Here is a 60,948-nt window from a genome sequence, read left to right on the forward strand (position 1 = left end):
AGGTTGCATCTGTGTAGAGAAAATCTCCACTTAGACCTTCCTTTTTGAGAGCCTGTTTACCTTGATCTAGCTGCAGCACTAGTTATTGGACAGATATATGGGAAGGATGATGCAGGTGGTGCTTCAATGGGATCTGCTTCCATCGTTTCAAGTGTGTAGGCTATCTACTGTATAGGTGGTTTCATCATAAACATAACCTTTCAGGACAATGACTATCTCGAGCCACCTCTGGGCACCAAATAGGTTCATTTGACTTAGTAAGTATGCAATGCGCCCAATAGGTAATTATTACAGGTGCTACCCTGAAATGGGATAGAGGAGGAATAACTGAACTAGTTTGGTTCTTTCCCTAACCTGGTCATGATGTTGACTTTGATGCCAGTTCTATTTATACGGGTCAAACTCAATCAATTGGATCTTCCGCAGTTGGGTCTGCTCGAACGGAATCAATAGAAACTGCTTGCTTCAGATCTGCTCCTGCCTTTTCCTTTAGTGTTATTTATTTTGTTGGCTTTTCCCTTGCTTGCTCGGATGCTTCCTCTTATCATGTAACCTTTGTTGATGCTCGCTCGGATGCCCAATAATAGACTATTTGGTCACCTACCACAGGTACAGATGGATTTGGATCTTCATATGGAAAAGGAAGAGGCTCTATCATTTTCTCTGCTTCCAATGTGATTGCCTTTGTTTATTACCAAGCTGAGGGTGGGTAAACTAGGTACTTTTGGATTTGTGCCTAGGAGCCAAAGCATCACCATTTCTCAGGCCCAAAGAGAAGTATATAAAGGCTGAGGTCTCGCTAAGGCTTAAAACTAGGCTCCTACTGTATATTAATATTGGGTGTTGCTTATCTATACGAATACAAAGTCTTGCCTTCCTATAAGGTAGTAAAAGGTGGAAGAACATATAATAGGAATACAATGACGTGGTTGTGTACTATGGAAAGGAAGAATGCACGATTCTCCACCTCTTTGAGCGGTATGTTACTGGATAAAAAGAGTCTAAATAAGAATGGACTGCTTAACCTATACCTGTCTATGTATGTGCTATTTTTATTGTCGATATAGCTATGAATGTATCTGTTTATGTCTCTGAGTATGTATCTATTACTGTCTTTGCTTTGGTGGATAAAGGCACATCTAATTGTTGATGTTGAATAAGTTCTCCTAGTGACTTTATGAATAACGATGTTGCCTATAACTCTCTTATGTAGATCCCCGGTAAGGGGCAATCACTTTGCCTGGATCAGGTAATAGGATATCAAAATACTATTCTTATAATTAGACTGAACTTATACTAGCTTATACTCTATAAGGAACATTAGGAATCTCTAAGGAATATTATATTGAACTCCTCACTCTATAGAGACAACAACAAAGTTCCTACAACAACTCTTATTCTAAAATGCACTCTTATTAGTTTATATGTTCTTCTTCTTTATGAACTATATGTATAACAGGTAGGTGGTGTTCTACACTAACAATACGTAATCAAGGGGAGTGAAGTATCTGGTGTATTATGTTGTTTCCCCTTCCTTGTGGCATTAGTGTATCTTACTGTTGTTGATAAATTCATAAAGAGTAGTAAAGTAATGAGGGCAATAAATAGAGGACTTTAGTAAGAAAGGTTAAGGATGGAGAAGTCTAACTATAGGGCAATGGCAAAGAAATAAGAAGGGTAGTTATTAGTTTAATAGTACATCTCTTGATTGGATGAGTGGATCATCCACCATAGATCCTATCCAATGGAGTACCTTATATTTTAAGAGCCCTCAAAGCTCTTGAAAAGATTCATCGAGAAATAATCATATTATATATGTAATAGGATGAGACAACACCCCAACAAAAGAAAGTGAATGATAGGTTAGTTTACTTTGGCTAATGAAATACTACTACCCATGCCCCTACTATCTCTTCAACCTATTCCTCTGCATGTTCTACTTCCACTAATCGTGGTGCTTTTACCACCTTAGCTGTCTGAGCTTCCTTCTTTAGCTACATGCATAGTAGCTCTGTTAGGGTCAATTGCTTGTCTCCTCAAATTGTTCTATAGTTCCCCAGGCGGTTTCATAGTCCCCAATAGCAATAGATATAATGCCTTTGGAACTTGCATTCCATTGCACACCTTGCCCATTGAACCCTACTCATCACCCTCTCTTTACCCGAAAAGCAAGCCCCCATTGAAAATCAATGTATAGTTTTGCAAACTTGAATGTCATGATGACACACCCCACCCTTTTGAACAATGCTGGGGAATTTTAATAAATTAATTTCTAATTTTCCATTAGGGTCTCTTCTATATAACTTATCTATCAGCGTTGATGTTTTATTTCCACTCTTTATTGCCATGATGTACTATAGAAGGTTAAATAAGCATTCAACCATATTGTTGTGATGTGATTTTTAGTGCCAAATTTAACTAGGCATCACCTTTATCTTTTTCAATGGCTAGAGTTTACTGTTGCATAAGCAGTCTTTCTTCTTTCACTGCTAATCTTGTATTTGCATGAGGTGGCCTCGCATATCAACAATGTTTTCCTAAAGAAAGTTACACTGGCAACCACGAAAGCATATTTTCCTTTATTTCTCTGTAGTAGTGCACAAGTTATTTTGTTTATGGAAATAGTAGTTTCTCATCAATTCCTTTCCATTTTATTATTATCTTTATATACATATTTCTTCTCATAGTCATATTAGACGTTGTGATATTCTTCAACAATTGGACGTTGTGATATTCTTCAACAGTTGGGTGAGATTATTTAAATTTTTTTTGTAAACCCTTAGTCAAATAATGTATTGGACGTTGTGATATTTTTCAATAGTTGGGTGAGATTATTTGAATTTTTCTTGTAAACCCTTAGTCAAAGAGTTGTTTTTTGGATGGGCCACCTATATTTCCATTTTATTATTATCTTTATATACATATTTCTTATTTATTTTCATAGCTGTATTGGACGTTGTGATATTCTTCAACAATTGGATGAGATTATTTAACCTTTTCTTGTAAACCCTAAGTCAAATAGTTGTTTTCTGGATGGGCCACCTAGCTTTCCATTTTATTATTATCTTCATATACATTTCTTCTCATTGTTGTATTGGACGTTGTGATATCTCCAACAGTTGGATGAGATTATTTAACTTTTTCTTGTAAACCTTTCGTCAAATAGTTGTTTTCTGGATGGTCCATCTAGCTGCAAATTTTGTTTCCACCCACAAACTGGAGTTGACCATGGAGTTTCGGAAGAATCTTCAATATTCTGCAGATCTAGAGTGAGACTCTTTAACTTTTTCTTGTAAACTCTTCGTCAAATACTTGTTTTCTGGATGGGTATTAGTACCTATGAAGGTCTTGATTGCTATAACAACCCTCTGAATTCCTATAACAACCCATTTCAACTTCAAATATTCTTTTATCATTCACTTCGTTTAGGCATTTCTAGATAGTCCCAACTTCGTTATAAACAACAAAGATGATGTGTAACTACTAGTTATAGTTTAAGAGTGTAACTACTGGTTATAGTTTAAGAGTGATAAGTCGTATGAAAGCAACACCATGTAACTGAAAGCTTTTACGTAGAGTATAAGACTAGCGAGCTTGATAACAGTAATTGAATACACATTCTATGCTAATTATACTATCACTAATCAAATACACACTATTCTAATCATAATAGTATAGTACGCTTTGTTAGTAATCAATAGCTTAACCAAGCTCAAAGATCTAATTTACACATAATCTTTTGCACCTCTTGTAACTTTTTGAAAGATCTTATTTACACGGAATATTTTGCACCTCGTATAATTTGCAACAACGCTACTAATGCAAGTGTAGGTGCAATTGTTGACTCGGTAGGAACTTGTTTCTTGCAACACCTCTTGTTATTATAAATATGATACTACAATAAACATTGTAATATTCTTATTGTAGATATCATACTGCATAGAATTCAGTTTATTTATCAAAGGTATCGATGGATTTTATGTAACGAAGAGAGAATTCAGTATGATAAGCAAGCATGGATTTTGTTGTGATATCATTGGGATTTCGGTAGACATCTTGGCACCCGTCTATTTTTCAAATCAATGCTTTGCAGCTACCGTAGGAGGGAGTTATGGAGAGAGGCACATTGAAACCATCGATTACAGAGATGTCATAGTAATGTAAGTTGTTGCCCCCATTCAGAGTATATTCAACTAACCTTGTAGGAGGCTATCCTGAGACTATACAAGTGAGCACATGTTTTTTTCTTCCAAATGATTTCATGCAGAAGATTACTCCATGGAATAATATTTCAGTAAAATAATGTTGAAAAAACTTAGGATGCATGTATTTTTTCCAAATGATTTCATGTAGAAGATTACTCAATGGATACGAGTAAAGTGTGAAGCTTCCCTTCGTGTAAGTGGGATAATTAATTGACACTGGTCTTCGTAGATGTTAGAAGTCCTCTTGTATTTTGCACCTCCAGTCCAGTATTTAAAATGTAAACATTACAGGGTGAATTATAACTTTTTGTTGATCAAAAAATTAATTCATTGTCAATTTATTAAATGTAAACATTGAAGGATGAATTATAATTTTTTGTCAAACAACAAATTAATTCATTGTCAATTTATTATGGGATGTGCTATATCTTACGAGCTGCTGCAGGGATAATAACACATAGATTCATATTAAAATAAATAAATATTTATTTATATAAATATATAATAAGGAATGATATAATTAAATTATAATATTTTATATTATACATATTTACATGTAATATTTTTTAATATTATAATTAACATATAAAAAATATTAAAATTTTAGAAAAATTAATAAATATTATATATTATTTTTATAATCAATAACTATAAAATAATTAAACATAAATTATTCTTTTAATTGCTTCTTTGTATAATATTTTTTATGTTGGTAAAAAATATGAAATGTGTCATGTTTCATAATTCAAATGATCATTGCATACGATATTACAGTAACAACTATTGTAAGTGCACAATTGTGGGTTATCGACATGAGTCTCACTATAGCAGTGGTCGACTCCTTGCCATGCGTGTGATTTAATTAATGATTTTATATTCATAACAATCTTTATCCAGGTCTATTATTCAAAGTCATTACATACAAATATTTTAAAAACAAAATAAAAAAATTCTCGCTTTCACAAGATTTGAGAATAATAAAATTGAAAAAATATTTAAATTACTTTAATATACCTTTACTTACTTGGCAATAATGAGATAATTACAATTTATAGGTTGCATATAAAGTATTATAATGGTAACATTATCATCATGTAGAATTTATGGTCACATACATGTACTTTATTAAATAAAAGCTCACAATACTACTATGCAGGTTTGTTTGACATTTTCATCGTGATTTGATTTTCAATAAATTTAGGATGATTTAGTTTTGGATCAATGATATTGGATTATTATTTAAAATTGTTGATTTTAATCTATGAAAGTGAAAGCTAGTTTTTTTAGGGTAAGGAAATAACGAAAATGGTTAATTATTAGGAAAAACACATTTATGGAGTGAAAATGCATGTAATAAAAGTGTTAACTAAAGATAAATTTGTATAATAAAAATCATTAGCAACACATCCAACGGAGTTTTCCATAGAGAATTCAATGATGACTTTGAAAGTAATTTCAACAGTTGGAAGTTGGGCTCGGTATATTAATGAACAACTTCCAAGCAAGGAGGCCTAAACTCTGACTCTAAGTCGAAGCAGGCCTATCAGGTTTGGCCTAGGCGGAGCTGACTATACTTAGGTGTTACATTTAATTGGGGTGCGAAGTAGAAAGGCAAAAGGAGGGAGTCAGGCTCGATATATTAATGATCGAGTGAATTGAACTTTCATCAATAATTTATGTATGATTGTAGGGACTGGACGGACACCGCGAACACTTAGCATAGTAGTTCAGGTTATATCATGTGGGATTTATGGCCATGACTCACATCCATGCAAGTTTAAAGGGTTTGATGGTTCATAATTTCGAGGTTGCATACAAAGTATTATAATGGTCAATCTTATTACCATGTCGAATTTATGGTCAGATCCATGCAATTCATTAAATAAAAGCCTGCAATACTACCATGAATGTTTGCTTGACATTCCCATTCATGATTTTCTGTAAAAAAAAATATCTGTAAATTTAGGATGTTTTAGTTTTGAATCAATGATATTGGATTATTACTTAAAATGGTTGATTTTAATCTATTATTATAAGAATTGGCCTTTCTTTAGGGTGAGAAAATAACTTAAATGTTTAATTATTTGAAAAATCACATTTATGGAGTGAAAATGTTTGTAATCAAAATCATAAATAAATTTGTATAATAAAAATTATTAGCAACACATCCAGCGGTGTTTTCCCTAGAAAATCCAATCAAGATAACTGCGAATGGACTAGTCAAAGATCAGCTTAGGGTTTGTTTACACATTGTGCAGAGAAGAAAATAAACTCGACTCTGATCTCATAGTAGGGACGATTTCCAAATTTCCACCAGTGGAACCCAGAATGTGGAAATTTACAAAGGGCCACGACATCTCTTTTTCCATAAATTCAATTCGTATTAATTTTAATTGTTTCTTTCGTTAAGTCCACAGTTACATACATGATCAAAATCGAAAATGGAACATAATCCAACACAATATCCATCGATGTTGGTGATTTGATGTCTTTTCTTTAGAAAATGATTGTTTACATTGTTTTTAGGCATTGATTCTTTGCATACAGGTTCATGCTTTTAGGCTTACATCAAACAAGAGAAGTTGGGGAAAACTAAAAGATTGAGGAACTTTCAATTAAAGAATGGGGTTTCTCAAATGAATTAACAAATAAGGATTAGGAACTTTTAATTAAGGAATGGGTTTTCTAAATGAATTAACAAGTGGATATTAAGTGGATATTAAGTGGATATTAAGATAGAGTATAATGAATTTTAGAAAATCCAAAATGGATTGCAAAACTTATAAGATAGTTTGGGTCAAAAGGGCAGAGTAGGGAATCTGTAGCTAACAATTTTAAAAGATTGAAAGATTGGGGAATTCACTACCAAAGATAGATGCCACCATGGATCAAAATTATTGTAAACCTAAGTAATAATGTATCCAAAGAACTAGAGTTACCTTGAGGTAGGATAGGTGGCAAAAGCTACATAGAGCCACTCTAGACAAGCACAACAAATATTGGGATATCTCCAGCACACAACCTAAATTATATGCCAACTTGAATTTGAAATCCCCAACCTATTCTCCCTGTTCTATCAACAGTAACCCAAAGATATCCATAAATGTCAAGGAAAAGATCTTAAAATAGTAAGAAGGTTCAACTTTGCAAGGGATTTGTTCATGGACGTGAAGCCAACCAAAATTCTCACTCTTTTTATATTGTTCCACAACTGTAGCATCAACATTTCTTAAAATAAGATAAGTTTAAAATTTTATATCCTTATTATTTGGATAAATACATGTTATCTCATCAATCTACATACACAATTATTCAAGTTACTATCAAAATGAGTGAATATTGGATAAATGCCCTTAACTCTTCCATTACCATGAAAGATTACTAATTAAACTTTTACTTTTCTTTTAAGTAGTTTCCAACTAAGCCAAAAATGTTGCAAAGATATCATCTAAATAAATCTCCATTACCATGCAAAGGCGTGCTATTTAGAAATAGATATATGTTTAATGCATTGAGCATTCAATTTAATATTATTATTAGTATTATGAATATCGCTATATATTATTTTGATTTATGGAATAAAAGATTTGTAACCTTTTCTTTTTTCAATGCAAAGAACTCAAAATATAAATATAATATATGATTTTAAATTGTGTTACATTTTTCCTTTCTCAAACTTATATGTAAATGTGATATGATTAATATTATAAATATAAGAGTGTATGATATAAATGGAAAATACAATTTGTTAATTAATAAAATTACAAAAATATTTTTAATAAAATATATATATATATATATATATATTAACAATAATTAATTAAAAATAAAATTCACGAAATCATCTATATTTATTTAATAAATCATTTAAAATCAATTGATCTACGTTGTAAATATATCTAAATTGATCGATATACACACGATAAAGATATCCAAAATACACGCGAAGTGCATGATATGATGGTGGGGGCTATCGGTTGCCACGCTCCCCACCAGGTTTCGATCCCGACGCTGCGCAGCAACATATATTTGATGTAATGTGGTTGTCCCGTTGTACATATGGTCCCGTTGTACAGACGTATATGATGTAATATGATTGTAACATGTGGCTTCTTCAGCGGGGATCCTTCCCCCTTAAAAAAAAATATCCAAAATAACATCACTCATTTACAAACTAAGAAACAAAAATATTATAAAAATAATTATGCCTTGCCTTTCTCACAGGATAGAACTTCCTTTTTACGGGATACATCTTCTTGCGCACAATGGTACTCTTATTATAAATATGTTAATTGTAATATTCTTATTGTAGATATGATACTGCATAGAATTCGGTTTACCTATCAAAGGTAGGGATGGATTTTATGTAATGAACACAGAATAAGGTATTATAAGCAGGCATGGATTTTATGTAACTAACAGAGAATAAGGTATTATAAGCAGGGATGGATTTTATGTAACGAACAGAGAATTCAGTATGATAAGCTTCTCATCAAGGGCAGAATATAACGTTGTAATTAGCACCAGAAGCACAACCGTGGGTTTCGGTGTTATCACCGGGATATAGGTAGGCATCTGGGAACTTGTCCATTTTGCAAGTGGGTGCAATGCAGCCACCGTTGGAGGGAGTTAGGGAGAGAGGGACATTGAAACCATTAATTACGGAGATGTCATAGTAATCTTGATTGTTTCCCCCATTCAGAGTATATTCAACCAGCGTTGTAGGAGGCTGTCCCGAGAGTGTACAGCTGAGCACGCCGCCACAGTCACCAGTGTTGCAGCTTCCTTTACTAGAGGCATCGAAGGAGCATCTCGTACGTCCCCAAAATATGCCTAAACTTGTTCCTGCGGGCACGTTAACACTGCATGATTGCCCCTGCCCCAGCGCTTGACCGCCACAGACGGGAATTCCTGCGGCCCATACCGTGTATGAACTGTGGTTCTGGATCACAAACGTCGCACCCGTAGCTCCTGCACTTACCAAAGCAAACAAATATTTATTTATGATAGGTACTCACCAAAACAAACAAATATGATACGTACATAAAATACAGTCAATGGATTACCACCTTACCTTGAACATAGAGATTAAATATTAAGGCTAGTGTTGCTGTAACATAAACCAAAACTGCCAATGTTCTTGCCCCCATTGCAACAGCCACCGGCAAGGAATTAAACACAACTACAAAACAGTGCAACACAAGGAAGGAATTGCAGTTGAGCTTATTTCATGCTTGTATATCACAGGTGAGACTCTATATATAGGCGAGGGTAGCCAGCCAAAACTTGATCTTAGCGTAGCGTATAATGCACGAAAGTCATATCAACTTCTAGATGTTCCAAGCCACCTTAAACCAGTGATCACAAATATCCGACGAAATTCTTATTCTATCTGACTGACTATGTGGAAAATTTTACTAAAAAAAATATTAAGATAAAATGTGTGATGTACAATAAGCCACGACAATAGTTACTGAATAAGCTATTGTTTAGTCTAGAAAAAACAAGGCGCAGAGGACACGAGGAAATTTTGGAAGAAAAAGCAAACATCAGAGAGCGTGATGTACAAATGGAGTCGTAGTTTAGTCCCCGCACATTCCAGGAATATCCCTGCACATTCCAAGAATATTTCCGAATAAAATTAAAGAATTCATTTTGATTTTTTTAACAATCTCCAAAATATTTTTAAAACCTACCGTGAAATTAGAAATAAAATTAACACATCCCAAAAGCTTCAGCGTCATCCTCAAACCGGTGATCACGACCTCTGTCCCCACTCCCTGTCTGAAACAATCGATTTAATTCCTGCTTATATTTTAAGCAGAGGTTAACGTTGATATTAAATGAAACGATGTTATCTTTGAGATGGTGCAAAGTAAAATTTGATTAAGTTTAAATAATTCATAAACCAATTTTAAGTCTATGTTGCACTCTTATTGAATCGAGAGGCTCAATCAATTCCAGTCATCCTTTCATACAGGGGATAAGAAATGAAAACTAACATGATTGTTTTATTTAATATTCCCAAACAGTTAATAATAATAAGATTATATTGAAGAAATCAACAATAATATTCTCAAATAGTTAAATAAGATTATATTGAAGACATGGTGGTTGGGACGTAGGAATATTGCCCTTCCCACCCGGGTTCGAATCACGCCATGCACGCTGTGATGCTATATGCATCATATGTTGACTATTGTTGGGTTGCTGTCAGTGTGATTGTTGGGTCCCTATAATACTAGTGATTACCCCATTACTATTGTAGTTATACCCCTTATTTATATTGTTGTGCCCCTATTACCCCCATATTGTTATTTCTGTGCCCCATAGAATCCCTCTATTGTTATTTTTGTGGCTTTATATTATTATTGTTAGGTCGGCTGGATTATATTGTGACTCCTTAGACTCCTATATATAGAAAGGAGGTTTTTTCATTTGTATCATCCAAGAATTGTTCATTTATGTAATGTAAAGGAGGTTTCCCCCTCGAAGAGGCTGAATTCTAAGGCGTTGATCTATCTTTTCTATCTTTTCTTGAGCTGGTTTCATAACATTTGGTATCAGAGCTTTGGATTCTAGGGTTTCGCTGCTCCAAACAGGTCATCGTGGCATTTTCGCTATAACTTTTTTCTGTGAAGTTTCAGAAGTCGCAAAAAAAACCCATTTGAGAAAAATCGCGCTAAACCTTGGGTCCGAATTTCAGAACTTTTTGGGCGACATTTGCGGAGATATGATCTGAGGAAGTTGGTCTTTTTGCAGACTCCTGAATTACATTCAAAACAGGTGACCTGGGGAAAATTGTCATAACTTTCTCTCTGGGGATCGGATTGAAATTTCGTAAGAAGGTACAGAAAGAGGACGGACTGTAGTTTTTTGTGTGTGTGTTTGAGATTCAAAGGTTGAAACAGTGACTCGTGGCACATCGTACAAGTTCGCTCTACTGAACCAGTCTAAAGGCAAGTCACTATGGGAGATTTTACATAACTCTTCCTTGGAGAATCCAATTTGGCTCAGACTTGTGGCATTGGAAATAGGACGGAGAAGGCTACTACAGGTAGTAATTTCAGAATTGGATGATCCAAAATTACAGAGATACATCAGATTCAATATCAGGCTTCTATAAAGTGAAAAAAGGTGTGTAGTTTTTTTTTTAATTTTTGTGTAAGCTTGGTTTAACGGAATTCAAAGGGCATAGTAAAGCATTATTATCGGTAACTGATGCCCCGAGGAAAGAAAATGCAAACACCTAGTAAGGAACCTGAAAGCTCTAGCATGACTCATGAAGAAGAGGAAGAAATGCTACATGATATATCAAAATTACAAGAACAAGTGCAACAAATGTCACGCTCACAAAAGCTAACAGAATCTAAGATAAGTGGCGTGGAATCTAAGATAAATGGTGTGGAATCTAAGATAAAGGGCATGGAAGCTAAGATGGAGGATTCGATGGTAGATTTGAAGATAGATTTGAAGACAGACATGGAAGAATTGAAGAAGTTGCTACAAGAAAAGGTCACTAATGGTGAAAAGGTAGTAAAGGAAACTCATGATGAGAACAAAAGAAATGTTAATCATGATTCCATAGACGCTAATGTTGGATCGAAGAATCCCCATATTCCAAAAATCGATATGAGGAAGTTTGATGGCAAGGATCCCGCCACATGGATATTACAGATGGAGCAATTCTTCGATCTCAATAATGTGCAAAACACACAAAAGGTACGTATGGCAACTGTATATTTGGAACCAAATCAGTTTGTATGGTATCAATGGCTTTGCTCTCGTAAACAATTTATCACTTGGGCAATTTTTACGGAAGAATTGATAGCACATTATGAAGATACAAAAAGCAACACTTTTTTTAGCCAATTGATAAGTCTCAAACAAAAGGGTTCAGTAATGGAGCACATTGAGGAGTTCCAAAAATTGAACATAAGGGTAAAAGATATTCCAGAGGAGCATAGGATTGATGTGTTCATAGGGTCTTTAAAGGATAATATCCAACATGATGTTTGCCTTTGGGAACCTGATTCATTAGAGAAGGCATTCAGGTTAGCAAGAAAAATGGAAAGCAAAATTATGGCAACCAGGAAGCATACCACTCACAACTATAAAGACGGAAGTGTTGTTGCCCCTAGTCTTCCACAACCTATAAGGTTGACACCAAACAATTGGAAGAAAAAAGAGCAAAAGGGCTTTGTTACAGTTGTGATAGCAAATACACTAAAGGTCATAAGTGTGCTGAGAAGAAATTATTCTACATAGATTGTGAAGAGGAAGAAGAAAAGGAGCAAGAAAGGTCAAAAGAAGAAGATATACTCCAGGAACAAAGCCTAGATGAAGAACAAATAAATCCGACCATATCTTGTAATGCATTGGCGGGAATTACCACTCCTCAAACCATCAAGATAGAAGGACAAATCAAGAAGAAAAAGGTAATAGTGTTGATTGATTCAGGAAGCACCCACAATTTTATTCATTGTAGGGTAGCAAAAGAATTGAATTGCTTCCTATATCCAGCACCAGAGTGTCAAGTGATGATTGCAAATGGAGGAACAATAAATTTCTCTGGAAAGTGCCATAATATCAAGCTATCCATGGGAGAATATGTATTGACTAGCCCAATGCTTTCCATTCCAATGGGAGGTGCTGATGTTGTACTAGGAGTCCAATGGCTACAATCCTTGGGTACAATAGCTTTTAATTTTCAAGAACTTTTCATCAAATTTTCTATGGAAGGAAAGGAAGTTGAATTAAGGGGTATTGCAGGGAAACCAAGAAAGATAATCAGCTCTAATGGCATGACAAAGCTTCTAAAAAAGGAGCAAAGAGGTGTAATTGCACAATTATGTTCGCTAGATGTTTCCACATTGGAATCATCTATTTCTCCAGATCTCCAAAAAGTCCTGGACAATCATTCCAAGGTATTTGAGACTCCCAAAGGTCTCCCACCTATGCGTGATCATGATCATGCTATTCATCTGATTCCAGGAAGTGTTCCTCCAAACATCAGGCCGTACAGATATCCCTATGTCCAAAAAAGTGAAATTGAACGTATGGTTGCAGAAATGCTAGAGGCTGGTATAATTCAACCAAGTCAAAGTTCTTTCTCAGCTCCAGTAGTATTGGTGCACAAGAAGGATGGATCATGGCGCATGTGTCCGGATTATAGGGAGCTCAACAAGCTCACTATTAAAGATAAGTTCCCCATTCCTGTTATTGATGAATTACTGGATGAATTGCATGGATCAATTTACTTCACCAAGTTGGATCTTCGTTCGGGATATCATCAAATCAGAATGAAGATTGAAGACATTCCGAAAACGACATTTAGAACTCATGAGGGTCATTATGAATTTTTGGTCATGCCTTTTGGCCTTACCAATGCACCTTCAACATTTCAAGGTTTGATGAATTCAATTTTCAAACCATTCCTTAGAAAATTTGTGTTAGTATTTTTTGATGATATACTAATCTACAGCAAGTCTTGGAAGGATCATGTTGAACATGTTGACAGGGTGCTACAACTATTGGAGGAGAAACAATTATATGCAAAAAGATCCAAATGTTTCTTTGGAGTCCAGGAGGTGGAATATTTGGGTCATATTGTATCTCATGAAGGAGTTAAGGTAGACCCTAGCAAAATTAAAGCCATTAAGGAATGGAAAATCCCCACATCCATAAAGCATCTGCGAGGATTTCTTGGGTTGACAGGGTATTATCGCAAGTTTGTTAAGAATTATGGGAGAATAGCAGCACCTCTAACAACATTATTGAAGAAAGATTCATTTTCATGGACTCCGGAAGCAACAAAGGCCTTTGAACATCTTAAAGAGGCAATGTGCCAAGCACCGGTCTTAGCTACACCGGACTTCACAAAAACCTTTATTGTGGAATGTGATGCTTCAGGAAATGGAATTGGTGCTGTTCTAATGCAAGATGAAAGACCCATTGCTTTTGAAAGTCGTCCAATCAAGGGAAAGTTTTTAAGCAAAGCTATTTATGAGAAGGAAATGTTGGCAATACTCCATGCACTTAAGAAATGGCGACCCTACCTAATGGGAAGACACTTCAAGGTAAAAACGGATCATGATAGCCTTAAATACTTTTTAGAACAAAGATTATCCTCTGAAGAGCAACAAAAGTGGGTCACAAAGATGTTGGGTTATGACTTTGAAATCATCTACAAAAAAGGGAAGCAAAATGTGGTGGCAGATGCACTCTCAAGAAAGGATGAGGATGTGGAAGCATTGTTGTGTGCCATTTCTATTATCCAACCAGATTGGATAAATGAAGCAAGGGAGGAATGGAAGAATGACGAAGAAGTGTGGGCACTTATTCGAAAGCTACAACAAGATTCCAGTACTTCTGATACATTTAGCTGGAAAAATGATTCGTTATGGTACAAAGATCGCTTATACCTCTGTAAGAATTCCCAGCTAAAACAAAAGATTCTTATGGAATTGCACACTTCTCCCTTAGGAGGGCACTCAGGATTTTTAAAAACTTACCACAGGGTTAAGAAGGAATTTTTTTGGGATGGCCTTAAATCAGATATTCAAAAGTTTGTGGCGGAATGTTTGGTTTGCCAGCAAAATAAAGTTGAAACAATTAAGACACCGGGTCTATTACAACCTTTATCCATTCCAAGCCAACGTTGGGAGGAGGTTTCAATGGATTTTATCACAGGTTTACCCAAGTCTGAGGGAAAGAGTGTCATCATGGTGGTAGTTGACAGACTTACCAAGTATGCACACTTTTGTGCATTATCACATCCATTTAAAGCCAGTACAGTTTCTACTGCATTTATGGAAACATTTCAAAAGCTACATGGAAACCCAAAGATTATTGTAAGTGACAGAGATCCCATTTTCACTGGAAATTTTTGGACAGAATTATTTTCTTGTCTTGGTACTCAGTTAGCTCATAGCTCATCTTATCATCCTCAATCTGATGGGCAAACTGAGATAGTAAACAAATGTTTGGAAGGATATCTTCGTTGCTTTGTATCTGATAAACAGACACAATGGGTCAAATGGTTGCCTCTGGCTGAATGGTGGTATAACACTTCCTTCCATACAGCAACAAAAATGACCCCATTTATGGCACTTTATGGGTATCAACCACCATCCATCACATCATATTTAAGAGAAAATTCTAAGGTTCAGGCAGTGGAACATCACATCGAACATCAACAACAAGTCCTCCAACTCTTAAAGGATAACCTCGTGTTGGCACAAAATAGAATGAAACAACAGGCAGATCAACATCGCAGTGAAAGAAGTTTTGATGTAGGTGATTGGGTATTCCTACGGCTACAACCATATAAGCAAATGTCCCTAAAGCAAGCTAAGAAGGATAATAAATTATCACCAAAGTATTATGGTCCGTACAAGGTGTTGCAAAAGATTGGTACTATGGCATACAAATTGGAGCTTCCTGCAGCTTCTCGATTGCACCCAGTTTTCCATGTTTCATGTTTAAAGAAGGTTATAGGTGACAAGCTCCCAATTCAAACAATATTGCCAGAACTTGACGAGGAAGGAAAAATTATATTGGAACCGGAAGCAGTCACAGAAACAAGAACTCGACAGCTACGAAATCGATCAATTTCAGAGTATCTTATCAAGTGGAAGAACTTATCCGCTGAAGATTCCACATGGGAGGATGAGAATTTTATGCAGAAGTATCCAGAACTACTCAAGCGTTGAGGACAACACTTTTTTGAAGGAGAGGGGCATGTTGGGTCCCTATAATACTAGTGATTACCCCATTACTATTGTAGTTATACCCCTTATTTATATTGTTGTGCCCCTATTACCCCCATATTGTTATTTCTGTGCCCAATAGAATCCCTCTATTGTTATTTTTGTGGCTTTATATTATTATTGTTAGGTCGGCTGGATTATATTGTGACTCCTTAGACTCCTATATATAGAAAAGAGGTTTTTTCATTTGTATCATCCAAGAATTGTTCATTTATGTAATGTAAAGGAGGTTGCCCCCTCGAAGAGGATGAATTCTAAGGCGTTGATCTATCTCTTCTATATTTTCTTGAGCTGGTTTCATAACAGAGATGCAATGGATTGTACGAATATTGGTTGTACAGATATTTAAATAATGTAATATATAATTCTTCTTCTACAAGGATCGATCCCCCCTTTTAAAAAAGACTCCACTGAATTCAAGGTAAATGTAGTAATCTCAATTAACTATGACACATAGATGGACAACTATGACACCTATTAAGTGATTGCAATTAAATTCTCCAACACTCCCCTTTAATTTGAAGCACACAAAAGTCCACATAAAAGTTTAATTAAAATGCCTAGTGGTCTATGTCTCAACCAGACTTGTAATTTAAAAAATTGACCTCAACTACATTTAATTTTCTTCTTCTCTTCTTCCTTATCTTTTAAAACTTAGTTTCTTCATTTGCTAATGCGGGTCTTCCATTGTTCCAGGCTGTCTAATTATGTCTTGGACTTCTTCAAAAAACAACGCCTATGTGGACTATTGCCACATGTCATCTTTTGTAGTATTCTTTTCATCGTCCATCTTTTGCTGCAACATAAGTCCAGAATACAATTTCATCTCTTTATGACTCCAATACCTGAAAAATTCATTAATATTTTCATCATCAAAGTTGTCTTTAAGGTTCATTGTTGCAACCTCTATGCAGACTTCATCTAGACATGGTGTTGCAAGTCATGCTTTAAGGAAATTTAACTCTTCTTCATAATCGATCTCTGTACTTGCACATTGAAATCAATGCTAGAGTTAAAAATATTTGCAGAACCACTTTGGCTTTGTTCCTTATTGTTTTTAATGAGAGTTTTCTCTTGTTGCACTTCTAGCTCTTCTTCTGCCTCTGTCTATGTTTTCTCCTTGTGGGCTTCCTTCTTTTCCTCTAGCTCTACCTCTGTCTCTAGCTTTGTCTTTATCTTTTCCACTTCTGTACTAATGTGTGCTGTTGCAGACATGTTATCTTGCACTTATTTTCCAGATTCAAGTGGGATTATCTCACCAAATAGCATCATGTCAATATGATGGTTTTATTACGTCATCTGCAACCACTCATCTTTACTCAAAAAATATTCATCAAATTTTACATCAACAATACTAATTGTTGGATTTAACATAGTATTGCCTACTCCAATAAATATGCACTGTCATAAGCAAGATCTCTTGCTAGATTCACCAAATTGTCATCAACAGGCTATTTCGTTGGATTGACCAAGTTGTCATCAACAAGTTATGTTGCTGGAATCACCAAATTGTCATCCACTTGTGGCTGTGCATGTGGGATTGATGGGTATCTATGTGCTCCTTCTCTACTTCTACAAATTTATCACAATTTTCATCCACTTGTGACTTAGCACAGTGGGATTCAACAAAAATTTCATCTTCAACTTCAATGCTCCCCTTTACACCAAAACTCCTCTCAAGGGTGTCCCAAGACTCCTTGCCTGTCTTGGCATATGAAATCAAGGGAAGAATGTTTTCATCTACAAATTACTTTATGTATTTTAATGTGAAAGCATCATTTTGCCTCTTCACTTCCAATTCTTTCAAAAAGAATTCATACATCTATAGCTGTTGCTTGACTTTTTTAGCATCTTGGATTTTCTCGTTTTTCCAACTCCATCTCAATAACAAAACTGACTTACAGAAAATATGGTTTTCTATAATGAAAACATCTTTGTTGTAGGTTCTCTTTTTCTAAGCTTCGACAAAAAAAATGGATATAAAATTTCTCTTAAAAAACAATGCTTCATTCACAAAAACTATCATAAACCCATTCTTTAAATGTGATAATACCCACAACCAACTCGAATGGTTGTTTTTTTTTTTAAAAGCCCTCTTTAAAAAATAACCATGAATGAAGCCCTTTTAATATAAGAGAATGATTGTTTTTTAATATAAAAAAACCTTTAGGAATAAAACCCTTTTTACTCAATGGAACATAAGAGTGCCTTTTAAACTGAATGTACTACATTACACAATATTTTTAAGAGAGTCCTCGAAATAGCTTTAAAAAAATGTGTTAGCCTTATGAATAAATCATGCTTTCCTTGATGAAAATTGAGTGGGTGGTCCAACTAAATTTCGTGACTCGTACCCCCAAGTGACTTGTGCTCCCAATCAGATTCCATTATTTCTTTGTGTCTTGTGCTCTTTTGTTAATGCTCTTTGTTATGAACAGAACCCGTGTTTGAGTGACACAGATTGAAACTAATGTGAGACTTTGGCTGCCTCACTTCACGATACTCTTAATGTGAGACTTTGGTTGCATCACTTCGCGAAACTATTATCCCATTAGTGTACCCAAATTTGACTTTGTGGAGCCCTCGTACTTTTCAACAATTTCATTCAAATGTGACGGTGATTTCATGCACCTCAAACCTTGAAACAAACCTCATGCCTCAACTTGTATGATTTCAGCGCTCTTCTCGTTAGATAACCTTTGCGTTGAAACATGGAAGTTGAGAAAATTGTAAGTTTGGCAAGGTCAACACACTTGTTCGCTATGGAGGAGTGCGTTGATCATTAAAAAAAAAATAAAGAAAAAACTTAAAACTCAAAACTTATTTCTTCTTTCTCTTTCAATTGAGGGGGAGATAACGATCTTCTTTATCCTCTTCAAAGAATGGACTTCACGCCACTAACTTTTTCAAAACAATGGAGGCCTCTTCTCCTCCTCGAATTATTGATCTTTGTTGCTCTTTCTAGTGTCTTATGTGACCTCAAGCTCTAATACAATGACAAGAAATTAAAACTATCTTGGAGAAGAGGATTTCTCTTTTTAATATTCTCAAACAGTTAAATAAATTACATTAGATACATCAACAATCAATGACTGTAGTAAGATGGAACTTAATTCAAGATGACTGGAATAATCTCAACTAACTATGACAATTTGTTGGACCTCTATGAAACCTTGTAACTGGTTGGGATCATATTCTCCAACAATATGAATCTTTCACCGTGATATGGTATTTATCAAATGGATTATTACTAACAATACAAAGGCCCCACCTTTTAAATTCAACCATATATGGTTGAAAGACCTATAAATTTCAAAGCTGGTGTGCGGATCATGGATGCATCCTTTATATTTCAACATCGATAAGCAGATGGGGAAGGTAAGTTATAAACTAAAAAGATAAAAAAAGGTTGTCAGATGTTGGATCTGCGAGCCTAAAGAGGCCATGTGGAAGGAACTATTATCGAGTAGGAAATTAAGGATCTAGACCTTCGGATCCAGATTTCTTTTCCAAGGAGTTTAAGAAGGCAATATTCAATATTATGGAAAAGAGGAATAAAATATTGAAAAATCAAGAAGTATATCAACTTCTAGATGTTCCAGGCCTCCTTAAACCAGCGATCACAAAAATCCGACGAAATTCTTATTCTATCTGACTGACTATGTGGAAAAATTTACTAAGAAAAAGATTAAGGTAAAATGTGTGATGTACAATAAACCACGGAAATAGTCAGTCATATTATTTTCTTGACTAAATAGCTTATGAGTTGATATCGATCTTTATGTGCAATGACCATAAAACATTAAACATGTATGTTTAGCGGAATTTGCATCCTTTTATACACTAAAAAAAAAGAGGTGTCTTTGATAGACCATATGTTATAAGGTATGCAAAGTATAATAAAAATATTGACGTTGATAACTATTACTGAGAATTATTAATGTTGTATGTCCCATATCGTATTGACGAGAACATATTTAAAGAACAATATTTGAGTTGGCAGAATTCATATTTCTTGTTTGAGAAAATAATAAAATATAACGAGAAAAAAACAATGACATTGTGGGTTGATATTGATAGCGTAGTTGTTGAGCTTGAAAATAAAGAGAGTGAATTGCTTGAAATAAATTTTCCTGCATTTGAAGAAATAGAGAGCGAAAAATGTTATCAAGAATATGATATCGACTCATATTTTCAATATTTGCAAAAGGTTATAAATGAAAAAACAATTGTTGAGAGGCCTTATCAACTTGTAAAACAACCACAAGTACTAGAAGAAATAGAATTCTATGAAACGATGAGAATTCTTGACCCATAACAGGAAAAGATAGTGAAACAAATAGTGGATGAGAAAAAAATCCAAATGACCCATTGTACGTACTTGTAACAGGTGGTGTGGGCATTAGAAAAATGTTTACTGTTATAACACTATTCTAATCTCTAATTCATTTGTACAACAACATGTTCAGATATGACCCAGATCAATTGAAATGAATCATCATTGCATATATAGGGAAGGAAACTTTCAATGCAGGTGGTCTAACATTGCATTATACATTCCATTTACCATTTAATAAATTAGAATATATTTTGCTTAAAAGTGAAAAATTAGACACATTGACAAAACATTCTGAACAACTTCGTGTTATGTTGATTATTAAGGCATTTTTGATAGGTTCAACATTATTATACCACGTTGCTAAAAACTTATGCGAAATTAAGCATACTCCATTGGCTTATTTTGGAAATATTGATGTAATATTTTCAGGTGACTTGTTCCAAGTGCAACCGATCAAAGATTCTTTGCTTTTTGAGCAACTAATTTTAGTAGGCAAAAGACTAATATACGGTTTATGGAAAGAGAAAGTCAAATGTTGTGAATTGCATACAATAATGTGTTAAAAATATAATAAGTATGTTCAAATCCTTAACAAAAGGTGAGTGACTCAACAATATAATGAAGACATAAAATTATACAAACGATAAGTGCTATAGGCCTACAACAATGGATCCTTTGTTTCCATACCTATTTTACAAAAAGAAGGATGTACATAAGCATAACAAAAAAAAGTTGTCACATGTAAATGAAGAGCTAATAGTTCTTGATGTAGATGATGAAACTCACAATAAGGAAATAGGATTTATTTCATATGAGAAGACAATGAGATTATCGTCAAGAATACTTATCAAATGGAATGTTATTGTTGAGCCATTGAAAGGAAGTATAATACAAAAGATAGCCTTATTAATGGTGTTGATGGAATATTAAAAACATATATGAAAAATAACAATGATGTTGATGTGTTATGGATATATTTCCTAAATCTGGATATTAGTAACCTTTAAAGGAACAAGTGTCATGAATTGTATGAAAAAAATGTTTCATCTAATTAGACTACACTATTGCATGTTTCAAATTCGTTGACATAATAGCAAGAGATTTACACTTATAGTAAAAAAATCTTATACAACTAGTTTGTGCTAGAACAATTCATTGATCATAGGGTTTAATGTTGAATGGGCTTGCATTTTACCCAAGTGGGATATTGGCATATTAGAATGATGGGATCATTGTCATATCTAATCTCATTACATATAACACAATTCTGAGGACTCATTGTTAGAGTTTATGATACAAAGCTCTATTCTTTCCTTTGTTGTCTAATGCAGAGCTATGTTCTTTTTTTTTAGTCTAAACTAATAGGAATTACTTTTCCATTTTGATCTCCCTTCTTCACACATCCCAAATTTTCTTTGGATTATGGTTCTGGTGTTGCAGAGACTCCCTTTAACACTATGTTGATTCAGCTCCTTCCTTAACATATAAATTCATTGACTTTTTTATGGATTGACCTATTATCAAAACCAATCACAGATTCTCATTCATTCGTTACGATCGAGAGGTTTGTCTCCATATATATATATATATATATATATGTGTGTGTGTGTGTGTGTATATATATATATATATACATATATATGTATGTATGTATGTATATATATACATATATATATATGTATGTATGTATGTATATATATACATATATATGTATATATACATATATTTGTATATATCTATATATCTATATATGTATATATATGTATATATATATATATATATATATATATCTATATATGTATATATATATATATATATATATATATACATATATATATATATATATATATATATATCTATATATATATATATATATATATATATATATATATATATATATATATAAGTGGGTCTGTGAGAAATAAAATAATAATGCAAGAACCTAAATTATGAATCAAGAATACCAGGTATTCTTAGGTTCAAATTATCTCAAAACTAAGTTTTCATGCATATCTTTGAGATTCAAATGTATATACAACCATATAAGAAAATTTGTATACCTTAGGTACTAGGATTTTGCAGTACATACATAAAATACAAGACGATGTAATGTATATAAATACCAACAAAAAATGGCTTAAAATAAATATTAATAGCTAGTATCCTGGAAGTGTTGTGTACCACAATATAATAGGGACTCCAATAAATAAAAAGTTTTCTTAAGTAATGGTGATCATTATGGTTACTAATGTGTATTATACGACTAAGGGCCTATAGTTTGAACTTGTTATCAATAATAACAGTATTCAGTGGAAGCTAATGGAACTAATTCCATGGATGTATATGGTTGAAAATGACTTGCGTTACATGAGATTTATTACAACAGTAAATAGATTTCTCGGTCTATAGTTATCGCTAAAGAGCATGGTACCATGAGGCTCTATTTTTCCAAAGTTGAATCGACAATCCCGAAAAGGTAGCTTTTAACCCATAGAACCAAAACCACCATAAAGGAAAGGAATGTGAGGCTATTAGATGCCCATAGATCCTTTATAACTTTAATTAAGCCATATAGTAGGACTAAGACTAGTGAAAGGAGACACATTAGAGATAGTTGGTAAGATATTCAAATTGAGACCTTAAGCGATTACTTGCTCAGGTTGGATGAGGGGATTGAATTGATGGGCCTCACTATGGATGGGTTGAAACTAGTGCTTTAGGAGATAAGGAAATGATGGAGAAATACTCGAGAATATGGCTGACTTAGAGAATGAGATAATCAATCAAGTCAATTACAGTCCCTTTACTAACCTAACATTGGATATGTTGTTCCTAACCTAAGATTAGAGGCTTGGAATTTTCTAGTCAAGCCCTTACAAATCCCCTTGCTCGGTGTTTCCTCAAGGGAGGACTTCATGTTCAGGTTTGAGAGGGGATTTGAGTGGCCTTTCCACGAAGGGATAGACCAAATTACCATCTCGGATAGAAAGATCCTCTTTACAAATACAAAATCCATGACTCCTCTTCTTCTTATTTGGATGAAAATAAATCCAAGAAGCTCGAGTCATCTTCAATTTCATCTTTAATCGAACGTCTTTTGGCCACAAGAAGCCTATCCATATGCTTTTTCGTGGAAATTCTTCAACGTATTCGAAACTCATGTCAGTTTACACTAGACAATAGGTTCGCTGTCTTTTTTGAAAGAATTATGTGGTTGCATGATAAGAATTTGTTTCCCTTGATTTTTATTGCATTTTGTGGATTTATTTGGGAAAATGTGGGATTACATGCTAGAAGCAAGGAATTTATACCAAGACATGGATCAAATGGTTGTGTATAGGAAAGTGCAATGGCATGGGTGAACTAGATCAATTCAAACATTGATATATTTTGAGCAAGAGTTTTCTTTCATATTTTTTTTGGTACCCATTTGAGGTAAACAAATTAATTTCTCTAAATTTAGCTATCTGGTAATGTTTTCATTTTTTCCAGCAACTTCTGCATAGTCCAAAGGGAGGATTGGTTTTCAATTTATATTTATTACTCACAGAGATATTAAATTGTTGCTTACTCATCTCTACCTCTGACGTTAGTGGATAAGAAGTAAGAAGAAACTCGATCATCCACTTTCATTCGGTCAACAGGATATGTATTAAGTTGTGGCAGTGAAAAATAAGAAAACGAATTTGTGGTAAGAAAGTGATAAAGCTTTCAAGGAGAAGGAAGTCCTTTGTTTGGTGGTCAGCTCACAAGAAATAAAAAAATTAATTAACGTATTTGACCAAGGTCCCTATCTTTCCCTGCCATGAAAAATTCAAGGGGAAAAAGGGTAAGGAGGAAAAAATAAATAAGTAGGATAGGTAGTCCCAAATGTTGTTACTAGCTTCTTGTTGGGTGACGAGGAGGGAGTGGAGCTGTTGGTTGTTGGTTCCCCTGAGGATTATGTAGTTGCTCCAAAGCCTGAAGAAGAGGAGCTATAGTTATCAAAGAACCAACACCTGAGTAAAGGCTCTAAAGGTCACCTTTATGCTGAGTCAAAACTTTCATGCCAGTTTATATATATAATGAATGGCAATTGTAGTGGTGAGTCCTATGAATTCCTCATATGGAGCTATGATTTTATGAAGGTGGGACGTAAAGTGGTGGGTACATTAATATTGGTTGGTACAATGAGTAAAAACCCGTGGTATAACACTAATCCAAGAGATCAAATCCTATTCTTATCTATGGTTATAATTGGTAACTATGAGGGCATCATTCTAACTTTTGTTCTTAGGTATAAAATATATAGGAACCGTGTACCATGAGCAAGCACCATGACAATATCGGTTGATGTTCATAGGATCGGTAAACGCCTTGGGTCGGTGGTTGATGTCACTCCCATAGAAAACACTTTATGCGTTGTTCCTAGCCAGTGAAAGGGTAAACCAATAAGTAAATGTGTCAAAAGGCTAGGTCTCGTTTAAATGGAATAGGTATAAGTAGAGACAAGGTGAAAGTTTGGTGGTCTCCCTGTTCCTATTGAAATATAATTTAAAGAATAGGTTGTTGTACCTTAACCAAATATGCAAGTTCAGTACTGACGATGCTAGGTTATTGCTCTAAGAGTGTCCCTGTGAAGTATTAGATTTTAGTGTTGTTCATTCCTAAAGATACGTTAAGTACTAGTTGTAGGTTGTTCCTCCCTTTCACGAATACCTAGTCTGACACCTATATCTGAGGACTCACCTAGTGAATTGAAGAGTATTAAGAGTGAAGTGTCTAGGATGTTGGTCGATTGGGTGGGTAGGATGTGTTATAGTTTTTGGGTCCTGAAAGTAGATGGGCCTTGCTTTCGTGGATATGTATTTATCCATTTCCTTCATAGTACCTTCCTAGCCTAGAATCATTTCATATCTTCCTTCAGTGATAAGATCTATTTTCTTAAGGGGCAGAGATCAGTGATCAGTGAATTGTGTTCGCGAACCGATGTCGACTACCAAAGTGAATGTTGGCTTATCGATCTGGAAGGTTATGCACTTTCCTTGTGCCAATGCCACCTTTCATTAGGGAATTTCCCACCCCAATAGAAGCTTAGCGCCAAACAAATTATAGGCTATGCGACTCACCCAAGCAAGGCGCCAAACAAGCTAAGAGGAAATCACCCAAGCCATTGATTCAGTTTAACAAATTGATACTGAGTTCCATCTTGAACTGCTGAGATGCCTCAAATACCCTCCCCCACCCACAGTTGGTTTCTTTCCAGTGATCCGACCAGCTTTTGGATGGGAGTTACATTGTGATTGAACTATTAGTAGGAGCACCTCTTCCAAACAATCCAACCAGCTTGTCTTCACCCCCACCAAACTAATTTGGATGGATAGCTCAAGCTACCTTATTTGGATTCTCCCATCGAGTCTGAACTAAGCTAGTTATAGCTTACCTGAACTGAACACCGGGGGTGTAGGGTAGGCAACATAGCAGCCTTCATTCCCACCTCAACAACTATAAGTACCTCACTCACTCGTTGCCTCATGCATGGATTATTCAAAGGATGGATGTGCCCAACAATGCTGAAGGATGAGCTATGATTCCCTAGGCCTTCTCCACCCCCGGTTTAGGGTATCTACTTGTTAAGGGAGGGTCCCAGCCAATACAGAGAGGACCATCAGGCGGGTTAACCCACAGTATAAAACTTAGGATGGTCAGATAGGGTAGGGAAAGAATCAAATTCCTTCCTGGGTCCTCTGGTTGAGACTAACTACTGAGATCTAACTAGCGGACGAGAATAATCTAACTACCAGGATCTAATAAATCACTAGAAGGTGTTCGATGAGCTTCCATCCTTATTCTCTGGATGGCCAATTAATACACCCTCAGATGGAACCAAAATGGATGAGGGAAATTTATTAATAGCACCAGTTGGATCCCAAGCCCCTCCCTTTCGATTGAGTTAACACCTTCCTACACTGACTAGAAACTCGGCCGACCTTTTGGTGTTAGCATTATCCAGTATTGAATAGGCCAAGGTAATGAACATCAATTGAAATTTAGGTAGTGGGCTTAACCGAAGGTGTTCAGTTCAGGCCTACTTCTGGATGCTGGATGAGTTATCCTCAGATGGCCTTCACGGATTCTATACTATCCAACTGGGGTTCCCTAACAACTAATATACTTCTAGGACTCCCAAGACAGGAAAGAAAGAACAATCATTGAGTCAACTGACTAGTTCCTTCTTTCCAATCAAAACTTTTGATGGTATAGCTGCTAGGACAAACACAAAGACTCCAGCAGAGAGAGACTCCAACCCAACCTCTCTTAATATCAAAACTATTTCGTTTGGTCCATGAAAGCTAAGGCGATTAGAAATTCTATTACCTTCCAGTGGCAAAAATCATTTTCTTCACCTCTAAATCTCTAGGCAAACTTCTGTCTCTCCGGGGACCTTTTCCTTCCTATTTCTCTAGCTACTATGGTCCTTGCCTCCCAACATTTAAGCTTGTCGCACTTCCAGTTGTTCGATAACAAGGATGGAAGCTCAACTCTTCGCACTAACCAATAGTAGGGGTTTTATTCTCTACTCTCCATCCCACACTCCCAGGCAGAACTTATAGCCTTCACCCCAGAGCTACGACTTCTACCCTCTCACCGGAAAGAAAAGATTTGTATTGTTCAACCAGCCCGCACAGTTGCTCCTACCAGGGGTTCTTAACTAAACAATCCCCGTCCTTATTATAGTTTTATAGTTCAATAGGGGTCTTGAAGGTCTTAGGCTAGGGGTCCTTATATCTTATTAGGAAGGTAGATATATTATTAGGAGGGTAGGCTCCCTTATATATTAATACGTTACATGCCTTCTCCTTGTGTTCGCATAGCCAAGTCAGTAAGAAAAGAATAGATATTACCCCCCCTTCCAAGTCAGTAAATGAATAATGCTTGCCTATCTTGCCTAGTTGTATCGCCTACCTCACCTAGCTGTATTCCCTATATATAAAGAAAGCTTCCAGAGGTATTACTATAGCATGCAAAGCCCCACACCAACTCTACAGGGCAGCAACAAGAAGGATAGGTTGATTCTCTGGGCTGGCATAGACGAAAGAATCGAGAGTGGCAAGACCAAGGAAAAGAGACGAAAAGGGATAACCCTAAATGGTTGGAAGGAGGAGGGTCGAGGGATTTATCTCTCATCCACCTTAATTGAGAAATACGGATACATGGATGGATACATCTCGGGATTCTAGGAATGTCGTGAATAGTGGTGGAACGGAGTATTAGTCGGTTTCAAGAAAGCGGGTAGTTAGGGGAGTTATAACTGTAACTATCATGCTCAAGGAAGGAACTTCTTTATGGCACGCTCGAAGGACCGAGTCACTATTATCCTATGTGGAGGATATGACCAAATGCCATCATCATAATCATAATCAGAAAATGATGAGATCGAAGATCGAGAAGCTGAACGTCTCGAAGATGATGATTCGAAAGATCCCGAAGATCCACCAAAGCTAGAAGAGCTAGAGTCAGCAGAGCCTGAAGAGCCAGATCTAGAGCCTGATGATTCCCCTGAGCTTTACCTTCTCTTGATGGCCCTCTCCCATGCATCCTGGCAGAAACGACCTGGTGGGACGGTAAGACCAACTCATTGAAGGAAAGGAATCGATGGGAACAAAACGTCTGTTGGGAATGAGAGGGAGGATAATAAGCTAACCCGATAAGGAAGGTAGGACCAACCAAAGAGAATGAATGATTGGAATCATATGCTCGCCCTTCATAGGCCACCTTTTCACTCTCAAATTGACCATTATTAAGGATAAGATAATGTTTATGATCCCATCCCCCATAGATTGTATTTTTCACTGATCAATTGCAACAGTGTCGGATGAGATCTTCAACCTCGTCTTCTTGCATGTTGATCATGTCAAAACCATAATCCTGGAGTGGGTGGGCTCAATAGGACTAATGGTTCCTAAATGAAAGAAACGTGAGTAATTAATGAGTGATCTCCCAATCATCATTAATATGATCTCCCAATCAGTAAAGCCGCATACTTGATCGATTAGTTCATTAACCTCTATCTCCCGGGTTAAACCTCAATCAATCATCTGATACTGCACACAGCCATAAATGAAATATTATGATTCGGTTAAATTCCCGTTATATAGGATGTCATTGAAATAAAGTAAGTATCGGATCAGACTCTACTAAGTCATGAAATAAAGAAGGCAGACTGTCTCTCATTCAAGTGGGCATACTCTTCATCATTTGATCAAGCAAGCATTCAATCATGAAATCAAGGAGGCATACTCCCTCTCTCTCAAACAATCAGACTCTGCCAACTCATGAAATCAAGTAGGCATACTCTCAATCAATCAATCAATCAATCAATCAAGCAAGCATACTCTCCTTCTTACACATTCAGACTAAAACACAAATCAGACTAGCAGTATACTTAGAAACTACTACCCATCTACCATCCATCCCATCCATCATCCATCATGCTGCTACTCATACTCATACTAATGCTAACCCATATACATCATCTACGTATATATTGCTATATATTCAAATAGATATAGGAACAAACAATATACCTCGATGAACATCATTGGATCGGGGATTGGATCGAGGATACTTTGAGGGCAAGGAAAATAGTTCATTCAAATACATTCAAAAGTGTTAATTAGTGCGCTAGCGTAAGCATAAAAAACATTAGCTCTGATAAATTAGATGCACCAGGGAGAAGCATGAGGCGAACGCTGGTCATTCGAGGATGAAAGTTGAATAAGTTGCATTAGCGTGAAAGTGGAAGATATTATCTAAGCTGCCAAATTGGATGCGTTAGCGTCAAGTAGAAAAAAGCCATAAAATATGCATTGACACCGTATCGTAAGTATTATGCAGAAGCACCCAAAGAACAGTAAGGTTGAAGTCTGCCCTCCCATGAAAGAAAAAATAGAGGATAAAGAATGACTCGACCAAAGAATGAGGTAGAGGAAGAATGGTCAAGACCAACGGTAGAGGGAAAATAGGAGATTTAGCAGACCCTATCCTGTATGGAAAATAAATCATTTACACAAAGTGGTGAATCATATAATAAGTATATGAGAGACTGCCGCTCTTTCTTTATATTCTGCCCATGCTTGTCACATACTAGTGATGGCCCAAACTTATATGTGCATACAGACCCTCCACCCATGCGTACCCCTCCTATCACCACAAGACCTATCCGATCAACGGAGCTATTAAGACATATCATTAGCTCAACCCAGACCAGGGCATCCATAAAACCATTGACCGATTAGTACCTGGGGGCGTACCTCTTGGACAAGTGAATGCGCCCTACCTAAAATGCCCTCATACCTTTGATGATCGGAGCATACTGACTTCGGGATGGGACAACAAGGAGTGACTTAGCTTATAAAGGAAAGAGCGGGGGCTATTCCATTGATTGAGTCATGGCCAACAAAGTGGAGTAGTAGCTAAGAATGAACCCGCTTTAGATAGTATGGTATGTATGCTCGGGTTGTGAAAGAACTCCCACCAATAGCTCAGCTTATGTATGGTCTCGTGTCTAAATATTGAGAGAAATCTATTTAGATGGCGAAATTTCACATTGTTCCACCACCCAATGCCCGTAGTATAGGTCGGGGAGTAGGGCGAAGGAAATTGAGAAAGAAATACAGTGTGTACTAGAAACTGGTCCTTCTCTACCAGCTGTCACAGAAAGGAGAGCGATGGAAGATGGATAGGACAATGGATTGGTATGGAATAGATAGAAATATAGATACAGATACATATAGACGAAGATTGATGTCGATGCTCTAGACTATGCACCCCACCTACTATTAATTAAAGGGGTGGATTATGCCACCCACCTCAGCTCACATTGCATTCATGCTGGTAGCTTAGTTGCTTCGCAAGAGATTGAGGATCAACCTTAGCTATGATCAGTGTGGGATCTAACCAATGCTCGGATGGGAGATTGAGTCAATTATCCTAAGGGAATGGGGTAAACTCTCTCCCTTGTCTTAGGTAAGCGGGGCTCTGTCCCAATGCCTTACTATTTAGAGAAAGTGCCGAAATTCTTATATAAGGGAGGCGGGACTGTACATACGATGTGAGGTCTTGCATCCGTTGAGTTCGGGTGTGCACTCTATAGAGATGTGGGATATTGAACCCATGTAGAAGGATGTATCAACCGACATATGCATTTATCTATATTACCATAAAATCTTGTCCAGGCAATTCCCTGCTATTATTTGAGTGTAGATAGATGCTTTCTCCTAAAGAGTGGAATGAGACACGGACATAGAAAACATAGGTATGAATAGGTGGGGCTTCACAATTCTTTTTGATAGAATGAAGCCTCTCCTCCCCTAATTATTATATAAAGGGATGGATGTTTCAGGATAAGTGCATGAAGGAGCTCAACAAGTATTCTATCTACGGATGTTGGCCGGATAAATCATCCTTGCGAACAAGGCCGATCTCCCTAGTATCAATAGATATCTAGCAACAAGCAGGACAAGAAAATCTACCTTTATCTAAATATATTGTGATTCATTAATAAAACTAAGAGGTGTTTTAGACCCTACCTTAAGTCCAACGCTAGTTTCTGGCAGCCACGCTTCAACCGTCTGAAAGAGTTTCCTTTCGAGAACCTACAATCACAAACAAGCACACATCAAATAACACCTGCATAGCTAATATAATAAATCATATTCATCATGGTGATCAAGGAATCCATGAAATAAACCATAAAACACAGCTTATTGAGTAAAATAAACTTGATTGTATTAACTTTGAAAATAGAAGAACTTTACAACCTTTGGTGCCTTGATGTTGTACAAGCTCCTCCTAGGGTCCGAAATAGGAATCTCCTCTACTTTGACAAGCCTCACACTATTCCAAATGAGATCAACAAGGTATGTAGTCTTTCCTCACAAAAGCTCAATTAGGAAGACTAAGTTCCAGCAGCATTTCACCTCAAAAATCTTCAGCTTTCCACCTCAGTAACTAGCCCAATGCTTCATTTTATAGTGCAAAGGAAGGAGGTTACAGGTCCACCTATGAAGGGATAGAGTCCTCCTTCAAAGGGATAAGCTCTTCACTTCAAGGGGTTAGATCCTTAAGGTATGGGATGCATGAACCTTAAAGGAGCAAACTTGCCACCTCAAGATTCCTTCTAGAAGCTTCCAGAAATGACTCAAAGTGAGTTTTTAAGAATGTACTTGTGCCTTTTTGACTTTTACAGGGGTCTGCACCCATTACACAGAGACAGAGCGGTCAGGTACGCAGGGGACATGACCAGTAGGTGCGGGACTGTAGGTAATGCTAAGAGAAAGTGCGGAACCAAAGTTTTAGAGACTTTGGCTTTCTCTTATTTTCAAGGCTTGACATGAAGAACTGAGGTTTAAGACGTGCAAAGGAGGAAAGTATGAGTGGTGATAGACTCACAGCAATTGCAGAATGTCATGGTGACAATATTTTCTGTAACAAGAGCTATGGGTAGAAATATTACATACGTAACAATTGGCTATGGGTGTTTCCGGCCATTGAAAATGACTGCGTTACCACCAGCCCCGTTACCAGTCAAAACTATTCATCGCAGTTGTTTACTATTCGGTAGTTCTATCTATAGAGAGTAAATAATAGTAATATGAGGGCTCCCATAGAATGACCTACAGATGAAACAATTTAGAAACTGAGATGTCAAGATTGTACGAATTGGAATGGTACAATACCGCGTGCATGTGAAATGGAACAATTCCGTCCTTTCTATTTCATTTTCAGGGGTGAGGTTACAACTCAGTGAATGAAGGAGCAAAGGATACCATAAAATGATCCCGCAAATGTTAAGAAATGGATAGCGACCTAGATGCTAAAACTAATGATTGAGTTGATTTGAGTTCAATATGCACATGCCCGGGAGGACTAGGTAGGTGTACGAAGTTGATTCGACTTCCGGCAGCATTTATGTCTCTATTTCCAACAGCACCGTGGTATTTCTCTCATCAACAAATATTCGAATCATGTCCACCGTTATTTTCACGTATGTAATAATTGGACATGCTCATAATTCCCCTTTCATAATAGTAGGGTGGTTATTGTTGTTGCTCATACGTATATAGTCTATCCTATGAACCCTCTTTCTTAGATATATAAAGTCCCTCTTTTCAAGAAAGGGAAATACTTTGGATTTGTTTCCATGTAGATTATGTTGAATAGATGATGTTGAGCGAAAGGCAAGAACCAATACCCATTGAAGCAGATCCAGTTGAATTAGTAACAAAGGTAGAGGCATTAGGAGCTTCACCCATTGATTCAGTAGACCTAGCATTCCGACCAGATTGATACCCCACAAGGATAAATTCCATTGATCGAGCTTATTAACTTGAGGACCTAGTTTCATATCCAATTGAAATTGATCTGCCACCACTCATTAACCTATAACCAGTTTCTATTTTTGATCCACTCTTGTTGTCCTGCCCCACCCTATGCGTGCTTCGCCTGAAGCATCCCTTCTAGTTCACGATCAATATCGAAATTCATTTGTAGAAGATCGAGAGCCCATTGCAAAGGAAACAAAGGTGGTAGCACTAGGAGCAAGGGTATAGAAGGCAGTAACATAAGTGTAGGCAACAAAATAAGGAAGGGGCAGCGAATCGAGTTGAGTTAGTATCCATCCCACCATATTTCCTAACATTGATTCCTTTTACAGAGCCAACTTGTCCCCCAGTGCTAGTAGCAGGTGATCCAGTATAAGCAAATCCAGTTAGAGATCAAGATGTAAATCCAGATGCGAAGCGGCAGACGTATTAAGTCTAATAGCCAACACCCCACCCGATATCCCTTCCAATGCCAGTACTTCTTTTCGCAGTTCCTTACTTGCCTTCCATCACCAGCAAAGGTAGAACCAGCTAAGGCTACGTCAGTTGAGAGAACAGAGTCAGTTGATCGAGTAAAAGCAGCATAAGCACCAATAAGAAAGACCCATATTGAATACATTTCCCTCACCAGCTAAGGTAGAAGATCCCACCAATCGGGGGCAAGAGAATTCCAATGACCCAGGAAGCAATTGAAGTTGACCCATAACCTCCAGTAATGGAGGCGTATGTTTACCGAGTTTCTCTCGTAGCTTAAGAATCGATAGCCCTCAAATCTACAACGGGCTATGCATTTCATTTGGCATCCCTACCTATCAACCACAGGCACGACTCACTATCATGTACCTATATATATGTTTGTAGATCATCAAATGCATTGGTTCAGCTTGGATCATCTGGTCCAATTGAAGAAACATAAGGGGACAAATAAGCAAAAGAAGTAGTTTAAGCAAAATCCAAGACAGTTATAGCTTCAGATTCAATTGACCAAGTTTAATAAGCAGATCAAAATCTAGGGCCATAGCCACCTCGCTATGCAGTGGAATCTATTGACCCATAACCAGCGAATGATCAAGTAATTTTTGACCTAGAACTAAAAGCACCAAAGAAGGTACCAAAGTGAAATGGATATTGAATTCCCATTCTATAACCAGTGAATGGACGAATTCCAGATTGATAGCTTGTTCGAGTGCTTTTTCCTACATCCCTTCTGATTTTATATTGATAACCAAGGGCATCACCCGCAGTTGCATTTGATCTGGTCAAAGAAGTAACTTCCCCGCCAACGCTTCACCTAGTGTACCTTCTAGATCAAGATGCAGTTCCATCAAATCCAGGCATGGATACATGTGCATAGGTTGCATCTGTGTAGAAAAAATCTCCACTTAGACCTTCCTTTTTGAGAGCCTGTTTACCTTGACCCAGCTGCAGCACTAGTTATTGGACAGATATATGGCAAGGATGATGCAGGTGCTGCTTCAATGGGATCTTCTTCCATCATTTCAAGTGTGTATTCTATCTACTATATAGGTGGTTTCATCATAAACATAACCTTTCGGGAAAATGACTATCTCGGGGCACCTCTGGGCACCAAATAGGTTCACTTGACTTAGTAAGTACACAACGCACCCAATAGGTAATTATTACAGGTGCTACCCCAAAACGGGATAGAGGCGGAATAATTGAACTAGTTTGGTTCTTTCCCTGACCTGGTCATGATACTGACTTTTATGTCGGTTCTACCTATACAGATTAAACTCAATCAATTGGATCTTTTGCAGTTAGATCTGCTCGAACGGAATCAAAAAAAAATGCTCGCTTCATATCTGCTCCTACCTTTTCCTTTATTGTTATTTATGTTGTTGGCTTTTTCCCTACTTGCTTGGATGCTTCCTCTTATCCTGTAACCTTTAGTGATGCTCACTCGGATTCCCAATAATAGACTATTTGGTCACCTACCATAGGTACAAATGGATTTGGATCTTCATATGGAAAAGGAAGAGGCTCTATCATTTTCTATGCTTCCAATGCGTTTGCCTTTGTTTATTACCAAGTTGAGGGTGGGTAAACCGGGTACTTCTGGATTTGTGCCTAAGAGCCAAAGCATCACCATTTCTCAGGCCCAAAGAGAAGTATATGAAGGTTGGGGTCTCGCTAAGGCTTAAGATTGTGCTCCTATTGTATATTAATACTGGATGTTGCTTATATGTACGAATAGGAAGTCTTGCCTTCCTATAAGGTAGTAAAATGGGGAAGAACATATAATAGGAATACAATGACGTGGTTGTGTACTATAGAAAGGAAGAATGCATGATTATCCACCTCTTTGAGTGATATATTACTGGATAAAAAGAGTCTAAATAATAATGGACTGCTTAACCTGTACCTATCTATGTATGTGCTATTTTTCTGTCGATATAGGTGTGCATATATCTATTTATGTCTCTAAGTATGTATCTGTTACTGTCTTTGCTTTAGTGGATAAAGGAACATCTAATTGTTAATGTTGAAGAAGTTCTCCTGGAAACTTGATGAATAATGATGTTGCCTATAACTCTCTTATGTAGATCCCTGGTAAGGGGCTATCACTTTGCCTGGATCAGGTAATAGGATATCAAAATACTATTCTTATAATTAGACTGAACTTATACTAGGTTATACTCTATAAGGAACATTAGGAATATCTAAGGAATATTAGACTGAACTCCTCACTCTACAGAGACAACAACAAAGTTCTTATGACAACTCTTATTCTAAAATGCACTCTTATCAGTTTATATGTTCTTCTTCTTTATGAACTATACATATAACAGGTAGTTGGTGTTCTGCACTAACAATACATAGTAAAGGGGAGTGAAGTATCTGGTGTATGATGTTGTTTCTCCTTCCTCGTGGAATTAGTGTATCTTATGGTTTTTGATAAAGTCATAAAGAGTAGTAAAGTAATGAGGGCAGTAAATAGAGGACTTCAGTAAGAAAGGTTAAGGATGGAGAAGTCTAACTATAGGGCAATGATAAAGAAATAAGAAAGGGTAGTTATTAGTCTAATGGCACATCTCCTGATTGGATGAGTGGATCATCCACCATAGATCCTATCCGAGGGAGTACCTTATATTTTAAGAGCCCTCAAAGCTCTTGAAAAGATTCATCGAGAAATAATCATATTATGTACGTAAAAGGATGAGACAACACCCCAACAAAAGAAAGCGAATGATAGGTTAGTTCACTTTGGCTAATGAAATAATACTACCCCTACCCCTATTGTCTCTTCAGCGTATTCCTCTGCAGGTGCTGCTTCCACTAATGGTGGTGCTTTTACCACCTTAGCTGCCCGAGCTTCCTTCCTTAGTTGCATGTGTAGTAGCTCTGTTAGGTTCAGTTGCTTGTCTCCCCAGATTGCTCTATAGTTCCTCAAGTGGTTGCATAGTCCCCAATAGCAATAGATATAATGCCTTTGGAACTTGCATGCCATTGCACACCCTGCCCATTGAACCCTACTCATCACCATCTCTTTACTTGGCAAGCAAGCCCCCATTGACAATCAATGTATAGTTTTGCAAAATTGAACGTCATGATGACACACCCCACCCTTTTGAACAATGCTGGAGAATTTTAGTAAATTAATTTCTAATTTTCCGTCAGGGTCTCTACTATATAACTTATCTATCAACGTCGATGTTTGATTTCAACTCTTTACTGCTATGATGTACTATATAACTTACTTATCAACGTTGATGTTTTATTTCCACTCTTTATTGCTATGATGTACTATAGAATATTAAATACGTATTTAACCATATTGTTGTGATGTAATTTTTAGTGCTAAATTTAACTAGGCATCACCTTGATCTTGTTCAATGGTTGGAGTTTACTATTGCATAAGCAGTCTTGCTTCTTTCACTACTAATTTTGTATTTGCATGAGGCGGCCTCACATATCAACAATGTTTCCCTAAAGAAAGCTACAATGGCAACCACGAAAGCATATTTTCCTTTATTTCTCTGTAGTAGTGCACAACTTATTTAGTTTCTGGAAATAGTAGTTTTTCATCAATTCCTTTCCATTTATTATTATCTTTATATACATATTTCTTCTCATAGTCGTATTAGACTTTGTGATATTCTTCAATAGTTGGACGTTGTGATATTCTTCAACAGTTGGGTGAGATTATTTAATTTTTTCTTGTAAACCCTTAGTCAAATAGCGTATTAGACGTTGTGATATTCTTCAATAGTTGGGTGAGATTATTTAAATTTTTCTTGTAAACCCTTAGTCAAATAGTTGTTTTCTGGATGGGTATTAGTAGCTATCAAGGTCTTGGATGTCAAATAGCGTATTGGATGTTGTGATATTCTTCAACAATTGGATGCCATTATTTAACCTTTTCTTGTAAACCCTTAGTCAGATAGTTGTTTTCTTGATGGGCCACCTAGCTTTCCATTTTATTATTATCTTCATATACATATTTCTTCTCATAGTTGTATTGGACGTTGTGATATCTTCAACAATTGGATGAGATTATTTAACTTTTTCTTGTAAACCCTTCATCAAATAGTTGTTTTCTGGATGGTCCACCTAGCTGGAAATTTTGTTTCCACCCACAAATTGGAGTTGACCATGGAGTGTCGGAAGAATCTTAAATATTCTGTAGATCTAGAGTGAGACTCTTTAACTTTTTCTTGTAAACTCTTCGTCAAATAGTTCTTTTCTACATGGGTATTAGTAGCTATCAAGGTCTTGATTGCTATAACAACCCTCTTGATTCCTATAACAACCCATTTAGACTTCAATTATTCTTTTATCATTCACTTCTTTTGGGCATTTCTAGATAGTCCCAACTTCATTAAAACCAATAAAGAGGATGTGTAACTACTAGTTATAGTTTAAGAGTGATAAGTCGTATGAAAGCAACACCATGTAACTTGATTGGATTCACTCACCATAACTAATAGCATTGGTTCATACCTGTTACGTAACTGAAAGCTTTTACGTAGAGTATAAGACTAGCGAGCTTGATAACACTAATTGAATACACACACTATGCTAATTATACTATCACTAATTGAATACACATTATGCTAATCATAATAGTATTGTACGCTAAATCTTTTACGTAGAGTATAAGACTAGCGAGCTTGATAACACTAATTGAATACACACTATGCTAATCATAATAGTATAGTACGCTTTGTTAGTAATCAATAGCTTAACCAACCTCAAAGATCCGATTTACACATAATCTTTTGCACCTCTTGTAACATTTTTGAAAGATTTGATTTACATAGAATATTTTGCACCTCGTATAATTTGCAACAACGCTACTAAAGCAAGTGTAGGTGCAGTTGCTGACTGGGCAGGGACTTGTTGCTTGCAACACCTCTTGTTATTATAAATATGATACTACAATAAACATTGTAATATTCTTATTGTAGATATCATACTGCATAGAATTCAATTTATTTATCAAAGGTAGAGATGGATTTTATGTAATGAAGAGAGAATTCAGTATGATAAGAAAGCACGGATTTTGTTGTAATATCATTGGGATTTCAACTGAGCACCCATCTATTTTTCAAATCAATGCTTTGTAGCTACCGAAGGAGGGAGTTATGGAGAGAGACACATTGAAACCGTTGATTACAGAGATGTCATAGTAATGTAAATTGTTGCCCCAATTCAAAGTATATTCAACTAACCTTGTAGGAGGCTATCCTGAGACTATACAACTGAGCACATGTTTTTTTCTTCCAAATGATTTCATCACAAGATTACTCCATGGAAATAATGTTAACAAAACTTAGGATGCATGTATTTTTTCCAAATGATTTCACGTAGAAGATTACTCGATGGATACGAGTAAAATGTGAAACTTCCCTTCGTGTCAGTGGGGATAATTAATTGAGACTAGTCTTCGTAGACGTTAGAAATCCTCTTGGATTTATGTTAGAAGTCCTCTTGTATTTTTCACCTCCAGTAAAGTATTTAAAATGTAAACATTAAAGGGTGAATTATAACGTTTTGTTGATCAAAATCTTCATTCATTGTCAATTTATTAAATGTAAACATTGCAAGATGAATTATAATTTTTTGTCAAACAACAAATTAATTAATTGTCAATTGATTATGGGATGTGTTATATCTTACGAGCTGATGTGGCAGGGATAATAACACATAGATTCATATTAAAATAAATAAATATTTATTTATATAAATATATAATAAGGAATGATATAATTAGATTATAATATTTCCTATTATACCTATTTACATATAATATTTTTTAATATTATAATTAACCTATAAAAAATATTAAAATTTTAGAAAAATTAATAAATATTATATATTATTTTTATAATGAATAACTATAAAATAATTAAACATAAATTATTCTTTTAATTGCTTCTTTGTATAATATTTTTTTTGTTGGTAAAAAGTATGAAATGTGTCATGTTTCATAATTCAAATGATCATTGCATATGATATTACAGTAACAACTATTGTAAGTGCACAATTGTGGGTTATCGACATGAGTCTCACTATAACAGTGGTCGACTCCTGGCCATGCGTGTGATTTAATTAATGATTTTATATTCATAACAATCTTTATCCGGGTCTATTATTCAAAGCCATTACATACAAATATTTTAAAAACAAAAAAAAACATTCTCGCTTTCGCAATATTTGAGAATAATAAAATTGAAAAAATATTTAAATTACTTTAATATACCTTTACTTACTTGGCAATAATGAGAAGTTACAATTTATAGGTTGCATATAAAGTATTATAATGGTAACATTATCATCATGTAGAATTTATGGTCACATACATGTACTTCATTAAATAAAAGCTCACAATACTACTATGTAGGTTTGTTTGACATTTTCATTTGTGATTTGATTTTTAGTAAATTTAGGATGATTTAGTTTTGGATCAATGATATTGGATTATTATTTAAATTTGTTGGTTTTAATCTATGAAAGTGAAAGTGAGTTTTTTTAGGGTAAGGAAATAACGAAAATGGTTAATTATTAGGAAAAACACATTTATGGAGTGAAAATGCGTGTAATAAAAGTGTTAACTAAAGATAAATTTGTATAATAAAAATCATTAGCAACACATCCAACAGAGTTTTCCACAGAGAATTAGATCATGAATTTGAGAGTAATTTCAACAGTTGGATGTTGGGCTCGATATATTAATGAACAACTTCCAAGCAAGGAGGCCTGACCTCTGACTCTAAGTCGAAGAAGGCTTATCAGGTTTGGCCTAGGTGAAACTGACTATACTTAGGTGTTACAATTAATTGGGGTGCGAACTAGAAAGGAAAAAGGAGGGAGTCAAGCTCGATATATTAATGATCGAGTGAATTGAACTTTCATCGATAATTTATGTATGATTGTAGGGACTGGACGGACACCGCGAACACTTAGCGTAGTAATTGAGGTTATATCATGTGGGATTTATGGCCATGACTCACATCCATGCAAGTTTGAAGGGTACGATGGTTCATAATTTCGAGGTTGCATACAAAGTATTATAATGGTCAATGTTATTACCATGTCAAATTTATGGTCAGATCCATGCACTTCATTAAATAAAAGCCTGCAATATTACCATGAATGTTCGTTTGACATTCCCATCAGCGATTTTCTGTAAAAAAAAATATCTATAAATTTTGGATGTTTTAGTTTTGGATCAATGATATTGGATTATTACTTAAAATGGTTGATTTTAATCTATTATTATAAGAATTGGCCTGTCTTTAGGGTGAGAAACTAACTTAACTATTTAATTATTCAAAAAATCACATTTATGGAGTGAAAATGTTTGCAATCAAAATTATTAATCATAAATAAATTTGTATAATAAAAATTATTAGCAACACATCCAGTGGTGTTTTCCCTAGAAAATCCAATCAGGACAAGAGCGAATGGACTAGTAGAAGAAAGGCTTAGGGTTTGTTTACACATTGTGCAAAGGGGAAAATATACTTGACTCCAATCTCATAGTAGGGACTACTTCCTAATTTCCACCAGTTGAACCCATAATGTGGAAATTTACAAAGGGCCACGACATCTCTCTTTGCGTAAATTCAATTTGTATTAATTTTAATTGTTTCTTTCGTTAAGTTCACAGTTACATATATGATCAAAATCGAAAATGTAACATAATCCAACACAAGATTTGTCGATGCTAGTGATTTGATGTCTTTTCTTTAGAAAATGATTGTTTACATTGTTTTTAGGCATTGATTCTTTGCATACAGGTTCATGCTTTTAGGCTTACATCAAACAAGAGAAGTTGGGGAAAACTAAAAGATTGAGGAACTTTCAATTAAAGAATGGGGTTTCTCAAATGAATTAACAAATAAGGATTGAGAACTTTTAATTAAGGAATGGGTTTTCTAAATGAATTAACAAGTGGATATTTAGATAGAGTATAATCAATTTTAAAAAATCCAAAACGGATTGCAAAAATTATAAGATAGTTTGGGTCAAAAGGGCAGAGTAGGGAATCTCCAGCTAACAATTTTAAAAGATTGAAAGATTGGGGAATTCACTACCCATGATAGATGCCACCATGGATCAAAATTATTGTAAACCTAGGTAATCATGTATCCAAAGAACTAAGGTTACCTTCAGGTAGGATAGGTGGCAAAATCTACATAGAGCCACTCTAGACAAGAAAAATAGATATTGGGATATCTCCACCACTCAATCTAAATTTTATGCCAACTTGAATTTGAAATCCCCAACCTATTCTCCCTATTCTAACAACAGTGACCCAAAGATATCCATAAATGTCAAGGAAAAGATCTTAAAATAGTAAGAAGTAAGGTTCAACTTTGCAACGGATTTGTTCATGGACTTGAAGCCAACCAAAATTCTCACTTTTTTTATATTGTTCCACAACTATAGCATCAACATTTCTTAAAATAAGATAAGTTTAAAATTTTATATCCCTATTATTTGGATAAATACATGTTATCTCATCAATCTACATACACAATTATTCAAGTTACTATCAAAATGAGTAAATATTAGATAAATGCCCTTAACTCTTCCATTACCATGAAAGATTACTAATTAAACTTTTACTTTTCTTTTAATTAGTTTCGAACTAGGCCAAAAATGTTGCAAATATATCATCTAAATAAATCTCCATTACCATGCAAAGGCGTGCTATTTAGAAATAGATATATATTTAATGCATTGAGCATTTAATTTAATAATATTGTTATTATTATGAATATCGCTATATATTATTTCGATTTCAAATTATGATCATATATTATTTTGATTTATGGAATAAAAGATTTGTAACCTTTTCTTTTTTCAATGCAAAGAACTCCCCATATAAATATAATATATGATTTTAAATTGTGTTTACATTTTTCGTTTCTCAAATTTATATGTAAATGTGCTATGATTAATATTATAAATATAACAGTGTATTATATAAATGGAAAATGAAATTTGTTAATTAATAAAATTAAAAAAATATTTTAAAAAAAAATATGTTAACGAAAATCATCTATACTTATTTATTAAATTATTTAAAATCAATTGATCATTCATATCGGCTTTAAATATAGCAGTTGTCTATAATGAGATTTTTTGGAAGCTTTTCCAGTGGGTTTTTCCGCTCAAAATCCCGCAGCAATTTATTGGAATTGCAAGTTTGATATCTAGTTTCTGCACAATCAAAGCGTCCAAAGGGTTTTTCAAGGTGGTGAATCCAAATATGTAGTTAAAAAACGATTTTAAATAATACAAATCAAGATTTAACCTCAAATTTTTTTCCGCCGGATTACGTCACGAGAATCTCCAAAAAATCGCATTATAGACAACTCCGTAAAAATATCCAAATTGTTCGATATACACGATAAAGATATCCAAAATAACATTACTCATTTACAAACTAAGAAATAAAAATACTATAAAAAATACCTTGCCTTTTTCACATGATAGAACTTCCTTTTTACGGGATAGATCTTCTTGCACACAATATGGTACTCCTATTATAAATATGTTGATTGTAATATTCTTAGGGTAGATATGACACTGCATAGAATTCGGTTTATTTATGAACAGAGAATTCTTATGGTTGATACGAACAGAGAATTCAGTAGGATAAGCTTCTCATCAAGGACAGAATATAACGTTGTAATTAGCACCAGAAGCGCAACCGTGGTTTTTAGTGCTATCACTGGGATATAGGTAGGCATCTGGGCACTTGTCCATTTTGCAAGTGGGCGCAATGCAGCCACCGTTGGAGGGAGTCAGGGAGAGAGGGACATTGAAACCATCAATTACGGAGATGTCATAGTAATCTTGATTGTAGCCCCCGTTCAGAGTATATTCAACCAGCGTTGCAGGAGGCTGTCCCGAGCCTGTACAGCGGAGCACGCCGCCGCAGTCACCAGTGCTGCATCTTCTTCCTTTACCAGAGGCATCGAAAGAGCATCCCGTACGTCCCCAAAATCTGCCTGAAATTGTTCCTGCGGGCATGTTAACAATCCATGATTGCCACTTCCCCAGCGCTTGACCGCCACCGACGGGAATTCCTGCGGCCCATACCGTGTATGAACACTGGTTCTGGATCACAAACGTCGTACCCGTAGCTCCTGCACTTACCGAAGCAAACAAATATTTATTTATGATAGCTACTCACCAAAACAAACAAACAAAGACGATACCTACATAAAATACGGTCGAGGGATTACCACCTTACCTTGAACATAGAGATTAAATATTAATGCCAGCGTTGCTGTAACATAAACCGAAACTGCCAATGTTCTTGCCCCCATTGCAACGGCCAACAAGAAGTAATTAAACACTACAAAACAGCGCAACACAAGGAAGGAATTGCAGTTGAGCTTATTTCATGCTTGTATATCACAGGTGAGACTCTATATATAGGCGAGTGTAGCCAGCCAAAACTTGATCTTAGGGTAGATGTTCCAGGCCGCCTTACACCAGCGATCACAATTATTCGGCAAACAATAAAACCCATGCTATTGGGTATTGAATGCCCTCTAAGACACCATATTTACTGCACTGTAAGAGCTTGACGGGACAGCCCTGGTCATTCTCCTCCGCCTCCGCCTTGATCGCCACCGCCACCGCCACCACCATTCCATAAGAAAGCTCGTATATACGATAATACAATGTACGCATACGTACGCATTTAATTGGCGAATTTGAATTTTGAGTTTGAATGGGAAGCCCGCTCTCAAAATTTTAATTTCTATAGCTGTGACCGCCTGGAGGGTGCAGCAAAAGGCTGCCCGTCCTGCTCTCTGGAGGGTGCAACGAAATGCCAAAAATGCCTGTTACAGAGCCACAGTGCGCTGAAAATGAAAAGCAAAACCATACGGGCCGCGGCGACGGTCTCTGGCGCGTCTGTTCGCTGGAAGATATACGCAAGAAACTGCTGCGATGGGAAAGGAGTCCAACTGCCTTGGAGGCCGAAGCCAAAGTGCTGCCATGGGAAAAGCCCTTTTCAGGCTCCTTAAATGGCAATGAAAATGAGGGTTTTTCCTCAAGAAATGGAGGGGGAGATGGCCCCTGCGTTTTTCAGATGCCGGTGGATTATCCTCGGTATTCCAAGGCCGATTATGAATCGATGCCCGAGTGGAAGCTCGATAATCTTTTTCATGAATACGGTTTGCCGATCAGAGGAGATGTGGCTTTCAGGCGGAGCTACGCCATGGGGAATTTCCTCTGGCCGAACCAACTTTGAATAACGGTTTCGACGGTATATGAGTATGCATCCTGGGCGTGATTGATTGGTTCTCGGCAAAGTTTTGAATAAGTTTGGGAGCTCTGTATATTTAGTTATGGATGCTTTCATTGCCAGGATATCGTTTCAGTCCAAATTGTGTTAAGAGGGGTTGCATAGTATTGGGTAGGGTTTGCCGCTTTTACATCTGAAGCTATTTTCGGTTTACAAACAATTCTTCATTCAATAGGTTCTGCTTACAGGTAAATTCTTCATTAGGTTCTGCTTATAGGTAAATTCTTCATTATTGGAGTTGTCGGGCTCAGACAATAGAGCACTTGAAAATACAGAATGGAGTTTTAATGGAACTCATCACCAAGTTTGCACACCAACATCCCATTAATGAAGAAGAAACGCAGAAGCCAGGGCATAAGCTAAGTAAAAAAACGACAAAGGGTAAGACTCGAAGCACTGTAAATACCATAGAACGCCTCCCTCAGCGATGGATATATCTTTTCCTAATGGGATGGACAATACTGATCGTGGCATTGCTCAAGCCTGGTTATCTTTAATTTGGAGTAACATTGCTGTAGATTATTACGATTATTTTTTAGGCTTTGACAGAAAAATCTACGCCTACTTCTGTAACTTTTGCAGCTGCAATAGCTTATTTGTTCTTCATGTTTAGGTATCTTTATAAATAAATTTTTAAGAAGCAGTCCAAACATTTCAGGTTTTCTCTGAAATGATCAAGATGTAGTCCAAAAGCTTCTTTCTTCTATAACTTTTGCAGTGGAAATGCTTCTTTGTTCAGGTATCTTTATAATTAAATTTTTAAAAAGCATGCCAAACATTTAAAGTTTTCTTATCAAAGCAAACAGGTAAGTTTTTAGATTTTAAAATCTGAAATTATAATTATTATTAAATTTTAAATTAATTTACTATTTATATTTATATATATAAGTTAACTTAGTCAAAATGTTTATCTCAGCATATATCCATATTAATTTTGGATCTACCAACAAGAAATTAAATATTTCAAGATGCAAACTTTTTTCATTACAAACTTTGAGGAAAATATTGCCTTCCATATTACTTTTGGATCTACCAACAAGGAAATCAAATATCTCAAGGTGCAAATTTTTTTCACTAAGAAACCTTGAGGAAAATATTGCCTTGATAAATTTGATTCTATTAACTTGGTAGATCCTAACTTAGGATAGACCTATGTTAATGTTTATAATATTATTTGTATTATATCAATTTTACATTTTTATATATAAAAGGATTATATTTTTAATTTTATTAAAAAATTGATTTAATCTCTATAAAATATTCACCAAACTTAGTAGTACTGAAAATATAGGTTTAAATATATCTTAAAAGTAATTATAACTTTTTTATTTTTAGATTTAATGATAAAATATTATAAAATTAAAATAAAATATTTTGATTTATAAATGAGCTATAGATTTTGGATGTGTGGTATTGATAAATTTTAGTATTGACCCATGGTATTGTAACAAAATTTGTTCTCAAGTTAATAATACCCAGAGTAAAATGAGAATGAATATTATTGATTAAAAATCTATTATATGTTTATTAATTAGATTTAAATAAAATTACATTTTTTATTATATAATGCTGATCTTTATATTACTGCATCAAAAAAATACATATGATTTTACTATGTAATATTAGCCACCCAAATACAAAATTCCCCGATTGACGCCCATTACTACTTACTGAAAAGAGAGAGAATTATTTTTAAAGAGCAGTGGTGCATATTAATAATATTATGGAAAAATATATAATTAGATTTTATCATTTATTATTCTTATTATATTATTATTATTCAAAATAATTTTAGCTATTAAAATAGGACGATAATTACTATAATTTAGTAATATAAGGTAATGTAATAAATAATAATCAATTATTAAATATTAATATATGACTAAAAATTTGAATTATAATTAATAATATCGGATAAACTTAATTAATATTAAATAACTATTAAAATAGTTATAATAGTTAAAAATGTATTTTTAATAATGATTAAATTATTTAAATATTAATATTATATAACTAATAAGACTTATAACTATTAAAATTGACTTATTAATAATTGGAAAAATATTAAATAACTAATAAGACTAATTATTGATAATAATAATTATTAAGGAGAAAATGTGTATAATTATTATTATTACCAAATTAATAATGTTAATGGTCGTGACAAATTAGATGTTTTTATGTCACATTTTAACAATCAATTTGGGTCCATCAACTTTATAATGGAGACAAAAGTCAATAACAACCTTTCTTTCCTTGAGGTTCTTATTTCTAAGAAAAGAGATGGTTCATTTGCTCACTAGGTTTTTCATTAAAAACTCACACTCAACAATACCTTCATGCAAGTTGTCATCATTATCCTGCTCAAAAGTTTGTTGTGTTAAACATATTAGCCACCCGAACTCTAAGGGATTCTAATGATAGTCACATGGAAGGAGAAAAACCCATCTCCTTGAATTTTTTGAAAATAACGGCTATACACCTAGGTCTCAGGGCTTTACAAATATCCTGTAAAGGACCAAGGTAAAGGAAGGATCCATTTGATTTAGTAAATTGTACCACAAACAAAATTGCTTGCATTTTGAAAAAGAATAAGGTGCATGCCGCCTTTAAGTTGCTTAACACTATTTGTACTTCTCTTAGATCAGTGAAAGACCACAAACAAAATTGCTTGCATTCTGAAAAAGAATAAGGTGCATGCCACCTTTAAGTTGCTTAACACTATCCATACTTCTCTTAGATTAGTCAAAGGCCAAGTGGAACCAAAGGACATGAAAGGTGTTACACATTGTTTTTTACACTCTAAAATAAGCTTTCTGAAGAAGAAATTTGATCCCTCTTGACTCATATTAGTTCCATGTTTAAGATGGAGCTATGTTTAATCCCATGCTTGTTGGAGCGCCATACATTAGGGAAGCTAGCCACTCAATAAATCAGAGGATGCATGAGCATGCAGCGGATGTCAAACATAATAGGTCTCACTCCTAAAATTTAGTTGAGCATGCAAAAAAAACTAAACACCACGTATGTATTGAGGATTATGTGGTGATTGCCAAGGTTGATTACTTTCATCATAGGAAGTTTAGGGAGGCTATAGAAATTGAGAGGTTGGCCAACAACCTAAATTGAAACTAGGGGTGGAAAATTAGTAAGAGTTGGATTCCTATTATTTCTTTGTAATTTTTTCGTTCTTGAAAATCCACCCTGTTTTGTCTTCCTTTATATTGCATTTTTCATTCATTCATATATATATATATATATATATATATATATATATATATATATATATATATATATATATATAATTAATATTAAAGATCTCCTTTACACAGATATAAATAACTCTAAAATACAATTTTAATTAATTGTCTTCTTATGAGAAATATTGATTCATGATTAATCATATACATAATAATAATATGTAGTTATGTAATTTTAGATGATATTTGATACTTTATTTTTTTAATTAGTTTATGTGCTTCCTCCCAAGAGGTCACAAGTTCAAAACCAGAGGTGGGTGGAGTATGTATGCCTTCATAGACTTATCAGTCAAATTGTTGTGCGAAGGTGGGTCCCTTGTCCCACAAACAAGGGGTCTCATACACCAATTTGGTGTCGGCTTGGTTGTGACCTTAAAATTGGATAACAATAGTAATAATTAACCTTTTAGTATAAGAATAATAGACATTAATAAATATTAGAAATTCCTTTAAATTATATAATATAATTTGTTATGTTCCTTGTTGTTTACTTCTATTTCTAATATTTATATTTATTCATTGTCAAATAGTTGCACGGAGGTGGGTCCCTTGTCCCACAAACAAGGGGGTCCCATACACCAATTTGGTGTCTGGCTTGGCTATGACATTAAAATAATAATAAATAATATATCATCATATTAGTTGTAACATTTTTGTTATTTTCTTATATATATATATATATATATATATATATATATATATATATATATATATATATATATATATGTATATGTATGTATGTATATGTATATATATGTATGTGTATGTGTATGTGTATGTGTATGTGTATGTATATATATATATATATATATATATATATAGAGAGAGAGAGAGAGAGAGAGAGAGAGAGAGATTTTCCCATGGAAAAAGTCGTAATTCTATTCATAAGACAAAATTACACTTTGTAGATGCTCAAGAGCATATGAAGATGATCTATTCTTGTTTTTACAGAAACCAGAAATAATAAGAAAGATAAAAATAAAAATAAAAATGCTATTCTTTTCTCCCTTTCTTTTTCTCCACCTTTTGCCATCCTCCAGTGTTGGGGGTAGCATTTATAATGGATAGCTGATTTTCGGTAGTAGTTGTGGGAGAGTCCTTGTTTGACTCAGATCCTTCTGATCCATGAGTTCTCTTGTTGCCAAATATTTCCTTTCCTGTTGGCTGGGAAGCTTGTTGCTACAAAGGGTTATTGGGGGCTTCCTCTTTCTTTAGTGTGTTGTTTTGGACTTTTTGTTCATCCATTTCTACTTTATATTCTATAGTCTCTGTTGTGTCTTCTTCTTCATCCAATGGCTTTGTATGTTTCCATCCTTTAGGCTTCCTCTGTTGCTTCTTGTTCCATTCGGGGGTATTTCTTGCATGTGGACAAGCACTAAGTAGGTGACATGTTTGTAGACATCCTCGGCATTGAAACGTTGTATTTTCGTAGTCCAAAGGTTGTATCCATTGTGTATTATTGAAATTCAGTGTTATACTTTTTGGTAGTCCCTGGCTGAGATCTACTTCAACACAAATTCTGGCGAAAGTAAATATTCCCTTTGTGAGTCTGTCTCCATCCATCTTTAGAAATTTTCCCAAGGTGTTCCCTATGGAAATTAATACCTTGTGGTGCTAGAAGTGTAATGGAAGGTTGTGCAACCTAACCGAGACTGGCACCTTTGATACCACCATTGTGTTGGCATCGAAATCTGGAAAAAAAGGGGTCATGAAGAGCCCTGCGTTGCCACAAAACCATGGCCCCTTGTTGAGGATATATTCCTTATCGCGTTCTGTATTAAATATTACTATAAAAAAACCCTTGGGGAATAAGTATATTTTGTAGTTTGGTATCCATGTAGTGTGAATCTAGTGGTGCAGAACATCAGATTTGGGTCAGAGTCCATTAAATCTACATATAACTGAGTGAGAATAAAGATCTGAGTACAAAGAATTTACCTCAGGCATTGCAGTGGTGAGAGCAGGATTCTCGGTATTTTGTTCTAGAATGCAGGGCCCGGGAAGTTCAGGCGTTGTTGTTGGTTTGGTCTACACTTTCCCTTTACCTTTAACTACATCTTTGAAGGAACTTGTATTCTTTAAGCTGGTCCTAGAACATCCACCTCGCAGACAGAGATTGATGATGATGGTCGAGTTTGATGTTATATTGTAATCCTGGAGGGTGTAGTTATCCTGTAAGCTATGTCCCATGTGGATCAGATTTTGCCCATGCACTGGTATACCTAGGAGGTTCTGTATTTTATACCTTAGATCCTGGATCCTACAGCCCTTACAAAGTCTCAAGCAATAATGCCTACCTTCTGGTGTTTTGATAAAGAACTGTGTGAGATCTGATAAATATATATATATATATAATTTAGATTTTTTTATAATAAGTTTTTTTAATTGATTATTGGGTCAAATTGGTATTAGAGCCAATAATTCAGGTACATATTAACTGTTGTGATAAAGTTATGGAGCAATACTTTTGATCAATCTCTTTTAAAAATATAAGTAGCTTTAAAGAATCTTCTAGTTCTGGTCTTGATAATATGTTTGATAGTTGTCGTAAATCTTTTGTGAATGATGTTAAGATAGAAGTAGTCGAATATAAACCTCAAGTTGCATGGAAATTACCAGTCATCTATCCATATAGCGTCTATGCCGATTTAAATTGTTTCCATCTGAAAGTTATTAGCAAAGTCATAGTAAAATAATTTGTGTCACAAATACAACAGAATTGTGAAGTCACCCAAACCATATCACTTATTGATCCAAAACAAATCCAGAGAGAAGCCCAAAAGCATGGCACAAATTATTTACATATTGGGTGTATAATGGTTGGGAGTTTTTCACAGATGCATCAATGCCTATGTTCTATGTATTGTAAGTTATCTCACACATCATAAGTTTACAAATTCATTGATTAGAGGGATAGTAGCCCCATTGTCTAATGGTCCCTTCTGGTTCAACTGCTACCCAAATTTCTTAGTCTATGCTTTTGATGAACATCTTGGGGACATTCTTAAGTTACAGATTAAAACTATTGGTTTTGATGTGAAATCCAAGCGAACTAATATTGCCATCCAGACCCAACATTGTTTTAGACATACTAACACCATGTATCTTGCTATCCTCCATACTCTAAGTTGGGATTCTCAATCCAACACAATGGTCCTAACAAATCCCTCAAACCAAAAGATGGAACACCAAGTTATAAAATGGGAAGATCTCTCCTTCCGAGAGACTTGGTTCGTTGATGTTCCTCAGATCCCAAAGAAACAATTTATTACTTATGTGCTCATTAAAGAACCCCCCTCCTCTGATATTATTTCATTTCCTCATTTTGTAAAAATACCTTGCACCAATAATAAATTAGTTGCATTAGCCAAATCACTTGACTATTCTTCATATGTTGTTGTTCGTCCTGATTTCTCTAGTAGTGTCTCTCTACAGAACTTTGCAATCCATCGTGGTGAGAATATTATTCCTTTTGAACATCAAAACAACAATCCAAGAACAAATCTTCCTCCTCCTAGCTCAACTGCACAAGAACCTTTTCCACATCCACGATGTGTAGATATAAGTTTTCCCCATGATGATCATATGATAATGATGCACTCATTTGAAAAGGAAGATCCTAGGTTTACATAAATGTTCAAAAATTTGAGAAAACTTGGTATTCCAAGATATGGTCTAAGATACAAGAAACTAGGAGATGATGTGATTCCACAAAGCAGATTTAAAAATCTACTTCCCCCAAGAATGCAAAAGCCCACAATTCCAGAATTTTTTTTTCTTTAACGGGAGGTTGTTATACATGGAAAGTAGATTCTAAATGTAGGAATTTACAGGGTAAGTTCCTCAGACAGAACACCAAAGGACACCGCTCAGAAATAGATCATAGATCAATACACCAATACTTTTGACGTGGTTAAAACCCTCAAAGAGGGAAACAGTCCACGGCCTGAGCCAATGCGGCCACTTCAGGAAATTTATTAATAAAGGAATGAAAATTTACATAAGCTTCTCTCATGAACGGTTAACCTACAAATGACCCTCCATGCTCTTTAAATAGAGATCGCAAACCAATCGGGGTGTTAAGCCACGGATCAAGTGTCGATAATACCGAGGAGAGAATGAACCGTCGGATCACTACATATCGTGACCATCGGATTGTAAGTTACAAAATGTACATAGTAAAGAAACACACTTTACCTAACTCTATACTAGACCAAGTTATACTTAACTATTTCCTATGTGTCGGAATATCCTAACATCCCCCCTTAAGAACAACTTGGGATAGGATTGAAGGATTTACAAATATGACACAATAGGAGAAGGAAGGAGGCACTAAAGCCTACCCCCCTTAGTGACAACTTCCTGAACTCCAACCATAAATCGAAGTTTAGTGAACTTCGCCTCTGTGAGAGCCTTTGTAAAGATGTCTGCAACTTGATCATCTGTTGAACAATATTGCACTTCAAGAACATGGCCGTGAATGAGCTTTCTGATGAAGTGCATGTGCAGTTCAATGTGTTTGTTGTGATGATGTTGGACTGGAACTTTTCATAGATGAATGGCACTTTGATTATCACACCAAAGTGTAGTCGGATGTTGTTTCTGAAAGCCAAACTCTGACAGGATCTGACGAAGCCACAAGGCTTCCTTACTAGCTTCTACGGCACCACGATACTCTGCTTCTGCTGAAGAAAGAGAAATGGCACCTTGTTTCTTGCAAGCCCATGTAATAGGTCTTGAACCAAGAGTGAACACATAACCTGCAGTAGACTTCCGATCATCAGGGTCACCAGCCCAATCAGAATCAGTGAAACCAACCAATAGAGGAGATGCTTTGGCACTGTAATGAATCCCAAACTGAACTGTACCTCGAACATAACGAAATATTCTTTTAGCTGCTTTCCAATGACTTTCACGGGGGTTTTTCATAAACCGAGCAACAAGGCCAACAACAAAGGAAAGGTCAGGATGAGTATGGGTTAGATACAAAAGTTTTCCTACAAGTTGATGGTATAAGGTAGCATCAACTTCAGGAGAAGTACAAGTGACTGAAAGCTTGACTCCAGACTGAAAGGGAGAAGGGGTTGGCTTAAAATCTTCCATGTGAAAATGGCATAGAACATCACAGGCATACTTGGACTGGGAAAGGGAAATACCTTCCTTGGATTCCAAGACTTGAAGACCAAGAAAATAATGTAAGTGTCCTAAGTCTGTCATTTCAAACTTCCTTTTAAGGCTAGACTTCACATGGTTTATAAGGATGGGATCACTACCAGTCAGGAGTAGCTAAAATCTATCTAGGATCTCTTAGGTCCTTAATTACAACATCGTGAGGTGAAAATTCAACGATTTTACCTTCACCTGAATGAATTATCTAATATATAGATAGAAGGTTGCGGGGTAAGTTTGGAAGACATAAGACATCATTAAATTGACCATTGTCTATATGTACAGTTCCAGTCCCTATAACACTAAGAGTTCTATCATCACCAACATATATATTTTTGGTGTTACAATCATTTAAAGAAGAAAACATGGCTTTGTTTTTGGCCATGTGATAAGAAGCTCCAGAATCAATGAGCCACTCATGAGAATTAGAAGAAGAAGATACATTTAGTGCATATCCAGACCGAGATGTTTGACAACCACATGTAGAAAGTGTTATTCCTGAAGATGAATTTGAAGTTGAAGAGTGCTCCAAATGGATGTTATGCTTCTTCATTACTGCTTCCAAGGCTTCCATCTTCTTAAAGCATTTGGATTTTAAGTGGCCATCTCGATTACAAAAGTGGCAATGTCTATCAGTCTTCTTCCCTTTGTTTTTATTTGCCTTATCATTTTGTTGAAATGATTTTTCATTTTGAGGCTGAAATTGCTTAGGACCCTTGTTTGGTGTAGGACCATTCTTTTTAGGATACGACTTCTTAGGATTCTTTGAATTTGGTTGTTGTTGGGCGGCTAAGGATTTCTTAGAATAGTTTCCAAGATTAAGAAGACCAAGGTGTAAGATTTTTTCTTGTTCTCTTATTAAAGAATCATAAAAGGAATCAAAGGAAGGGGACTTGTAGTCTTGTCCTTGAGAAATGAAGGCTTCTCTTTTAGAATGGAAGGTGGAAACAAACACAGAGTAGGCTGGTCCCAACTTAGTAAGAATGGAATAGATAAGGTTACCATCTTCTTTCCTAACCTTAACACCTTCCAAGAGAAGTCTAAGGGTCTTGAACTTGGACAAAAAATATTCAATGGAAGAAAAATTATTGGGGTCCAATGTAAGCGACTCATTTTCAAGTTGATGGGCTTTAAGTTCATTTTTAATTCCAAAAACTTTAGTGATCTGTTTCATTGTTTCATTAGGAGTATCAAGTTCTGCGATATGGAATATAAGGTTTGGAGAAATAAACATCCCTATCAACCCACGTGCTTGATCTTGCCTATTTTCCCATTTGGTTGCCTTATCTTCATCTTTCGGTTTGGTTTCTTGGCCTAAGGCTATTATGTAAACACATTTACTTATGAGTAAACCCACAATGTATGACCACCATTGGAAGTAGTTGGTGTAGTCAAGAATAACTGGGCATGGAATTTCCATTTTAATAGAAACTGAAGCTATAGATGCTGAAACTAAGTGTTCCAATGGAAATATCTCAAAAAATTAGGTTGATTAAAAAAAACGGCTCTGAAAACGACTTCTGGATGAAGAAGTTATAGCTTTTTGAAGAAAAGTTGTTGAAGATGCCGACGAAGTGCGAGAATGTGTGGAAATGAATGATAATGTTATATTTAAAAAAAATCCACCCCCTTTCCAAACTTAATCTAATTAGCATAACAAAGAGAAAGACTTGAACTCAAGACCTCTATTCTCATAAAGTAACTTTGGACCAAGTGAGCTATTTTAAAAGGTTAGTAATTTTTTGGAAAAGAGGAAGGGTTCTTTTTTTTTGTTTTAGTCACTAAAGCTTTGGGGTGCGTGCTTACTTGAGAAAGCTCTTTTTTTGCCTGCAAAACAAAAACCACAAAACCCAAAACAGACATACAGAAAAGAACAAACGTTATGGTTTGAAGTTAGCTTTACCCGGAAACTAGCAATTTTCCTCAGTGTTTCTGATTTTTCGAGATCACACTAAGGCGCGGCAGAAAAGAGCATACGCATGAGAAAAAAAACTTCCTTTATGTTTCTAATTTGCCCAGATCACACAGAGTCACTGGGCAAAGAGCATACACAAAGTGTTGGTAACACCGAGCAGAGAATGAACCATTGGATCACTACATATCGTGACCGTCGGATTGTAAGTTACAAAAGTACATAGTAAAGAAACACAATTTACCTAACTCTACACTAGACCAAGTTATACTTTACTATTTCCTATGTGTCGGAATATCCTAACAAATATGTCTCTAATTGAAGCTAGAGAAATTGTTTGGGATGATATCATCCAGGAGGTCCATTCTATATGGGAGTATATTCATATAATTGCTCAATAAAATATTATGATGAATGGGTATGATTTAATGATTGATGCATGAAAGCCAAGAACAAGGAAACACAAGATGAGATCAAGGAGTTAAAAACCAAATTCAAGGGCAATATGTCTCTAATTGAAGCTAGAGAAATTGTTTGGGATGACATCATCTAGGAGGTCCATTCTATATGGGAGTATATTCATATAATTGCTCAATAGAATATTATGATGAATGGGTATGATTTAATGATTGACGCATAAAAGAAAAATGTACAGAAATAAGTTGTGAAGGCTAAAAAGATGATCAAATATTTAAATGGAAAATCTTCAATTGAACTAAAGGCATTAGATATCACTAACAGAGCTAGACTAAATATGGAAATCAGTAAAATGAATGAGAAAAACCTACTTCATAGTCTGAGAACAACTTAAAGGAGGTTCAAAAGTCAATATCTTTGTTTGATTCCAAATTTGACCAGAGGACTAGAGTTGGTCTACCTAGTTGTTAGGACTAGCAAGGAAACATGTTTTCTTGGGAACTATATGATAATGAACTAGTGGTGTTGTTAAAAGCAAAGCAGATGCAACACATGAAAAGGTTGCATTTTTAAAGGGAAGAACTATAGTGAATTATTTGTAGAGGGAACTTATTCGACTAATGAAGACACTATTTGTTACAAAACCTGATTATACAAAGCTTTATTACATAACTACATATTATTATTATGTATATGATTAATCATGAATCAATATTTCTCATAAGAAGACAATTAATTAAAATTGTATTTTAGAGTTATTTATATCTGTGTAAAGGAGATCTTTAATATTAATTGTATATATATATATATATATATATATATATGAATGAATGAAAAATGCAATATAAAGGAAGACAAAACAGGGTGGATTTTCAAGAACAAAAAAATTACAAAGAAAGAATAGGAATCCAACTCTTACTAATTTTCCACCCCTAGTTTCTATTTAGGTTACTGGCCAACCTCTCAATTTCTATAGCCTCCCTAAACTTCCTATGATGAAAGTAATCAACCTTGGCAATCACAACATAATCCTCAATACATATGTGGTGTTTAGTTATTTCTGCATGCTCAACTAAAGTTTAGGAGTGAGACCTATTATGTTTGATGTCTGCTACATGCTCATGCATCCTCTGATTTATTGAGTGGCTAGCTTCCCTAATGTATGGCGCTCCAACAAGCATGGGATTAAACATAGCTCCATCTTAAACATGGAACTAATATGAGTCAAGAGGGATCAAATTTCTTCTTCAGAAAGCTTATTTTAGAGTGTAAAAAACAATGTGTAACACCTTTCATGTCCTTTGGTTCCACTTGGCCTTTGACTAATCTAAGAGAAGTATGGATAGTGTTAAGCAACTTAAAGGTGGCATGCACCTTATTCTTTTTCAGAATGCAAGCAATTTTGTTTGTGGTCTTTCACTGATCTAAGAGAAGTACAAATAGTGTTAAGCAACTTAAAGGCGGCATGCACCTTATTCTTTTTCAAAATGCAAGCAATTTTGTTTGTGGTACAATTTACTAAATCAAATGGATCCTTCCTTTACCTTGGTCCTTTACAGGATATTTGTAAAGCCCTGAGACCTAGGTGTATAGCCGTTATTTTCAAAAAATTCAAGGAGATGGGTTTTTCTCCTTCCATGTGACTATCATTAGAATCCCTTAGAGTTCGGGTGGCTAATATGTTTAACACAACAAACTTTTGAGCAGGATAATGATGACAACTTGCATGAAGGTATTGTTGAGTGTGAGTTTTTAATGAAAAACCTAGTGAGCAAATGAACCATCTCTTTTCTTAGAAATAAGAACCTCAAGGAAAGAAAGGTTGTTATTGACTTTTGTCTCCATTATAAAGTTGATGGACCCAAATTGATTGTTAAAATGTGACATAAAAACATCTAATTTGTCACGACCATTAACATTATTAATTTGGTAATAATAATAATTATACACATTTTCTCCTTAATAATTATTATTATCAATAATTAGTCTTATTAGTTATTTAATATTTTTCCAATTATTAATAAGTCAATTTTAATAGTTATAAGTCTTATTAGTTATATAATATTAATATTTAAATAATTTAATCATTATTAAAAATACATTTTTAACTATTATAACTATTTTAATAGTTATTTAATATTAATTAAGTTTATCCGATATTATTAATTATAATTCAAATTTTTAGTCATATATTAATATTTAATAATTGATTATTATTTATTACATTACCTTATATTACTAAATTATAGTAATTATCGTCCTATTTTAATAGCTAAAATTATTTTGAATAATAATAATATAATAAGAATAATAAATGATAAAATCTAATTATATATTTTTCCATAATATTATTAATATGCACCACTGCTCTTTAAAAATAATTCTCTCTCTTTTCAGTAAGTAGTAATGGGCGTCAATCGGGGAATTTTGTATTTGGGTGGCTAATATTACATAGTAAAATCATATGTATTTTTTTGATGCAGTAATATAAAGATCAGCATTATATAATAAAAAATGTAATTTTATTTAAATCTAATTAATAAACATATAATAGATTTTTAATCAATAATATTCATTCTCATTTTACTCTGGGTATTATTAACTTGAGAACAAATTTTGTTACAATACCATGGGTCAATACTAAAATTTATCAATACCACACATCCAAAATCTATAGCTCATTTATAAATCAAAATATTTTATTTTAATTTTATAATATTTTATCATTAAATCTAAAAATAAAAAAGTTATAATTACTTTTAAGATATATTTAAACCTATATTTTCAGTACTACTAAGTTTGGTGAATATTTTATAGAGATTAAATCAATTTTTTAATAAAATTAAAAATATAATCCTTTTATATATAAAAATGTAAAATTTATATAATACAAATAATATTATAAACATTAACATAGGTCTATCCTAAGTTAGGATCTACCAAGTTAATAGAATCAAATTTATCAAGGCAATATTTTCCTCAAGGTTTCTTAGTGAAAAAAATTTGCACCTTGAGATATTTGATTTCCTTGTTGGTAGATCCAAAAGTAATATGGAAGGCAATATTTTCCTCAAAGTTTGTAATGAAAAAAGTTTGCATCTTGAAATATTTAATTTCCTGTTGGTAGATCCAAAATTAATATGGATATATGCTGAGATAAACATTTTGACTAAGTTAACTTATATATATAAATATAAATAGTAAATTAATTTAAAATTTAATAATAATTATAATTTCAGATTTTAAAATCTAAAAACTTACCTGTTTGCTTTGATAAGAAAACTTTAAATGTTTGGCCTGCTTTTTAAAAATTTAATTATAAAGATACCTGAACAAAGAAGCATTTCCACTGCAATAGTTATAGAAGAAAGAAGCTTTTGGATTACATCTTGATTATTTCAGAGAAAACCTGAAATGTTTAGACTGCTTCTTAAAAATTTATTTATAAAGATACCTAAACATGAAGAACAAAGAAGCTTTTGCAGCTGCAAAAGTTACAGAAGTAGGCGTAGATTTTTCTGTCAAAGCCTAAAAAATAATCGTAATAATCTACAGCAATGTTACTCCAAATTAAAGATAACCAGGCTTGAGCAATGCCACGATCAGTATTGTCCATCCCATTAGGAAAAAATATATCCATCCTGGCTGAGGGAGGCGTTCTATGGTATTTACAGTGCTTCGAGTCTTACCCTTTGTCGTTTTTTTACTTAGCTTATGCCCTGGCTTCTGCGTTTCTTCTTCATTAATGGGATGTTGGTGTGCAAACTTGGTGATGAGTTCCATTAAAACTCCATTCTGTATTTTCAAGTGCTCTATTGTCTGAGCCCGACAACTCCAATAATGAAGAATTTACCTATAAGCAGAACCTAATGAAGAATTTACCTGTAAGCAGAACCTATTGAATGAAGAATTGTTTGTAAACCGAAAATAGCTTCAGATGTAAAAGCGGCAAACCCTACCCAATACTATGCAACCCCTCTTAACACAATTTGGACTGAAACGATATCCTGGCAATGAAAGCATCCATAACTAAATATACAGAGCTCCCAAACTTATTCAAAACTTTGCCGAGAACCAATCAATCACGCCCAGGATGCATACTCATATACCGTCGAAACCTTTATTCAAAGTTGGTTAGGCCAGAGGAAATTCCCCATGGCGTAGCTCCGCCTGAAAGCCACATCTCCTCTGATCGGCAAACCGTATTCATGAAAAAGATTATCGAGCTTCCACTCGGGCATCGATTCATAATCGGCCTTGGAATACCGAGGATAATCCACCGGCATCTGAAAAACGCAGGGGCCATCTCCCCCTCCATTTCTTGAGGAAAAACCCTCATTTTCATTGCCATTTAAGGAGCCTGAAAAGGGCTTTTCCCATGGCAGCACTTTGGCTTCGGCCTCCAAGGCAGTTGGACTCCTTTCCCATCGCAGCAGTTTCTTGCGTATATCTTCCAGCGAACAGACGCGCCGGAGACCGTCGCCGCGGCCCGTATGGTTTTGCTTTTCATTTTCAGCGCACTGTGGCTCTGTAACAGGCATTTTTGGCATTTCGTTGCACCCTCCAGAGAGCAGGACGGGCAGCCAGCCTTTTGCTGCACCCTCCAGGCGGTCACAGCTATAGAAATTAAAATTTTGAGAGCGGGCTTCCCTTTCAAACTCAAAATTCAAATTCGCCAATTAAATGCGTACGTATGCGTACATTGTATTATCGTATATACGAGCTTTCTTATGGAATGGTGGTGGCGGTGGCGATCAAGGCGGAGGCGGAGGAGAATGACCAGGGCTGTCCCGTCAAGCTCTTACAGTGCAGTAAATATGGTGTCTTAGAGGGCATTCAATACCCAATAGCATGGGTTTTATTGTTTGCCCAATTATTCTATCTGACTGACTATGTGATAAAATGTGTGATGTACAATCAGCCACGGCAATAGTTACTAAATAAGCTATTGTACGGATGGAAATTTCTGAAGAAAAAACAAACATCAGAGAGCGTGATGTACAGATGGAGTCTTAGTATAGGGCAACCTATCCATTAATGGAGGTAGTGGAGGTAATGTCCTTCCCTTTTCATTAATGGAGGTAATGGAGGTAATGTCCTTCCGCATACAAAAGTTTCACGTGTCTTGACGTGGTGGAAAGATAGTGATGGGTGTTGTGGTGAAAAGATAGTGATGGGTGATGTACAATAAGTCGTAGTTTAATACCATTCCAGGAATATGCCCGACACATTCCAGGAATATATCCCCGTGATTTTGATTCTTTTTAAATATACAGTGAAACTAAAATTAAAATTAACACATCCCAAAAGCTTCCGCGTCATCCTGGCGATCACGACCTCTGTCCCCCACTTCCTTTGAGGTTAAATGAAATTTGATTAAGTTTAAATAATTCATAAAACAATTTTAACTCTATGGTGCACTCTTATTTAATCGAGAGGCTCAATCAATTGTAGTAATCCTTTTATACAGGTGATAAGAAATGAAAAGTAACATGATTGTCTTTTTTTATATTTTCAAACAGTGAAATAAGATTATAATGAAGAAATCAACAGTAATATTCTCAAACAAATATATAAGATTATATTGAAGACATTAACAATAAATGAATGCAGTGAGATTCAACTGAAGTCAAGATAATTGTAGTAATCTCAATTAACTATGACATTTAGATGGACCGCTATGACACCTATTAAGTGATTACAATTAGATTCT

At 35.1% G+C, this 60,948-nt stretch overlaps 4 protein-coding genes across 4 annotated transcripts; 1 reads left to right on the plus strand and 3 right to left on the minus strand.

Annotated features, from left to right (window-relative positions):
- Window positions 1-8,697: 8,697 nt before the first annotated feature.
- On the minus strand, window positions 8,698-10,368 carry LOC149204145 (thaumatin-like protein). Its single transcript, XM_089397054.1, has 5 exons — window positions 10,364-10,368; window positions 9,902-9,989; window positions 9,773-9,815; window positions 9,280-9,387; window positions 8,698-9,176 (listed from the first exon to the last, which is right to left on the minus strand). The coding sequence occupies exons 1-5, from the start codon at window positions 10,366-10,368 to the stop codon at window positions 8,698-8,700; spliced, it is 723 nt and encodes a 240-aa protein (XP_089253180.1).
- Window positions 10,369-42,823: 32,455 nt separating this feature from the next.
- LOC149204146 (thaumatin-like protein) lies at window positions 42,824-43,541 on the minus strand. The gene is made up of 2 exons (XM_089397055.1): window positions 43,413-43,541; window positions 42,824-43,305 (listed from the first exon to the last, which is right to left on the minus strand). The coding sequence occupies exons 1-2, from the start codon at window positions 43,486-43,488 to the stop codon at window positions 42,824-42,826; spliced, it is 558 nt and encodes a 185-aa protein (XP_089253181.1). The 5' UTR covers window positions 43,489-43,541.
- A 341-nt stretch (window positions 43,542-43,882) lies between these two features.
- Window positions 43,883-44,591, plus strand: LOC149204147 (uncharacterized). The gene has a single exon (XM_089393216.1). It carries the CDS (start codon window positions 43,998-44,000, stop codon window positions 44,421-44,423), a length of 426 nt encoding a protein of 141 aa, XP_089249342.1. The 5' UTR covers window positions 43,883-43,997; the 3' UTR covers window positions 44,424-44,591.
- Window positions 44,592-59,191: 14,600 nt separating this feature from the next.
- LOC149204148 (uncharacterized) lies at window positions 59,192-60,070 on the minus strand. Its single transcript, XM_089393217.1, has one exon. The coding sequence runs from the start codon at window positions 59,783-59,785 to the stop codon at window positions 59,360-59,362; it is 426 nt and encodes a 141-aa protein (XP_089249343.1). The 5' UTR covers window positions 59,786-60,070; the 3' UTR covers window positions 59,192-59,359.
- Window positions 60,071-60,948: the final 878 nt, after the last annotated feature.

The sequence above is a fragment of the Pinus tabuliformis genome, chromosome 1_2 (genome assembly GCF_031772625.1).
Source record: "Pinus tabuliformis cultivar Carrire ecotype Pingquan chromosome 1_2, CPIR1, whole genome shotgun sequence".
NCBI classification, from domain to species: domain Eukaryota; kingdom Viridiplantae; phylum Streptophyta; class Pinopsida; order Pinales; family Pinaceae; genus Pinus; species Pinus tabuliformis.

What these genes read in the sequence shown, in the direction of transcription:
- LOC149204145 (XM_089397054.1), bottom strand. An exon ending in ATTTTATTTCTAATTTCACG is followed by an intron (nt 9,816 to 9,901) that starts GTAGGTTTTAAA and finishes TGGAATGTGCAG; the next exon opens with GGATATTCCTGGAATGTGCG. An exon ending in ATTTAATCTCTATGTTCAAG is followed by an intron (nt 9,177 to 9,279) that starts GTAAGGTGGTAA and finishes TGGTAAGTGCAG; the next exon opens with GAGCTACGGGTGCGACGTTT.
- LOC149204146 (XM_089397055.1), bottom strand. Translation starts at nt 43,488, where the DNA reads ATGGGGGCAAGAACATTGGCAGTTTCGGTTTATGTTACAGCAACGCTG. An exon ending in ATTTAATCTCTATGTTCAAG is followed by an intron (nt 43,306 to 43,412) that starts GTAAGGTGGTAA and finishes CGGTAAGTGCAG; the next exon opens with GAGCTACGGGTACGACGTTT.
- LOC149204147 (XM_089393216.1), top strand. Translation starts at nt 43,998, where the DNA reads ATGCCAAAAATGCCTGTTACAGAGCCACAGTGCGCTGAAAATGAAAAG.
- LOC149204148 (XM_089393217.1), bottom strand. Translation starts at nt 59,785, where the DNA reads ATGCCAAAAATGCCTGTTACAGAGCCACAGTGCGCTGAAAATGAAAAG.